This window comes from Apium graveolens, chromosome 9 (genome assembly GCF_009905375.1).
Source record: "Apium graveolens cultivar Ventura chromosome 9, ASM990537v1, whole genome shotgun sequence".
Lineage (NCBI taxonomy): Eukaryota > Viridiplantae > Streptophyta > Magnoliopsida > Apiales > Apiaceae > Apium > Apium graveolens.
The window spans coordinates 194,750,720-194,822,808 of NC_133655.1; the positions used below are offsets into that span (position 1 = coordinate 194,750,720).

At 36.1% G+C, this 72,089-nt stretch overlaps 1 non-coding gene across 1 annotated transcript; it reads right to left on the reverse strand.

The window, feature by feature from the left end:
• Positions 1-27,628: 27,628 nt before the first annotated feature.
• Positions 27,629-27,735, reverse strand: LOC141687576 (small nucleolar RNA R71). The gene has a single exon (XR_012561070.1). It is a non-coding gene; the product is annotated as a small nucleolar RNA R71 (small nucleolar RNA).
• Positions 27,736-72,089: the final 44,354 nt, after the last annotated feature.

Genomic DNA, 72,089 nt, shown 5'->3' on the forward strand with positions numbered 1-72,089 from the left:
CTAGGAAGCTGAAGCTGCTCGTGCGTGGACCAATGAACTTCAGCCGCCACATACAGCTTCGTCACAATCAACGCATAGGGTATAGAACCCGTAGTACTCTCATGAAGAAACCTCAAAATACCGTGATGGATAACCATCCCAAGATCCATATAGTCCCTCTGAAGAATGCCCTATAACAAGCGTGCACGATCTACAGTGACATCATGCACATGAGAAGATGGCATGATGTTGGCACAAATAAAAGAATTCCATGCACGTGCAAACCTGTTCATGCACGAGGTAGGGAAAGTGGCATACTCATTCGTGCCCCTCTTGAACATTCGATAAGTCTTGGGCACATACAATGTACCAACGATCAAATCCAAGTTAAACTCCGCTAGTGTCTTCTCGTTCTAATTATCCTGATCGGGCCTATTGGTAAGACTGCGTAGCTGTATGAACAGTTACGTAATAACTCAACACGATAATAACACTAGAACATGACAGGTTAATAATACTACGTCTACACAAGAAATCAGGAAGAATGAAGACAAGGCAAATACAAAGAATCAGAATATTAGAAGAAAGCCTGAAGTCTGTTTACAGGTCATTGAAAGAAGTTCATTAATATGTTCATGCCTCAGTGAAGAATAAAGGTTAAAGACTTTCAGGGTTTCAAAAATGATGAAGATTCAGTGTACAAAGAGCTACCAGAAGATTTCAGTGTATTGGCATTGATTGAAGATAGACAATGTATGAAGCATAGGAATCTGTAGAATTGAAGATATGGTATAAACAGAGGTTAAAGAAGACAACTGAAGTCTTAAAGTTATACTCACTGATAGGAGCTCATTTATATGTTCAAGCATCGGTAAAGAACAGTGAATGAAGTGTTGAAGATTATAGTAGCAATGAAGATGCTGTTTAAAGTACCTGAAATGATTCCAGTGAAAGTATAGTTGTTTATTGACGGTCAGTGTTAGAAGCAATGGATATTCAACCAGTCTGTATGAACTCAGAAACACAAGACAAATTGAATTAGGTTCTCTCAATGCTAGTTGTTTGTGAACCAGACCAGTGCACCAAACATCAGTATACAAGAAGGGATTTTAATTCTATTACAGAAGAAAGTGTTGATACAGTGAAGAATGGCAAAACAAAAACAAAATATTCTAAGGCAGGAGACTCTTCACTCTGGTCACCATAGAAGTGTAAGGACTATTACAAGTAGCTCCAGTGGTCTCCATAGAGCTCCAGTGGTCGCTATAGGGTCTAGTGGTCGCCATAGGGCTCCAGTGGTCGTCATAGGGCTCCAGTGGTCGCCATAGGGCTCCAGTGGTCGTCATAGGGCTCCATTGGTCGCCATAGGACTCCAGTGGTCGCTATAGAGCTCAATTGGTCGCCATAGAGCTCCAGTGGTTGCCATAGAGCTCCAGTGGTTGCCATAGAGCTCCAGTGGTTGCCATAGAGCTCCAGTGGTCGCCATAGAGCCGTACAGATGTCGGTCGCCATAGAAGAAAAGCCAAAGGATACTTCAGTTGCCATAGAACACTTGGTTGATTTTCCAGTGAATTATACAACAATAATTCAAGGATATTTGTGGACCCAAAATTGTGACCTGTCCAAATGAATTAAAAGTCTACACAGAGAAGCAGAATATATAACAATAAAAATTATTATTGTTTAAAAGTTCTGTTCATATTCTATCTCAGGAGAGGTGATGAAAACAAGAAACAAAGAGAATACAGAGAAGTTCAGCACCTTAATATCCGTTTAACTTCTCACCAGAGTAACGTTATAATGCCCAATTAAACTCTTGTATATTCATAAGGGCATTATAATTGTTACCCAGTAATTAAATCCTTAGACAAATAAAAGCTAGATCATTGTATAGGATTTGATTTATAAATCTTTGTAGAAGTTAAAACTTTTGTTGTTCTTAGATTGTAGCCGGTTAATTTATCTACCGGAGTGTAGCAACACCACTCGCGGATTTATATATAATTATATACTTCCCCGAATATCTTGTGTTCCTCGTTTTATATTCGCAAATACTATTCATCGCAAGAACACGGAACCACTAACCGAGCACTAAATCTATATTCGCTAAAGATTCGAGAATTTTTAATCTAGTGATTATCGTATTCAACCTCCCCTTCTACGATAATTCGGGACCTAACAATTGGTATCAGAGCTTGTTGATCGATATACAGATCAGGTCCGGCGTGTCAGCCCAAACAGTCAAGTTCTCATAGCCATAATTTTTATTTCTGATTTATTTATTTTTCCATAAAATTTAAAATTCTTAAATTTAATTTTTTTTAAATAATAATTTACATTTTATTTAATTTTTAAAGAAATTCGAAATTCTTGAAAATTAGATTTTACGTAAATAGTTATTTTTGATTAATTTATTTTCTAAGAAAATTAAAAATATTGGAAATTTAAATTTCTCTTAAATATTAAATTAAGGGTACTCAAAGTATTGGTAGACTCAAGATTCCTCCGGGAGTTAAAGATGATTTTAATCTTTCGAAGAAAGTTTTCTTACTCCAATGGAACTAATTTCAAGACCTACAGACGAAAATTGTGGAACTTCCTTAAAGGTTTACTCCATATGATACCACTGGGTTTTCAGACGCAGGAAAGGAATGAAATTTCTACGGGTACAATTTTTCTCGAAGATTTTAAGACAACTCTATGATTCCATATTATACAGTCACACAGTGGTTTGTACCAATGTTATATTTATCCGGGAATCAATGAGATCATACAGGCAGAAATTGTGGAGGTCAGAGAAAATAGTGAGGACAAACAAACATCTCAGTCATATATAGTAAGGTTGGAACCTCGGGACAGAATGTAAGAGTTACTGATAGCTGAATCAGAAGAAGCTCAGGTAGAAGTACTTGAGGGACTGGACGTCAGGGCAGTGTCTCACATGTCAGGGAAGTTTGGTTGTATCAGATTCATAAGGAATATATAATCTATATCCAAAGATCAAGCCTATCTATTCTGAAGCAGAGATTCTTACAGAATCAGTTCAAGAGGTGGTTATAGACTAAGGTTGCGACATAAACAAGATTTGATAGCTACAGGTTTGACAAACAATATGTGTCAATTAACTATCAGGGGTTTTGCTACAACTGATAAAGAAGCTTGACAAACTAGGATGAGTAGGGATTCAATTGAAGAGTTGAGACAAAGGTGGAATGTTTTCTTAGGGAAGCAGCCAGTCAAAACTTATAGTGCACAGGAAATAGTTGGGATGGATCAGATGACGAGAATAATGAATATCTTGCTTTCATAGCAATCTCTGAAGATGATCCAACTCACATATCTTAGGTTTCAAATTCCTGAACCACTGCAATATTTTGTTTTTCAACATTCGATGCATGATTAAGATATTAGTGTTTAAATATTTAACACTCGCATAAGCATGATAGCATCACACATAGATAATGCCGAACTAGCTCACTAGAATATTTTTCTGATAACTAGGATTGATGTTTAACTTGTGCATGTTACTTTAGGTGATCTTAAATATGTGTTTGAATATTTGTTGAACATGATTTATTGCTTTAGTGAGACATATGTTTTCCAGGATATAAGACCTTTATTTATGCTTATCTCTTGTATCATATTTCATTGTAATTTATTCATTTAATCTGAATTGTTTGTTAAAAAAATATTACTTTATAATTGGACTAAGATAGCTAGATGAGATTTATCAACAGGATTGGACTAGATAGAATTAGTGATTTAATTGTTAATTCTGTTTGTTCCATATCATGCCTATCTTGCTTAATTCTTATGCGTAATGTTTCTGAATGAATTCCATGTATTCTCAATGCAATGTTTACTTATTTTTATGCCATGAATGCATCTCCTAGTACTTGCATTAATTATAGAAAAAGCATGTTTAGGATCACAATAGGGCAAAAACTGCTAGTCCTCCTTATGTAAGGTTGGAACCATTTATCTCCAAGCCTAAGGCAAATCTGTCAAGGGAATTAAAATGGAGAAAATGGTCAGTCAAAGACAAGAATTAACATGATAAGGTTGCAGCTGTTGGTATCTCTGGTTATATTAAAATCTCTAATCCATCTAGAGCCAAACTAATAAGTTGGGTACCAAGAACTGTTAATCCATTTGTGAGTGCAGGACATAACATGTCAATTGATTATTATTATGTATTCTTGGTAATTCATACTTAAGGCATATGATCAAAGAAAGCGCCTCATAATCAAATGTGATTAACATAAGCTATTCCGTCAATAATCTTTGGAGATGACAGCAAAAGTTTTCATCACAGGACAAGCTATACAGAAAAAGGGATGTCATCATATACTCAATAATTGCTATCACTGATAATAGCTAATCATTGGAGTCACTAATAACAATTGAAGCAACTTCCTTGCTGGAGAATCAAGGCACAAATACTCTTATCAGACAGTTCTGCATCAAAGAACAAAATGTCAATTCAAAGAAGGATTAGTGTCTCATCTGAAGCAGGAAGGTTGAGAAGCTTGATCTTCTCAGAGTAAGAAAATGATATGCTCATAGCTAGATAGGAAACTCTGAAAAGGTGAAGTCAATGGTTTCTACTGTAAAGCTTCATCTGGCATAAGTTTAGCTATGGCATTAGAAGCTCTCACCCTTGAACATCATCTCAAGGAACTCTTTTATGAAATGGGGTTACTGAGAGGACTGCCTCATCTGGAATTCAGAAGATGATAAATGTGAGGCATATCAGAAAGAGGAGTCAAAGACGACATCACATCTAAGTAAAGACATATCTTAGTGATGGTGGTTGACTACTCTTATTAAACAAAGTTGTTATTCATGCATTCTCAATACAAGACATCACAGATGGTGATTGATCACATCAAAGAAGATGAAGATGGCAGCAACTGTTAAAGAAATGATCTTGTGATCAGATAATGGGACTGAATTCGAAAAGCAGTTATGACTAATATATGTAACATCAAGAACATTCTGAGATATATTCAGCACTGGGAGCTCTGTGTTATAATGGAGTGGTACAAAGGAAGAACTATAACTTGATTAAAGCTATAAGGGAAATATCCAGCTTAATCAAGACTTTCTAAATACCAAAAGGCTGGAGCAGTCAAAACAGTTTGCAACACGTAAGATCAAGCCTTGATCAGGATGTATACATAAAGACCACTAATGAGTTAATGGCCAACAGGAGCAAACACTGGATAACCTGAAAGTGTTTGGAGAGAATGTTTTACATGAGCAAACAATGAAATATTCAGTCATTTGGACCTTGGCATTTGCAGCTAAGACTTGTAAGGATATTCTTCATGGATACTAAGTGGAATCTACAACCTACAGGGCGTTCGTGGTTGATCAACAGAAAGTGATAGAAAGTCTAAGTGCACAGTTCAACAACTCCATGCTCCAAGTTGTTAAAGGAGAAATTTATGGTATTGATGATTCATATCCAAGCAGTGGAATGACAGTATATAACATTACTCATTATTTCAATGAAGTCAGTCAGCAAGGGTAAGGATTTTCAGGAAATTTCAGGAACAGCTTAGGGGGACCAATAGAAGGATCAACTAGTCAGACACTACACAACATTAAATATCAAGAGGACACTACAAGAACATATCTTCTCAGACAAAGGGTTTGATGTCAATACTATTCCCAGAGTCTAGTTCTTAAGTGATCGAGATGGTGGAGTAATTATTAGCAGGGCTACTGAGTATGAATAATTATTTCTCTAAGTTTTCTATATGAAGAAGAAACTAAGAAAGTTACAGAAGCTCTGATAAATCCAGATTGATTGGTGATTACAAAGCAAGATGAACTCAATTAGTCATCAAGCAGATTGTAGGGAAGCTGGTATCCAAACCAAATGACAATATTGTAATTGGTACAAGGATAACCAGAAGTCAAACTGGATGACAATGGCATTGTTACGAGGGACAAGGCCAAACTGGATGCTAGGTTATTATCAGGAAGTAGTATCTGACCAAAAGCACTAGTGACGAGACTTGAGGATATTATGACATATCAGGCACCTGATGCATATTTTACCTGAAATTGGACTCTGATAAGTGTGTACAAGTGCACTCCTGGTTGGTGAGTCAAAGGAAGTAGTCAATGCACAACAGTTCATGGACTTTGCAGTTACATATCTATGGGACTCTGTATATCTCTTCTTCATAAGCTCACTTCAGGTTGGTATGAAAAGTATCTTACTCAAGAAATCGTCAAGGACATGGTATGGCACTCTAACTGAAGTTATAATTTAATGTAAACTAGTAGAGTCATCATATTAATAACTCTCTTTATCACTAGGCAGAAACATATTATTTTATATGTGCAGTGATATAATGATAATGTTATATGTTGGTCTACTAACAAAGACTTGTGCAAGAATATTTGCTAAGTTATTGCAGAGTAGGTATGGAGGAGCATGTTGGAAAGTTGCAATTCTTTTTGGAATTACTTCAAGTAAGCCATTAGAATAATTCTTTTAGGAGCTCAAGAAAGCCAGAAGAACAATTCTTTTAGGAGCAAAAGTAAACCAAAAGAATGATGGCAATACAAGTAAGCTAAGGATCTTTTGAAGATGCAAAATTTGGAAGATTCTGAACATGCCAAGATTACTTACCAACAGAAACCACTAAAGCTTGATCAATGCAACTCAGGTATAATAATAAGCTATAGAGGTATGAAAAGCATACTCTTTTACTCAAATGCCAATTGATAACATGTAATGTTCTCAAGATGCTAATGTACAAGGTTCCAAGTGGATCCTAGAGAATCCAATCTTATAGCTATTAACAAGATTATTAGATATCTTAAGGGACTATCAACTCTTGGAGTAAAGTACCCTAAAGATATTATGCTTAACATATTTGGCTATATAGATACAGATTATGCAGGTTGTAAGAAATACAAGGGAAGCATCTCTGAAGCTGTCAACCTAAGTGACAGGAGAAGCATCTTAGGAAGCTGTCAACTTCATGGAAGAAGATTAATTTCCTGTTATGATGAGAAATAACTTCAAATCCAACAACTCTGTGGAACACTCTATGACAAAGCACCTTATACCATGTATCATCACTTTAGAGAGCATGTCATTTTAGTCAAAGAAAACATTTATTAAAGCACTTGATAAAGTTAATTTTTCAAGACTGGTTTGTAAGTGTGGGATATCATTCATTGCACATTAGTTGGAAATCTCATCTGTAAGGAATTCTCAATATAAGTTCACAAGTATTAAATCTTCAATATTTAAAGGACTTTGTGAATTTATCGGTAATCCAATACCTCATACTTAGTGCTACTATCTTGATTATCATGATTACAATGTCATATACATTTGTGGTAGTTAAGTATTATAGCATTAAGTTTAAATTTTATTTTAATTGATTTAAATAGATAATTCCATTCCATATAAGTCTCATAATTTAAATTATATTAAAATAATATGCAGCACAGTTATTTGTATCATGTACGAATAATTGTGTTACTTTTGGTATTAGTTATATTATTTAGAATTTTTGTTCTAAGTAATCAATGCTTATTTCTAAAATCACTAATATTGAAAGTTGAAGTATTTTCTAAGTTATGTGTATAAAACTCTCAATATTTTGTATGCTTAGAAAGTATTTCTAAAATTACTAATTATCCAAAGAGTGATTGCCGTGTATATAAGTCATATATCCTATTGATACTTACTCAAAGATAATTATAAATATTTAAGTGCTAGTATCTAACTCATAGATATTAGTATTTATTAATTTAATATTTATTTTGGGTAGTTTGGATTATGGAAATTGAAGCAATTCAATAATTTTATTTGCTCCATAATTCAAACTAACTTAAAATAAATAAGCATCATGATTGATTATAACTAAATTTGTCAATAATTGATATCTAGTATATTGATTATAACTTGTGTGTTATAAGTTAATCATGAGATTTTGGTTTTAGTGAATTTAGCAATGTTTACATCTCAAGAATTCACTGAAATCAAAATCATGATAGTAACATGATTAGTTGTATGCTAATTTTTGACTTATATCAGTTAATGATATTTAGTTAAGAGTTCAACTGCTAACTAATTCTGAAGTATTAGTATTTGTGACATTACTTTGAACTCCTCTAAGTAATTAATGATTATCCGCAGTCACTTATACTAATATAAAAAGTGTAAAAATCTTTCTTAAACTACAATTATGGTTACAATGTTTGATGCTTTATTATAAGTAACCATATGTTGTCAAGTCAAAATAATTTATATACTTATTTGCAAATTCCTAAACACTTTGATAATAGATGCAATACTCAATGGATCAAAGTATATGGAACTTAGAATATATTTCTAAGATTGCAAACAAATCAATGTTGCTTAATGTTGCTTTATTTATCGAACTAATATTGTTTGAGATATTACAGTTGTTAGGAGTTAACAATTGTACAATATATGAAATTGAATGTTGATGTATTTTTGATAGATAATTGGTATTTAATTCATTGATATCTTATTTTAATATTTAAAATAGGATGCAACATAATTATTGGCATCTAAAGTACTTGACAAGTATCATACAATGATATATTGTTAATATTTTGTTGCAGATAATTATGAGATTTTAAGTTCTAGTGAATCTATATAAGTTGCTATATCTGAAAGATTCACTATAATTTGAAATAAGTAGCATAGTCATTCTTATTAAGATTATTTATCAATACACAGTATTGTTGATTATAATTATATTAAGATAGATTATGGAGCTTTTGACGAAAATGAAAATTGCTTAGACTTTACCCTAAGTGATCAATGCTTTTACAAAAACTCATTCATATTAAAAGACAAAATCTTTCTTTCTCTTCTTAATACTGCTAGGTCATCAGTCTGTGTCTTAACAAATCATTTATCTTTTTAGACATAAAAACAGACTTGTGCACTCGAACAGTTTTAGGAGAAAATCAAACTTCTTTCTACATTGGTGATTGCTTATTTCATTAAAATCTTTTGAAATCACTATTGTACATCATTTCTCTTAAAAGATCAAATGCATAATTTTCATTCATTATAGATCTTGAATGCATTTTATCTTTATATTGCCATATGCTCTGTGATGTAGGTTCAGCCTCCAATGGCCTTCTTTCATTTGATAGTCATGAGGTTGAAAACCCACAACTTCTATCCTAGACTGTAAAGACAAACACAGAAACAGAACCAACCAACACTCTCTAACCATTAAAATGAAGTATGAATGAGCGTGAGGGAGAAAGTGCCTTAGTGCACCACATAAGGAAGGTTCTGAAGTCAACCCAGCAGCTCTGTCTCCTACAAAGATGAGTAGTATTTAAACAGAGACAACTGCTAGCCCCCATACATCTTCTCAAAAAGATGTAATGGCTGAAAAGGCACAAAAATAGTTACTAGATTCATCCTTTCAACAGGGTTCGTCTATTGAAATTCTCCTGTCGGCCAGGGTATCCGATGTAGTGCCACCACCTCAAACATAAACAATTCTTGATGCACAAGGATATGTTACACACATAAAGGAAGAGTTGACAGAGTTTTGACCATTTTACGGCCAGATTCGATTGTTTAAGGTTCTTTAATGGACCAATTTCCTTTACAGGTGTTAGGAGAGGATACTGATCCAATAGCCATATGTCAGTGGTCAATGTCAACCTCCCCAGGCTTAAATCCCCTGGATGCATCTGCGGATAGTGGATCTGACATAGGTGCAGATCGGAAACTTGTTGACAATGATTCAGATATTACCTGATGAGTCATAAGGAAATGTCTTCACAGACATTAGAAAGAAACTTTGATCTCTATGCTAAATTCTTTGGATCATTGTTTACCTTCCCAGAGTTCAAATCTGGAACCCCAAAAAGGGAAACTAGCAACTTGTAGATTATGACTCAGATTCATCTGACGAGTCTAACAAGGATATGGATTTGCGAACTCTCATTGCACCACCTGTGACCTCCTTAAGGATGGCTAAGGTGATTTTCCTTGCAGGTACAGCTGGATTTTGGAGCTATGAGAGGAGTGATACACTTGTGAGAATGAGTGTAAACATGAGTGGAGAGAAGAGTGAAACACATGTGAGGTACACAAAACAGAATCACACACTCACAGTGAGGAAGAAAGCGAAACACCATATCCCATTTCCTATCCCTAAACATGGTTCTTGATACTTCAGGTCTCGAATCTGTTTATGATTGGAACCTAACTATTAGGGACCTAACATTTACAGATTGGATTAGAATACTTTGAGATCTAACAAGTTGGGAGCTAACAATTGGTGATCTCACATTTGGGAGGTATAAGGAGTTGGGAAGATTGGTGAACATGATGATCAACAATGAAGTCATTCTTGCAGCATTTAAAGGGACATGGTTGATCAAACTCTGACTTGTTATTTCTTTTCCAACCAAGTAACATATGAGAACTCCTTCAGACAACAACATACATCCCTTCTTTAAGGGGGATATAAAAGCTTAAGTAATAGTTTGGAGGATTCCTCAACTAAGGGGGAGAAATAGCTGGGAGGAGGAAAAAGGTAAAGCACATGTACACTACACCATACCATTGTTGTTTGTAATTAAGGATCCTATTGTACGGGAGAGGTGGTAAACACAAGGTGATTTCCTAGTGATCAGAAGAAGTGGTTTGGTTAATCACTATTCTTCATAAGGGAAAAAGCTGTTTTTCCAAAAGGGGAGTACCATTGGTTTTTATCTGCGGATTCTATTGTATGGGAGAGGTGGTAAACGAAGGTGATCTCCTTTAAGCAGTTGATTCTCATAGGGGGAAGCAAGAGAGATATGCACTTCTCAACAAGAAATGTGGTTGTACAAAAAAAGCTGTTGATGATCACTTCAAGACCGAGAAGTATTATCTGGAAGAGATTTGAAGAACCAAGGAAATGAAGATGAAACTACTTGAAGATCAGTTCAGTGCTAGAGGAACAAGCATCTTTCATTTCAGTTACTCAAGAAATCCGGAAATGCAGTATTTGTTCCAGAAAACCAGTAGCATTATTTACAAGTCCCAGTATATTACTTTTTCTAGTTGTTAGTTGAGTTATCCTCTCTATTTAATTTATTTCTTAGGTTTAACAATCAAATAGGGAGAGATTGTTGGTGATACTACGTAGCTGTATGAACAGTTACATGATAACTCAACACGATAACAACACTAGAACAGGACAGGTTAATAATACTACGTCTACACAAGAAATCAGGAAGAATGAAGACAAGGCAAATACAAAGAATCAGAAGATTAGAAGAAGGCCTGAAGTCTGTTTACAGGTCACTGAAAGAAGTTCATTAATATGTTCATGCCTCAGTGAAGAATAAAGGTTAAAGTCTTTCAGGGTTTCAGAAATGATGAAGATTCAGTGTATAAAATGCTACCAGAAGATTTCAATGTATTGGCATTGATTGAAGATAGACAGTATATGAAGCATAGGAATCAGAAGAATTGAAGACATGGTATAAACAGAGGTTAAAGAAGACAACTGCAGTCTTGAAGTTATACTCACTGACAGGAGCTCATTTATATGTTCAAGCATCGGTGAAGAACAATGAATGAAGTGTTCGAGGTTATAGTAGCAATGAAGATACCGTTTAAAGTACCAGAAATGATTCAACCAATCTGTATCAACTCAGAAACACAAGATAAATTGAATTAAGTTCTCTCAATGCTAGTTGTTTTTGAACCAGACCAGTGCACCAAACATCAGTATAGAAGAAGGGATTTTAATTCAATTACAGAAGAAAGTGTTGATACAGTGAAGAATGGTAAAATATTAGCAAAATATTCTAAGGCAGAAGACTCTTCTTTCTGGTCACCATAGAAGTATAAGGACTATTACAAGTAGCTCCAGTGGTCGCCATAGGGCTCCAGTGGTCGCCATAGGGCTCCAGTGGTCGCCATAGGGCTCCAGTGGTCGTCATAGGGCTCCAGTGGTCGCCATAGGGCTCCAGTAGTCGCCATAGAGCTCCATTGGTTGCCATAGAGCTCCAGTAGTCGCCATAGAGCTCCAGTGGTCGCCATAGAGCCACACAGATGCTGGTCGCCATAGAAGAGAAGCCAAAGAATACTCCAGTAGTCATAGAACACTTGATTGATTTTCCAGTGAATTATACAGTAACAATTCAAGGATATTTGTGGGCACAAAGCTGCCACCTGTCCAAATGAATTAAAAGTCTACACAGAGAAGCATAATATATAACAATAAAAATTATTATTGTTAAGAAGTTATGTTCATATTCTCTCTCAGAAGAGGTGATGAAAACAAGAAACAAAGAGAATATATAGAAGCTCAACACATTGATATACGTTTAACTTCTCACCGGAGTAATGTTATAATGCCCAATTTAACTCTTGTATATTCATAAGGGCATTATAATCATAACCCGGTAATTAAATCCTTATACAAATAAAAGCTAGATCATTGCATAGGATTTGATTTGTAAATCTTTGTAGAAGCTAGGAACTTTGTTATTCTTAGATTGTAGCCAGTTAATTTATCTACCGGAGTGTAGCAACACCCCTCGCAGATTTATATATGATTATATACTTCCCCGAATATCTTGTGTTCCTCGTTTTATATTCCCAAACACTATTCATCTCAAGAACACGGAACCACTAACCGAGTACTAAATCTATATCCACTAAAGATTCGAAAGAATTTTTAATTTAGTGATTATCGTATTTAACCCCCTTCTACGATAACTCGGGACCTAACAGGGCCTCCTCTCGGGCTCCTCAATCACCCTTCGAATCGCCTCAGCACTATACTCCACCGTCAATCCCCTCACCACAGAAAAACCGTTCTTCTCCGCCTTAGCATTCGCGTAGAACTCATGAACCATACTCATGGGTACAACAGTGGGTGCCTCGCAAAAATCAACCCAACCCATCTCCAAGGTCATCAACTTACCATCTCTTCCCGATGGCAGAAAACCTCGCTCCTTAGCTATGGGCTTTGAAAGCAGCCTCTTATACTCAGCCTCCGCCTCGAGAGTTGCAAACCGTGGCCTCACACCCCCAACACTCGAAGAATTGGTGGTGCTGTTGCTAATTTGAGTTCTTTGTCTTTTGGGTGCCATTGAGATTGAATAGGTTGAGAGATAAGATAAGTGTTTGAGAGAGATTTGTGTTTGAGAATTTGAGAAGTGATGGAGAAGTTTGTGTATAAGTGTGTGTATATATAAAAATTTGGGAGAAAATCAGGCATGGAAAAGAAGTGGGATTAATGGGAGCAATGGGGGTAATGGAATTGATTTGCAATAGAAATTATGGAAAGTGGAGGAGGGAAACTTGGGTAGAAATTGATTTTGTATTAAAGTCCCCAAAATTCTGTTATTCTGCTGTCTTTTTTCGCGGCCGCCCCGCTCACCAGCGCGGGCGCACGCAGATACTGACTTTTCAGCGCGACTGCCCCGTTTCTCAGCGCGGCCGCGCCGTGCTTCTGTAGTTGAACTTGAATTTTCTCTTTTTCTGATTTTTTTATGTTTTTTTCCTTGCTTCCTTTTTCCTTTATCTATTAATGTACAACAAACTTGGGTTGCCTCCCAAGAAGCGCTTGCTTTATGTCATTAGCTTGACGTAGAATCGCGAGATCAAATGGCCAACAAGACGGCACTAACCACCTCGCGGTTTGCCGTGTCACCATAGTAATGCTTCAACCTCTATCCATTTACCTTGAATGCTTGGCCCAGATCATTCTCAAAAATCTCTACTACTCCATATGGAAACACAGTTTTGACAATAACTAGCCCTGACTACCTCGACTTCAATTTCCCAGGAAAAAGACGGAGATGAGAGTTGAACAAAAGAACTTGTTGCCCTGACACAAATGATTTGAGCACCAGACCCCTATCGTGCCCCAACTTGACTTTCTCCTTATACATTTTGTTGTTCTCATACGCTTGAATTCGAAACTCATCGAGTTTATTCAATTAAAACATCATCTTCTTACCAGCTGCATCCAAATCAAGATTCAACTTCTTCAAAGCCCAATACGCTTTATGCTCTAGCTCCACTGGAAAATGACATCCCTTCCCATAAACCAACTTATACAGTGACATGCCTAGCGGAATCTTGTACGCTGTTCGATACGCCCAAACAGCTTCATCAAGCTTCAAAGACCAATCTTTCCTCAATGGACACACAAATTTCTCAAATTTCTCTAAAATGCGCTTGATCTCTCTATTAGATACCTCAGCTTGACCATTCGCCTAAAAAATGGTAGGATGTAGCAATGAAATGATTCACATTATACTCTGTATCATAGCAGTGAACTTGCGATTGCAGAAATGCAATCCCTTGTCACTGATTATGACTCTTGGAGTCCCAAATCTTGTGAATATCTGCTTGTGAAGAAAATTTAGCACTACCTTCGGATCGTTCGTCGGCAAAGCCTTGACTTCCACCCATTTCGAGACATAATCAACCACCAACAAGATATACTGATTATTACAAGATGAGATAAATGGCCCCATGAAGTCAATTCCCCAAATATGGAAGACCTCAACATCGAGAAGCACATTAAGAAGCATCTCATCCCTCTTGGACATATTACCCACATGCTGGCATCGATTACATTATAAAATGAACTGGTGAGCATTCTTAAACAACGTCGGCCAAAAAAAACATGCTTGAAGAATACGAGCTGATGTCTTTTCTCGATCATAGTGTCCTCCATAAGTCGTTGAATGGCAATATCACAAGATCCCCACCATTTCGCTGTAAGGAATACATCTCCTGATGATTTTGTCAGCTCCTTGCCAAAATAGAAATGGCTCATCCCATATGTACCACTTTACTTCATGCAGAAACTTCTTCCTTTGGGCATAAGTCAAATCCGGAGGCATAACGTTGCTCACAAGGTAGTTCACAATGTCTGCGAACCATGGTTCTTTTGCTTGCACTCCAAACAATTGTTCATCGGGAAAAGACTCGTTAATCAAAGACTTATCTTTTGAAGTTGCTTGGATCCTCTAAACGAGAGAGATGACCGGCGACTTGATTTTCAGTCCCTTTTCTATCCTTGATCTCCAATTCAAACTCCTGAAGTAAAAGAACCCATCGAATCAGTCTAGGCTTCGAGTCCTTCTTCGAGACGAGATAGCGAATAGCAGCGTGATCAGTGAAAACTGTCACCTTCATCCCAAGTAAATAAGATCGAAACTTTTCAAAACCATAGACAATAGCCAAAAGTTATTTCTCAGTAGTGGTGTAGTTCAGTTGAGCACCATTGACGGTCTTATAGCATAGTAGACCACATGAAATATGTTGTTCTTCATTTGCCCAAGAACTGCTCCAACTGCATAATCACTTGTATCGCATATCATTTCAAACGGTTCAGACCAATCAGGTTCTGTTATGATAGGTTCTGTAATCAAACTCCTCTTTAATCTCTCAAAGGCAGCAAGACACTCGTCATCAAATTTGAAAGGAACATCTTTCTCTAGTAAATTGCACAACGGCTTCGAAATCTTAGAGAAGTCCTTGATGAAACACCTATAAAAACCCGCATAACTAAGAAAACTGTGAATTCCCTTAACAAAAATTGGTGGAGGAAGATTTTCAATAACCCCCACCTTGGATTTATCCACCTCGAGACCCTTACTAGAGACCTTGTGACCAAGAATGATGCCTTGGCGCACCATAAAATGACACTTCTCCCAATTGAGAACCAGATTGGTCTCAATGCACCTTTTCAGCACTAACCCAAGAATGTGCAAGCATTCATCATAAGAAGTTCCAAAGACCGAGAAATCGTCCATGAATACTTCTACATTATTCTAATCATATCAGAGAAGATAACTGTAATAACCCCAATTTTTGAAATTTTTTGAAACCCTTATGAATAGTGGTTTTGCTGACTATGCTGAATAAGAAAACTTTTCATACCACACTTTGTAGAGGTTTTTTTATTGTTATTCTGAGATCTTATTAGTACTCTATATGGTATATAAGTGTATGTAAAGATCGTCAGAATCCAAATTCGAACACTTTGATTTTTCCCGAAAATCCACCAGATACCGAAAGAATTGAGTATAAGGTAACAGGATAAAAAGGATTTAAATTCAAGGATTATAAGAGAGGATCATATAAGAAATATAATATATTGAGAAAGGTTTAGGGGAATCCAAGTAATAAGATCCCGGGTATGATCCCTCAAACGATAAACGAGAACGAAAATTAAGCGAACCGTATAATAGATAAGCGGTCATTAACCAAACAATTAAGCAAGGATTAGCATAAAAAGATGCTTCCACCACCAAGTGATGAAAAGTGGCAAGAGATGAAGTCACCAAGATGATGTCATGCTTAGTCATACTCCACTCACTTTAAACAACCAACAAATCATCCAAATATCCCATTCACTTCATTTTCTACCACAAAAACATTCAACAAAGCAAATACTCTCCCAAGAACACATAGCTCACGGCTTTTTCATTTTTTCAAGGAGAAAAATTCCAAAAATCAAGTTTCTAGCTTTGTTAATTTGCAAGGTAATTACCCAAGGTCCCTTATGATTAGATAAGCATATCCTAGGAGTTTAAGCTTCTATTTCTTCATTAATCTCTTCCAATAAATCAAGGAAGAAGATGATGAATAGTGTTTTCAAGATTACTAACTTTATTTTCTTTGATTTCCTTTAAGATCCAAGCATTCCTAAGCTATCTCAAGGCTTCTCAAGGCTTCTTAAGGCTTCCTAGCTACTCTAATCACTCCAAGGAAGGTATAACCCCTCCAAACCCTAACTTTACTTTGAGAATTAGGTTTGGTTTTGTTTGTTATGGTTCATGAGAGGCATGGTTGTTGTGTTTTTAGAGATTGGTTGGTTTTGTGATGTTTTTGGAATGGTAAATATTGGTAATTAGTTAATGAACTTAAGTAAGCTTTTAGTTCATGATTGAGAAGTAGTATAAAGTGGAAACCTTGAGATATTGGGGCTGTTGTAGTAGTATATGGATGAAGTTTGGTTGTAACAATGATTGTGGGTTGATTTTGAATTGAATTGGAGTAGTATAAAATTTGGTAATCGCGTAAACATAGCCGTCGTAATGCCCGATTTACTTTAGACTGTTTTGTTCTTAACATCAGGATCCGTGAACTCACTGTTAGGTTTTGACCATTGCCATGATTAGATAGTTCATGTTATGAGCTTCGTTTTGATATATGGTTCGTTTGAATCCGATGTACGGTTTAGGAGAAACGACCATTTTAAGTAACGGCGCTTCGCGACCGAACCATTACCCCTCACCTTACTTTGAAACCTTGGTTAAGGACCTTAAATGACTAATTGGGGTATGAAACAATTATGTAAATTGGATTAGGCAGTTGGTAAGGTGCTCGCGAAAGAATCGCCTTAAAACTCTTAATGGTTAATTTATTAAAAATGGTGGAGCCGAGGGTACTCGAGCGACTTAAGAGAATCGTTGAGCGCAAAGCGAGCGTTAGAGTCTAATTGGTTAAAGTATAGATTCATAAGCGGCTTTGGTTTAATTCCAACTTATATGTTGTTTATAGGTTACCAGACTCGTCCCAGGCCTTTTACCACCCCCAGTCGCTCAGGCAAGTTTTCTACCCGTTATACTGTTGTTGTGATGTATATATGTATATGCATTATCTTGTGATATGTGCATGATTGTTATTAGAAAATCTTACGATATATTGGAGCATGTTGATATGGTTTATATGCATGCTTGTTTCGTAATCTTAATATCTAATTGTTGATTCAAATGCTTATAGTTGCATAATACATATGCTAGAGATAAGCAGTAGTTGCGTATACCCTTAGTATAGGGGACCCAAAGGTGAACATTTTCTAAAACCGGGAGTCGATGTTCCCGAGTATATTATATATATATATATATTGATATAGTTTTCAAAACTATTAATCGAATAAGTTTTATTCGATAACTTTATTTTATTTAATGAATATTAGTTGATTATTCATTCGAGAACTTATGACTTTGTTTATTTTTTATAATGAATATTAGTTGAATATTCATTCGAGGACTTATGACTCCGTTTATTTACTAATTAATATTCTTTATTTTATTAAAGAATAATGTTTCGATAATCAAACTTATTTTCTATTATTCAAATAAAGATCATACTTTCGTATAAGTATATCTTTGGTTATTAATATTCATTCCAAGTATGAGTTTTAAAACTTCTACTTCAATTATTTTTACAAAGATTATTCTTTATGGAAATATTATTTAAATAATAATATTCAGATATTTTTGAAATATATTGGGACTGATTTATTTTATTAAATCAGCATTACTCCAAACATTCTTAAAAATATTTTCGAATCTTCAAAATGATTTTCTAAAAGTTAGAGCGGATCCCAAAACTCATTTTTATATTTAAGATCTTCCTTTCGAAGGGGATTTAAATATTCTCTCAAAACCTGAGGGATCCGGATCTGTGGTGTATTTTATATTCACAACGAGGTTGTTGTTTTGATAAATGAATTGATTACTTACCCAACGTTCGGGAAGTAAGTCCATCTATTGAGTCGACATAAGCAACATGGGCTCAGTGGGCGTCCATGAAAGTGTAAGTAGCTCAGTGGGAGTCCATCAAATGCGTAAGTGGCTGAGTGGCAATCCAGCATAAGGTCCTATTGCGTCCAGGGTGATGACTAGTGGGGAATTCGTCCATCTACTAGTAGAAAAGGGTACTTATTGGTATCTTTGCCTGATCAGCAAGATATCAGGTTTATACCAAGGTTTTCTCCTTTCCAAATTCATTGGATATTGCAACTCTGTTTATAATTTTCATAACAGAGGTTTTCAAGGAGTGTATGAAATGTATATATATAGGTGTATATATATATCGGGACTTAATGAAGTATCTCGTAACTTCATTATTTATAATGATATTCAAAGATTGAATATATTCAAATCTTTTCTTGTAATCTCATCTATGTGATGAACTTTTGAAACTAATTATAACTTGAACGGTGGTAGTTCAAGTAGTATTCGGAAAAAATATAAGTATATTGGAGTATCTTGTAACTTCATCTTTTCAACTTATATCTGGTTAATGATTATCTTATGCATGACAAAGATTTTCACAAAAATGTTGAGACAAGGTTAGATATATGAGATCACCTTGCAACGATATTTTTATACAGTTATAAACTGGAACTCTATGTATATTATGCATGGAAGAGGACTTCCAAGATTTTGAAAAGTATATATATACATATATACTGAATATTTTACGACTTGGTCACGTTAAGATATCAAACTTGGTTCATTTCTTCTTGACCAAGACTTTCATGAGTACTACGAGAATGCTCATATATTGTTAATTATTATACATATTATTTCGGTGGGCTTGTTGCTCACCCTTGCTTTCTTCTTTCATCACACAACAACAGATAGACAAGATGAACAGGATCAAGCTCCCAATTCGCGAGCAGATAGGAAACGTTCCGCAGTTTCCTGTAGGCGTTGATGCCGTGTAGCTGAGGTAGGATCTACCAATAGGCTAGGCTTTCAACTTTCGATGTACCAGACTTAGGTATATTTATGAATTGTAATAATGGCAAAGAATATGTAAATTATTCAGAAACCCTTTTTAAGGTGAAATGGTTTATAATTGTGGAATAAAATGACTTGTGTTATTTTTGGTATTCATCTCTGAGACTATAACTTGTGGTGTGTGTGTGTGTATATTGTGGGGTCACACTACGCAGTAGTTGGTTGACTGTTAAGATTAAGTATTGATAAGGGAAATGGAACTCGTGACAACCTAGATCCCCGACCCCGGATTTGGGGGTGTTACAATAACCATCATGCATATCTGAAATATGGTTGGTGAACCACATAGCCCAAAAGAAACTCTCCTAAATGCAAAAGTGTTAGGGCCAAACATGCGCTAATAATTCATGCAAGTATACACGTTCGCAAGTAATATAGAATTATTTCTAGTTCGTTCCCACATAGACTGGCTTTCGTTAACTATGTAATTTATGCACTTATACATCGATGATATGGTTACTATCCAATGCTAAGACGATAACAATTTGGGGTTTTGATTATAACTACAAATTAAACTAACAATTATAATCAAGAGAGTAAAGAGAGTTGTATAATATATGAGAAAAATATAGAATTCTAACTTCATTAAATACTTTACTCAATAGCCTTATTGAACTTAACCTTAGCATGCAATGGTGATGACACTAATCAGATAACACAAAACTGCTAAACGCCAACTTTCGTTGCACGCATAATATACTACCAGACATCCACAAAAGAGATAGAAGCTGAATATACATCAATTTTATAGAGACCCTATATGTCTATAGAATTTGACAACATAAAGGTTTAAAGCACAAGTTATCTATCATGATTACATAGGGCAAGTAAGATGGTTAACATTACCTACGAATCATGCATAACAATAACACATAAACCTATGCTAGCATGGCAAGTTCTAAAACCTTAAATTCACTATTGCTTTATCAAAGATTAACACACTATCTTATAAGTTCGCGACGCTCATAAGACGAATAAGCACAACCAATACTAGGTTATCATATAATCACCACACACTAAGGCATCGAAATAATTTAACTAAAAAATCCATAAATAAATCCGCTAGAACCCCACGATAACGATTAGCCCATAATCGGACTCACCATCAATGTGGGTTCCGATGAAATTATAGTATAATAAACGTAGTCTTTATACTGAATAAATAATAAAACCAAGTATGAAACAAGAGTAAGGTTCACGAATAAGAAAACTAGCATCCAAGTTACAGCTTAGAACAAAGATTCATAAGTAAAAACAAGATCTTCTACGTCTTCGTTGAATCGTGCTAACACGGTCTTCTTACGGCTCTCCTTGTGCTCTGGTACGTCCCTCTCTATGGAAAACGTCCTTTATTTAAGTATATATAGGAGCCCATGCAAGATAGAAGTCCTCTAATTATAAATCAAGTAGAATCAGGATTCTGGGATCCTGACCCGGCGCGGGCGCGCGTTTCATCAGCGCGGGCGCGCTGTCCTCGTGTTGTTTGGGCGCGACCGTGCGCTAGACCAGCGCGGGCTCGCCGTGCTTCTGGAAAAAACTTCTTCTTTCTTTAATTCTTGCTTCAATTGAGTTGGCTTCCCGAGCTTTATTTTTTGGACACCATCCTAACACCATATTAGCACCAAAACAATGCTAATTCACCTGATTCTTAGAATAATGCCTGAAATGCATAAACACGAGAAAACACATTAAAACACCAATAACTTGAGTAAAAATGCATCAATTTAAAGCTTAATAGAGCATTATAAAGTGTCATAAATGCCACTCAACAAAATTACCAAAAGGACATGTGAATGTAGTCTTCTCTTGATCTTCTGGAGCGATACAAATCTGATTATAACCCGAATAGCCATCCAGAAGACAGTAGTACTCATGCCCAGCCAATCTATCAAGCATCTGATCAATAAAAGGAAGAGGGATAGATGATCTCTGCATCTAGCCACTTGAGGATTTCCTTCTTCACAACCTCTTTCATGATCGGATTTAGCCTTCCCTATTTCTCAACAATAGGCTTGCTTCCTTCCTCTAGCAGAATTTTGTGCATACAGTAAGAAGAGCTTATTCCCTTGATATCTTCTATAGTCCATCCAATTGCTAATTTGAACTCTCTAAGAATTCTCAACAACTTTTCCTCATCAGTACCTGAAAGGTCAGATGCAATAATAACAGGCAAAGTAGATGCATCACCTAAAAATGCATACCTCAAATGTTCAGGCAAAGGCTTAAGCTCAAGAGTAGGAGCTTCCTTAATAGATGGCTTGAGGCGCTTTGGAGAACTTTTCAGCTCCCCCAATCCAAGAGATTCAAATAGAAATTCCAATCTTCGTTTCTATGGAGAAGCATTCAAATATTGTAACTGCTGGTCACTTTCCTCATCTTCACTATATGAATCCCCCAATAAGGCTTTCTCTATGGCATCTGATTTTAGCACATGATCCAATTCTGAAGTAACCACAGATTCGACCAACTCCACCTTAAATCACTCATCTTCATCAGTAGGGAATTTCATGGCATTAAAAACATTGTAGGTACCATCCTGACCTTGAACTCGTATAGTGAGCTCACCCTTCTGCACATCAATCAAGGTTTGTCCAGTAGCCAAGAAAGGTCTTCCCAAGATAATGGGAATCTTCTTATCTTCCTCAAAATCAAGAATAACAAAATCAGCAGGAAATATGAGTTTGTCCACCTTGACCAATACATCTTCCATAATGCCTCGTGGATATGTAATAGAGTGATCGACCAACTGTAAGGACATATATGTAGGCTTTGGATCAGGTAGACCCAACTTCTTGAAAATAGATAAGGGCATCAAGTTGATGCTAGCTCCCAATTCATATAAGCATTTGTCGAAAGACACTTTTCCAATGGTTCACGGAATAGTGAAACTTCCAAGATCTTTAAGCTTCGGAGGCAACTTCTGTTGTAGCACAACATTGTATTCCTCCGTTAGAGCAACGGTCTCTAAGTCATCGAGCTTCACTTTCTGAGAGAGAATACCTTTCATTAACTTCGCATAACTATGCATTTGTTCAAGAGCTTCAGCGAAAGGTATGTTGATGTGAAGTTTCTTGAAAACTTCCAAGAACTTAGCAAATTACTTATCTAGCTTTTCCTTCTGTAGCCTTTTAGGAAAAGGAGGTGGAGGATAGACCTGTTTTCCCCTGTAATACCCTCAGGAGGAGTGTTGACAATAGTTGTCTTCCTCGGTTCCACTTCTGCTTCCTTCGGCTCCTCTCCTTCAACCACAACTTCAGATTCAGAGCTTTAGCTTTTTCAGGATTCGTAACCTTTCCAGACATCAATGTAATTGCCTTAGCCTGCTCCTTAGCTTCCCTTTTTCATGGCACTTCAATGTCTCTAGGAAGTGTGCCAGGTTAATGATTTAGCAAGGCATTAGCAATCTGCCCAATTTGATTCTCCAATGTCTTGATAGAAACTGCTTGGCTCTTACACATGAGCTTTAACTCCTCCAATTCAGATTTTTCATTAGCTTGAGGTAACTACTGAAGTTGAAGTTGTTTTCTTGGTGCATATTGCGGTTGTTGAAAACCAGAAAGGTTATACTGATTTGATGTGTATGGCTGATAAGGTTGTTGCACTGCATTTTGATTGTTGCTCCAGCTGAAGTTTGGATGATTGTAGTTATTAGGATGATAAGTGGTTAGAGCTTGCTGCTGTGATCTCTGAAAGTTGCTCACAAACTGAGTTGATTCACTAGAAATAGCACACTGCCCAGTCTCATGTGCCCCCACACAAAGCTCACAAACACTAGTGATCTGATTAACTCCATAATTTTCCAAAGAATCCACTTTCATCATCAAAGCTTAAGTTGAGCAACTTTAGCAGTAGTTGTATCCACTTCCAGAATTCCTGCTACCTTGCCTTGCAACATTCGTTGAGTTGGATTCTGGTATTTATTAGCTGCTATTAGCTCAATCAACTTATAAGCTTCATTATAGCTTTTGGCCTAAGGCTCCACAAGACGCTGCATCGAGCATAGGTCTAGACTGTGTGCCTAAAATATTGTAAAAACAGTTTATGATCATCCAATCAGGCATGCCATGGTGTGAGCACTTCCTTAGCATCTCCTTTTAGCGATCTCAAGCCTCACACAAAGATTCTCTTGATTATTGCGCAAACTGAGTAAGAGCATTCTTGATTGCAGCCATCTTTTCCATATGAAAGAATTTAGTGAGAAACTTTTGAGCAAGATCCTCCCAAGTAGTAATACATCCTGCTGGTAGAGAATGTAACCAACATTTAGCCTTATCCCTTAGAGAGAATGGGAAAAGTCTCAGCTTGATAGCATCTTCAGTCACCCCATTGAATTTAAAAGTGTCACAGATCTTGATGAAATCTCTGATGTGCATGTTGGAATCTTCTATAGGAAAACCCCCAAACTAAACTGAATTATGTATTATCTGAATCGTGCTCGACTTAATCTCAAAGGTGTTAGCTGAGATGGCCGGTCTGATAATGCTGGACTGAATATCATTGATCTTAGGCTGATAATAGTCCATCAAAGTCTTCAGATTTTCTGCTTGATCTCCCATTACAACTAGTGCTTCTTTCTCAAAAAACTTGCTGATGAACCACAACTTCTTCCTCGGCTTGATCCAGAGTTCTCTTATGAGACCGTGAACGCGTATGCATATACGCTCGCTAGAGTACCTGAACCACAACAAGGAAACCAGTAAGTAACATTGTCTGAGTCAGTGAACTTTAACGATCACTGATGACAAACACATAAACTAAAAATTAATACCGAGTCCCCGGCAGCGGCGCCAAAAACTTGTTAGGGCTAGAACACGCGCTAATAATTCACGCAAGTATACGAGTTCACAAGTAATATATAATTAATTCTAGTTCGTTCCCACATATACTCTTTTGGTTAACTTAATGATTTATGTGCTCATGCAACAATGATATGGTTATTATTCAATGCTAAGTTGCATAACAATTTGAGATTGTTATAACTAAAGTACTAACTAACATGCAAATAAATAAGAGAATAAAAGGTTGATTTACTATATGGGACAAACATGGGATTCTAACTTCATTAAATACTTCATTCAAAGCCTTCTTGTTCTTAACCTTATCATGCAATGGTAATGACACTAACTAGATAACACGAAACTAATAAACGCCAACTTTCATTGCAAGAATAACATACTACCAGACATGCATAAAAGAGATAGAAGATGAGTAGACACCAAGTATGTTGAGACCCTATATGTCTATAGAATTTGACAACACAAAGGTTTAATACACAAGTTATCTATCTTGATTACATAGGGTAAGTAAGATGGTTAAAATTACCTATAAATCATGCATAACAAGTACATGAACCTATGCTAGCATGGAAAGTTCTAGACCTCTAAATTCACTGTCGCTTCATTAGAGATTAACACGATATCTTATATGTTCACGATACACATAAGACGAATAAACACAACCAAAACTAGGTTATCATACAATCACCACACACTAAGATATCGAACATAGATTAACTACTGAAATCCATAAATAAATTCGCTAGAACCCCACGATAACGATTAGCCCATAATCAGACTCATCATCAATGTGGGTTCCGATAAAAGCATGGTATAATAAATGTAGTCTTTATACTGAATAAATAAACCAAGTATGTGAAACAAGAGTATAGGTCCAAGAAATAAGAAAACTAGCATCCAAGATTACAACTTAAAAGAAAGATTCATAAGATTAAACTAGATCATCTTCTCCTTGACTGAATTGTGCTATACGGTCTTCTTACACCTTCTACTTAAGCTCTGGTATGTCTTGTTATGAAAAATGATCATAAGTTATGTTTATATAAAAACCCATGTAGATTAGAAGTCCAGCAGATCAAAATTAGAGTAGAAACAGGATTCCTGGAAATCAACCCGGCGCGGTCGTGCTTCACCAGCACGGTGATAAGTGGCATTTTATACCACTTAGAACGTCTTAAAATGGCTTAAATTGGTGTCTTGAAATCAAGTATTTTGTGTATTTGATGCATTTTTCTAGTGTTTGTGCATTTCAGGGTATAAATTGCATTTCGGAGGAGTAATCATCAAGAATAAGCCTTGGCATGTGTTAAGCATTGCGAGAGGAAAGAAAGGGGCAGATTGCAGCGAAGAAACGGAGCAAACTCAGGAATTTTCCAGGAGGATCCTGAGCACCCGCTCAGCTATGCTGAGCAGCCACGCAGAAAGCTGAGCGCCCGCTCAGCTATGCTGAGCGGCCGCGCAGGGTCGGGAATTTTGATAAATTATTTTAGACTTCTACTTCTGTTTGGCTTCCAACTTTTATGTAATCTGAGTTTTATGGGACTATTATATAAGTAGATTTAGAGACGTTTTCACAAGGTTGGCTTGTGGTATTAAGCAAGGAGCGAAGGAGATAAGGAAGAAGACCGTTTTAGCACACCGTAACGAAGAGGAAGCATATTTTCTTGTGATTCTTATTTCGTTGTAACGTTGGATTCTAGTTTTCTTGCTTTTGAACCTAATTACTCTTGTGACGTACTCTGGTTTAATATAATTAGTTTAGTTATTATTCTCTTGTGTTTATTTATCATGTTTTCATATGAACCCATGATGACAATAAGTGCTATCATGGGCTAATCGTGATCATGGGATTGTAACGGATTTGCTATGGAATTCTTTAGTTAATTGTTTAATACCTTAGTATGTGATGATTGTATGATATCTAGTATTGGTTATGCGTATTCGTCTTATGTGCGTCGCGAACATATAAGATAGGGTGTTAATCTCTTGTGAAGTGACGGTGGATCTTGAGATTTAGAACTTGCCATGCTAGCATAGGTTCATGTATGATGTGCATGATTAATGGGTAACTCTAACCGTTTTATTCGCCTTGTGTAATTAAAAGGGAATAACTTGCGCTTAAATCATTATGTTGTCAATTTCTGTAGACATATAGGGACTCAACATAATTGATGCCTATTCAACTTCTATCTTAATTGTGGATGTTGGCAGAATGGTATTAGTACAATGAGAGTTAGCTTTTATCAGTTTCGTGTTATTCGATTAATATCATCACTGTTGCATGCTAAGGGTAATAACAATAACTATTGAAGGAAGTAGTAATGAAGTTGTGATCTCATGAGTGTTTTAATATTGTTAATTCGAAGTGTTAATTAAGTGATTAATTAAGTAGTTAATTGTAGTTAATATTTAGTCAATAATTCTAAGTGTTAGTGTCTTAACATTGAGAAGTAATCATACATTGGTGAGTGAGTTTAATTGAACAATAATTAGTCTGAGTCTCTGTGGGAATGAACTAGAAAATATTATATATTACTTGCGAACGCGTATACTTGCGTGTATTATTAGCGCCTGTTTTCGCCCTAACAAGTTTTTGGCGCCGCTACCGGGGACTCGGCGTATTTGTTTAGTTTATGTACTTACCATCATTGGTCGTTAGGACTCAGTGATTAAGACGTATTAGTTACTTATTATTTCTGTTTGTGTTTCAAGTACTTTAGTGAGCGTTTATGCAAACTCATTCTCATACTCACAAGAGGAGTTTAGATATAGCTGAGGAGATAGACGAAGTTCTTGATATTCCGGAGAAGATAGATTTTGAAGATTCGGATTCAGGAAGTGAGCAGAAAGAACCAGTAATCATGGGTGATCATATTGTTCAGGCCGATCCAACTCTTATGGACTTTTCTCGGCCTAAAATTGATGACATTCAGTCAAGCATTCTTCATCCGGCTATTCAAGCTAACACCTTTGAAATCAAGCCGGGCACTATTCAGATGGTGCAGAATTCTGTTTCTTTTGGAGGTGCTGCGACTGAAGACCCCAATATGCACATAAGGAATTTTGTCGAGATCTGCAGTACTTTCAAGTATAATGGCATGACTGATGAGGCTATCAAACTGAGGCTTTTCCCATTCTCACTGAGGGACAAAGCTAAGGACTGGTTACATTCTGAACTAGATGGGTCCATCACTACTTGGCAAGACCTTGCGCAAAAGTTTCTGGTGAAGTTTTATCCGATGGTAAAGACTGCTGCTATGAGGAGTGCTCTTACTCAGTTTGCGCAGCAACCTACAGAATATATGTGTGAAGCTTGGGAACGCTACAAGGAAATGTTGAGAAAGTGTCCACATCATGGAATGCCCGATTGGATGGTGATCACTGGTTTCTATAATGGTTTGGGGGCCCAATCTCGGCCCATGCTCGATGCAGCAGCTGGAGGCGCCTTGTGGGCCAAAAGCTATACTGAGGCTTATAATCTTATTGAGACTATGGCTGCAAATGAGCATCAAAACCCAACTCAGAGGATGATGCCTGGGAAGGTAGCAGGTATTCTGGAAGTCGATACAGCCACTGCTATTGCAGCGCAGCTCCAAGCGCTGTCTATGAAGGTCGATTCTCTAGCTACATATGGAGTTAATCAAATAGCTATGGTCAGTGAGCTTTGTGCAGGTTCTCATGCTACGGATCAGTGTTCTCTTGTCAGCGAATCTGTTCAGTATGTGAATAATTATCAGCGACAACAGCAGCCTGTGCCAGCTACTTATCATCCTAACAACAGAAATCATCCAAATTTCAGCTGGGGTAATAATCAGAATGCTATTCAGCCACCATATCAGCAAGGTGTGAGTAAACAGTTCAATCCACCTGGATTCCAGCAACCACAGCAATATGCTCAAAGGCAATCATATCCTCAACAGGGAAGCGCAGCTGCACCTACTAGTGCTGATTTTGAGGAACTTAAGCTGTTATGCAAGAGTCAGGCGGTTTCTATCAAGATCTTGGAAAATCAAATCGGTCAAATAGCCAATGCAGTGCTCAATCGTCAACCTGGAACACTTCCCAGTGACACGGAAGTTCCAGGCAGGAAGGAAGCTAAAGAGCAAGTCAAGGCTATTACCTTAAGGTCTGGGAAAGTTGCTGATGCTGAAAAGGCAAAAGAAGGAGAAACTGAAGTTAGAGATGAAGAAGCTAAGCAAAAGGAGAAAGCGGCGGAACCAAGGAAGACTACTGTTGAACACACTCTGTCTGAGGGTAATACAGGGGAGAAACAGCTCTATCCTCCACCACTTTCCCTAAGAGATTGCAGCAACAAAAGCTGGATAAGCAGTTCGGTAAGTTTCTGGAGGTGTTCAAGAAACTTCACATCAATATACCTTTCGCTGAAGCTTTGGAGCAAATGCCTAGTTATGCGAAGTTTATGAAGAGTATTCTTTTAAGGAAAGTAAAATTGGATGACCTTGAGACCGTTGCTCTAATGGAAGAATGCAGCGCTGTTCTGCAGCAAAAGTTACCTCCAAAGCTTAAAGATCCAGGTAGCTTCACCATTCCTTGCACCATTGGCAAGTTGTCGTTTGACAAGTGCCTTTGTGATTTGGGAGCAAGCATCAATCTGATGCCGTTGTCGATCTTTAAAAAGTTGGATTTGCCTGATCCAAAACCCACCTACATGTCTCTACAATTGGCTGATTGTTCTATTACTTACCCAAGGGGCATAGTGGAGGATGTGCTAGTCAAGGTGGATAAGCTCTTCTTTCCTGCAGACTTTGTTATTCTGGATTTCGAGGAAGATAAGAAGATTCCCATAATCTTGGGAAGACCTTTCTTGGCTACTGGCCGTACCTTGATAGATGTGCAGAAAGGTGAACTTACTATGCAGGTGCAGGATCAGGATGTGACCTTCAATATATTCAAAGCAATGAAATTCCCTACAGAAGATGAGGAGTGCTTGAAAGTGGATGTGATTGATTCTGCGGTGACTTCAGAACTCGTTCATATGCTAATGTCTGATGCATTAGAAAATGCCTTAGTGGGGGGTTTTGACAGTGATGATGAAGATGGCAACGAGCAATTACAATTTTTGAATGCTTCTCCCTGGAGGCGAAAGCTGGACATGCCGTTTGAATCTCTTGGTACTTCTGACCTCAAGAATGCTGAAGGAAAATTTAAACCATCAATTGAGGAAGCACCTACCTTGGAGCTCAAGCCATTACCTGAACACTTGAGGTATGCTCTTTTAGGTGATGCATCTACTTTACCTGTTATTATTGCATCTGACCTTTCAGGTAGTGAGGAAGACAAGCTCTTAAGGATTTTGAGAGAATTCAAATCAGCTATTGGATGGACCATAGCAGACATCAAAGGGATCAGCCCTTCATATTGTATGCATAAAATTCTGCTAGAGGAGGGTAGTAAGCCAACTGTTGAGCAACAGCGCAGACTGAATCCTATCATGAAGGAGGTGGTGAAGAAAAAAATTCTGAAATGGCTGGATGCAGGCATCATTTATCCTATATCTGACAGTTCTTGGGTGAGCCCCGTACAATGTGTGCCTAAGAAAGGAGGTATCACTGTGGTAGCAAATGAGAAAAATGAGCTCAACCCCACTCGAACAGTTACAGGATGGAGAGTATGCATGGATTACCGAAAGCTGAACAAGGCCACGAGGAAGGATCACTTCCCCCTTCCATTTATTGATCAGATGCTTGACTGGTTGGCTGGTCATGAGTATTATTGTCTTCTGGATGGCTACTCAGGGTATAATCAGATTTGTATTGCACCAGAGGATCAGGAAAAGACTACCTTCACTTGTCCATTTGGCACGTTTGCTTTTCGCAGAGTTTCGTTTGGGTTATGTGGTGCACCGGCCACTTTTCAGAGATGTATGATGTCTATATTCTCTGACATGATTGGGAATAATATTGAGGTGTTCATGGATGACTTCTCCGTCTTTGGACATTCGTATGATGAATGTTTGAATAATCTTCGTGCCGTGCTCAAAAGGTGTTGGAAACTAATTTGGTGCTCAATTGGGAGAAATGTCATTTTATGGTGCGTGAAGGCATTATTCTGGGGCATAAGGTCTCTAGCAAGGGTCTTGAGGTGGATAAAGCCAAGGTGGGAGTCATTGAAAATCTTCCACCACCTATTTCTGTGAAGGGAATCCGTAGTTTTCTTGGCCATGCGGGTTTTTATCGGCGGTTCATCAAGGACTTTTCAAAGATATCTAAGCCGTTGTGCAACTTGCTTGAGAAAGATGTGCCTTTCAAATTTAATGATGAATGTTTGACGGCATTCGAGACTCTCAAGAAGAGTTTAATCACTGCACCAGTTATTACAACACCGGATTGGACGGAGCCATTTGAGATGATGTGTGATGCGAGTGATTATGCGGTAGGTGCAGTTCTTGGGCAGCGCAAAAATAATCTCTTTCATGTGGTCTACTATGCTAGTAAGACCTTAAACGGGGCCCAAATGAACTACACCACTACTGAGAAGGAGTTCTTGGCTATAGTCTTTGGTTTCGAGAAATTTCGATCTTATCTGCTTGGGAGAAAAGTGACAGTATTCACGGATCATGCGGCCATTCGCTATTTAGTTTCCAAGAAGGATTCGAAGCCGAGACTCATTCGTTGGGTGCTCTAACTACAGGAATTTCAGTTAGAGATCAAGGATCCAAAAGGTACTGAGAATCAAGTAGCTGACCATCTCTCTAGATTGGAGAATCCCGAGTCTACTTCACAGGATAAGACATTGATCAACGAATCTTTTCCGGATGAGCAGTTGTTCGCAGTTCAGGAGGAAGAGCCATGGTTTGCCGATACTGTAAACTATCTTGTCAGCAATATAATGCCTCCTAATTTGACCTCAACTCAAAAGAAAAAGTTTCAGCATGAGGTGAAGTGGTATATGTGGGATGAACCATATTTGTTTAGACAGGGAGCTGACCAGATCATCAGGAGATGTATCCCGTTCTGTGAGACAGAGGGGATATTACGAGACTGCCACTCCACAATTTATGGTGGACACTATGGTGGTGAGAAGACGGCAGCTCGTATTCTGCAAGCAGGTTTTTTGTGGCCTACTTTGTTTAAGGACGCTCATCAGTTTGTTTTAAGGTGTGATCGTTGATAAAGAGTGGGAAATTTGATGAGAAAGGATGAGATGCCGTTAAATGTGATGCTTGAAGTCGAGGTCTTTGATGTTTGGGGAATCGATTTCATGGTGCCTTTTGTCTCGTCCTGCAATAATCAATATATCTTGTTGGCAGTCGATTATGTCTCAAAATGGGTAGAAGTCAAAGCTCTACCGATAAATGATGCAAAGGCAGTGTTGAATTTTCTTCATAAGCAGATTTTCACAAGGTTTGGAACGCCTCGGGTAATCATAAGTGATGAAGGGTCGCATTTCTGCAACCGTAAGTTCACTTCTATGATGCAGCGTTATAATGTGAATCACCGAATTGCTACTACCTATCATCCGCAACAAATGGTCAAGCGAAAGTGTCTAACAGAGAGATCAAGCGCATTCTAGAGAAGGTTGTTTGTCCATCAAGGAAGGATTGGTCTTTAAAGCTCGATGAAGCTGTTTGGGCTTACAGAACAGCATACAAAACTCCACTTGGTATGTCCCCGTTTCAATTGGTGTATGGTAAGGGATGTCATTTACCTGCGGAGCTTGAGCATAAGGCCTATTGGGCATTGAAAAAGTTGAACTTGGATTTAGATGCGGCTGGTAAGAAGAGAATGCTTCAGCTTAATGAACTTGATGAATTTCGACTTCAAGCGTATGAGAATAACAAAATGTACAAGGAGAAGGTGAAGAGGTGGCATGATAGGAAGCTACATCCTAAGTTATTCGTGTCGGGGCAACAAGTTCTCTTATTCAACTCTCGTCTCCGACTTTTTCCTGGGAAGTTGAAATCAAGGTGGTCTAGACCTTTTATTGTCAAAACTGTGTTTCCACATGGAGCGGTGGAGATTTTTGAGAATGATCCGGACCAAGAATTCAAGGTTAATGGTCAGCGTTTGAAGTACTACTATGGGGATACGGCAAACCGAAAAGTGGTTAGTGCCGTTTTATTGTCAACCTAAGGAAGGTACGCAACGTCAAGCTAATGACGAAAAAGAAGCGCTGCGTGGGAGGCAACCCATAATTTGTTGTTACAGGAACCCTTAGAAGTTAATAACCTATCCAAAACCACAAAAAAATCAGAAAAACCAGGCTCGAAATTTTTTTTTTCCAGAGACCCCCTGAGCGGCCGCTCAGCAAGCTGAGCGCCCGCTCAGCTTTGCTGAGCGACCGCTTAGGGGTCGGTTGCCAGAAATTTTTTTAAGTTCATAAAAATCCAAAAAAATCAAAAAAATAAATTACAGCCCCATTACCCACGATTTCTTTTCCCCATTACCCCATGATTTTATCCCTCAAACCCACTCCTAATCTTATTTTAACCTAATCCATACCCTATATATACATACACCTATCCCATACATCTCCCACATACTTTCTACACTCAAACTCTCTCCCAAACACAAAAACACTATTCTCAAGCACTTTTATTCAGATTCAATGGCACCCAAGAGAGCAAGGACTATTGATAGCAGCAGCACAGTCCCTACTGCTGATTCATCGAGGGGTACCGCTACGAGGCCTCGGTTGAATGACAGAGCTGCGGAGGAGGAGTACACTAGGCTTTTGGGGAATCCGATTCTGAAGGAGAGGGGGTTTTTACCATCAGGGAGGGATGGTGAGTTGCTACCTATGATTGTAGAGAATGGGTGGATAGCTTTCTGTGAGTCGCCTGAAGTAGTGCCGATGAGCGTGGTTCGCGAGTTCTATGCGAACAAGAAGGCCGAGAAGAATGGGTTTTCTATGGTCCGAGGGCTGAGGGTTGATTATCACCCAGCGGCGATTCACCGTGTGATTGGGTAGCGAGAGAGGAAGCCCGAGGAGGAGAACTGGAATGAGAAGACTGCTGAGGATTTTGACTTGGATTTGATTTGTGCTACTCTCTGTAGGCCGGGCACAGTTTGGACGTTCAGGACAGGAACTAATGAGTATCGTCACTTCCCGGTGATCGCTATGAACAGGTATGCCCGTGCATGGAATGCGTTTATTTGTGCTAATATTCTGCCTTCTTCGCATGCACATGAGGTCACAGTTGAGAGAGCACAGTTGTTGTGGGGAATTTTGAATGAGGAGTACTATGTGGACCTTGGTGAGTTCATCTACCAAGGGATTCTGAAGTTTTTAAGGGGAGCTAAGCACATGAACATCCCTTATGCATCCACGGTCACGAAGCTTTGCCGAGCAATGGGAGTGAACTGGTCGTCTCATGAGCAGTTGCAGTTGCCGGCCGCTCCGATTGATTCTGGGACTCTGAATGGGATGCATGAGTGGATCGGTGGTGAGCCCGAGGAGCATGGGCTGGGTTATCGTCTTCCAGGAGGGCGTCCAGCACGAGGTGTTACTATGGCTAGGCCTAGGTGTGATGAGGCTGGTTCTTCGAGAGCTCAGGAGGGTGCTGGGATGGCAGATACCCAGTATAGGAGGCTGTCATGGCGGATGGATGCCATGTACGAGACGCAGAGCAGGTTTGCTCATGAGCTCACACTTGCGTTAGGGACTGCTTTTCGGGGCCTTGGAGCTGACATCTAGTGGTCAGTTTTTGGTGAGGACTCTGCATACCCGCCGCCTGATACTCCACCAATGAGGGTGATGATGATGATGACTCCGAGTAGGTATACCCTGTGTTCCTTTCTACTACCTTCACTGGAGACAGTGAAGATTTTAAGTTTGGGGGTGGTAGTTAAGGAATATTTTGTGTGTGTGTCATATAGCTGCATATTCATGATAGTTAGTTCATATAGTTGCATAATTTTTGCCATATAGTTTTTTTTAATTATTTTATAGCTTTATTTTTTATCATATCATATAGCTCATGCATATGCCATGATCCCTTTTGCGATGATTTATCGACTAATTTGTGATGTTGATACGAGTGTAGTGATGGCATTAAAGTGATGATTGAGTCGTGTAAGTTGATATGCATGCTAGAAGCACTTGTATTTTCACTTAGTCTTAGAGAATGCTTAAGGACTAGAGTGTTGTTATGATCTGATTGTTTTCGAGGTTAATCTATTTATTATGCTTAGAATTTGATAATAGGTTCTTAGTGATAAAGGCATGAAAAAGAAAAAAAAATGGAATTTGTTGCTAGTTGTGGCTAGGCGTCAATTGGCTAGTAGCCGGCTCGCATGTTATGCGAGTAGTCTAGGGTTGAGCAAGATGGAGTGAAACGCACTTGCTTAGAAATATTGAAAAAAAAACAGAAAAAAAAAAGAAAAAAAAAGAAGTATGTGTTTATGCATAATTGATCACGAGTGGGCTCTTTGGTATTCGAGTTATTAAGTTCTTAGGGGACTTTGTGCCTAGTGACCTAAGGCTTTTAGAGTCTGGGATCCGCTAACCTAACGCTCGCTACATGGATACCATTGTATAAGTCTTTTGTGGACCTCACTCATTGCACGGTCAAATAAGCATTATTGTTGTGAATAAAAAGCATGATTCCGTAATAAGCTCCATGATTCTTGTAGTGTTATAAGTCACTTTGTGCCTAGAATTTTTATTCTTTGTATAATCATGTGATTGCCTTGATGATAGTTGAGTCATAATAATTGGTCTAGTTCCGAAGCATATCTGTAAGCATCTGCACACACCACGTTTCTGGCTGTATGTTTGTTTGCATGATTTAATTGATCTTTAGTCACCTAATTGCATTTGTTGAGATGTTGTAAGTTAGTTGGATTGGTCGTAGTAAGGGGGATCACTGCATTTCATATAGATTGTATTCATGCATATTTTTATTTGTTTTTGAGTCTGTGACGCTTGAGGACAAGCATCGATTTAAGTTTGGGGGTGTGATAAGTGGCATTTTATACCACTTAGAACGTCTTAAAATGGCTTAAATTGGTGTCTTAAAATCAAGTATTTTGTGTATTTGATGCGTTTTTCTAGTGTTTGTGCATTTCAGGGTATAAGTTGCATTTCGGAGGAGTAATCATCAAGAATAAGCCTTGGCATGTGTTAAGCATTGCGAGAGGAAAGAAAGGGGCAGATTGTAGCGAAGAAACGGAGTAAACTCAGGAATTTTCCAGTAGGGTCCTGAGCGCCCGCTCAGCTATGCTGAGCGGCCGCGCAGAAAGCTGAGCGCCCGCTCAGCTATGCTGAGCGGCCGCGCAGGGTCGGGAATTTTGATAAATTATTTTAGACTTCTAATTCTATTTGGCTTCCAACTTCTATGTAATCTGAGTTTTATGGGACTATTATATAAGTAGATTTAGAGACGTTTTCACAAGGTTGGCTTGTGGTATTAAGCAAGGAGCGAAGGAGATAAGGAAGAAGACCGTTTTAGCACACCGCAACGAAGAGGAAGCATATTTTCTTGTGATTCTTATTTCGTTGTAACGTTGGATGCTAGTTTTCTTGCTTTTGAACCTAATTACTCTTGTGACGTACTCTGGTTTAATATAATTAGTTTAGTTATCATTCTCTTGTGTTTATTTATCATGTTTTTATATGAACCCATGATGACGATAAGTGCTATCATGGGCTAATCGTGATCATGGGGTCGTAACGGATTTGCTATGGAATTCTTTAGTTAATTGTTTAATACCTTAGTATATGATAATTGTATGATATCTAGTATTGGTTGTGCGTATTCGTCTTATGTGCGTCGCGAACATATAAGATAGGGTGTTAATCTCTTGTGAAGCGACGGTGGATCTTGAGATTTAGAACTTGCCATGCTAGCATAGGTTCATGTATGATGTGCATGATTAGTGGGTAACTCTAACCGTTTTATTCGCCTTGTGTAATTAAAAGGGAATAACTTGCGCTTAAATCATTATGTTGTCAATTTCTGTAGACATATAGGGACTCAACATAATTGATGCATATTCAACTTCTATCTTAATTGTGGATGTTGGTAGAATGGTATTAGTACAATGAGAGTTGGCTTTTATCAGTTTCGTGTTATTCGATTAATATCATCACTGTTGCATGCTAAGGGTAATAACAATAACTATTGAAGGAAGTAGTAATGAAGTTGTGATCTCATGAGTGTTTTAATATTGTTAATTCGAAGTGTTAATTAAGTGATTAATTAAGTAGTTAATTGTAGTTAATATTTAGTCAATAATTCTAAGTGTTAGTGTCTTAACATTGAGAAGTAATCATACATTGGTGAGTGAGTTTAATTGAAAAATAATTAGTCTGAGTCTCTGTGGGAACGAACTAGAAAGTATTCTATATTACTTGTGAACGCGTATACTTGCATGTATTATTAGCGCGTGTTTTCGCCCTAACACACGGGCGCGTTGCAATTTTGCAACTCGACGCGGCCGAACGCTACTACAGCACGGGTGCGCTGACCTTCTGTAAAATCTTCTTTTTCTTATTTTCTTGGATGGTTGAGTTGGCGATCCACGAGCTTTTATTCAAGACACGATCCTAATACCAAATTAGCATCAAAATAATGCCAAATCACCTGGATCCCTGTTAAATGCCTGAAATGCAAAACACTACAAAAACACATTAAAAACACCAACAACTTGAGTACAAAACATCAATTCAAAGATTTATGGAGCGTTATAAGATGACATAAATGTCACTCAACAGTTATTAATTTGGCACCCGGAACAGACCCAATATCTAAAGCTCCATATCGGATGGCACCAGTGGAGATGAAAGGATTAATAATTCAATTGCAATATCTTTTGGAGAAAAGAGTTATAAGATCAAGTGTATCCCCGTGGGGCACACAAGTTTTGTTTGTTAAGAAGAAAGATGGAAGTATGCGACCGTGTATTGATTATCGAGAATTGAATAAGCTGGCTATTAATAACAAGTATCTGTTATCAAGGATTGATTATTTGTTTTACCAACTGAAAGGTGCTATATGGTTTTCTAAGATTGATTTAAGATCTAGATATCATCGATTGAGCCAGAAGATATTCTGAAGACAACATCTAGAATCGAATGTGGACATTATAAGTTTTTGGTGTTTGCATTTGGATTAACAAACGCACCAGCAGTTTTTATGGATTTGATGAATCGAGTGTTCAAGAAGTATTTGGATAAACTCGTGATTGTGTTTATAGATGACATCTTAATTTATTCCAAGACGGAAAAGGAGCATGCTGAACATTTAAGGATAGTTATGTAGATACTGCCAGAAGAAATCGTATGTAAAGTTTTCGAAATATGAATTTTGATTAAAAGAATTATGATTTCTTGGGCACGTGATTAGTAATAAAGGAGTGGAAGTGGATCCGTCAAATATTGAAGCTCTAATTAACAAAGGCGCCGACAACTTTTATGGATTTGATAAATCGAGTGTTCAAGAAGTATTTGGATAAATTCGTGATTGTGTTTATAGACGACATCTTAATTTATTCCAAGACGGAAGAGGAGCATGCTGAACATTTAAGGATAGTTCCGGAGATACTATGACAGATGAAATTGTTCGCAAAGTTTCCGAAATATAAATTTTGGTTAAAAGAAGTACGATTTCTTTGGCACGTGATTAGTAATAAAGGAGTGATTTGAGAGCTATGTCAAAATTATGTAATTGTAGTTTACAAGTATGGGTGCTATGATATGTTGCATACTTAAAACTTGGCTAAAAAAGATTTTATGGATAGATTCACTACAAACCCTCACAAGACAAAACTCATCCTACTAAGTCTGCCAAGGGGTTTAACGGTTCGTTGCATATACTCAATTCAATCATGTCATCCATGAAAGTGATGTTATTTAGTTAGGACTTAGTTTCTATTTTTCTTACTTTCCCCGAGGATGTGCAAATGTTTGGCGTTGAGATGTTTGATATAATATATTTTTATATATATTTTAGAGGATTGATTTTATTCTCATATTATTAATTCTGTTTCACATTGATTTAGACATTTATTTAATAGATTTTGATGTTTTGTTGTTGGATACAATAAAATTCTAGACTTGGAAGGATTTGGAGCAAAAGACCTATTTTGGAGCGAAAAGAGAAGAAACTTCGTATCCCGGGTTCCAGAAATCATATTTGGATGATCTTACTGTCCACGCAAAGCATGTATAATTTTTTTTCCTATTTCATAGATGGTCAAGTTAAGAGAACCCAATTGGAGCAGCCCAGAAACTAGATGAAACATACAACTATGATTTTTTATTAGAGATAATAATAAAGATAATAATAATATGTTGTGACCCTACTTACCAACTACCACGGACCGCAACAGGTTAAAGTATGCAAACAAGCCACACATACACACTTATATTACAAACTTCCAAACCCCAACTATTCAAACTTACAACTGAATAATAAACATTCTTACAAACTTTACAAATTTAAACTATCTCAAAATCTGTCATCTAGCTTAACTCGATCAACCTGGACCCCTAGCTCTTGCACTGGACTGGGGATCCTCGCTACCAACAGGTTCCTTCTTAACTGGAAAAGAACATAAACAAAATTGCACAAATGAGCTAACTAGCTCAGCAAGTCACATTGACAATACTGAGAATAAAAATGATTAAGTGAAATGAATTAAGGTATCAAGGGAACAATGAATAATGATATAGAATTGGATATTATATTTTCATTTTAAAAAATCAAGGTCAGGCTGCTGATCAGTCACGCACTAACCCCGAGCAAGGCACACAACTCTGCTCTAATTACTGGATACAAGGCACACATTGGCCTAACTTGACCACCAATCTGGTCTGACCACGAATCTGTCCACAATTTTATAAAATGATCCAATTCTATCATAATAATAGAATAAACAATATAAAGCAATAAACAGAATCATAAATAATATTGGATTTCCAATCATGAGATGGTTTCAATCTTTACAAGGAAACAATATTGCAATTTTAAAGAATGGCTATCAGGTGGTGAAAGAATTGGATAACAAAAGAATCAAAGTTTCAAGGTTACAAGGATTTGGTCTCTCAATGCATAAGGTACAATGGTTTGAGTATGTAAGCAACCTTGATTCAGTGTTCGGTATTTAGTTTGTTTGTATTTGTGGAGTAGTATCGTATATATGTGGTTCGTATTCGGATATTTAATAATCAATGGTTTAGAAAAAATAAGGTTTACGGCTCAAAGATCAATAACTAGAATCAAGGTTTAGGGTTCAGTGCCTCAAAGCACTTGCAATATAAAATAGAACTATCAACTATTCATAATATATCTCGAGAAAGTTCAGAACACTTGCCTGGTATTAGCCTGCTAGACTTCACTAACTTCCAATCACAATCTCTTACTCCTCGACTACTTGTTTTCCTTTCCTATGTCTGGCCTCTTCTGCTCATATATCACAAGTATCTATCAATACTCAACTTATACGATTCTATTCGATATATGCTTCTATCTACCCTTTATTTTACCCAAATCCGATTTACGGATTGAAAGATACAATCAGAACAATCATATAACGTACACATACGCATTTAATACGTTAATCAATGCACATATAACACATAACATGTAAGATATTTGATTGCAAATGCTTTTCAAAGAAGGTTTGATGTTAAAAGGATTTTTCGGATATTTAATATGAATTTTTAAATATTTTTCGCAATTTAAACGGGATATTGAACCATTTTTGAAACAATAAACAGGGTTCGGTTGGCCGATATTCGCTTTGAAATAATTTTATAATAATTATCGAGCCTTGAAAACAATTTAAAATAATTAAAATAATTTTTATAATTATGATTTTAAAATAATTAAATTAGAAATTATGATTTTTTAAAATAGAAATAATTAAAATAATTAAAATAGAAATTATGATTTTAAAATAATTTATAAACAGAAATCCAATTTTTGAAACTTCTGGAAACTACAGGAACTAAACTATTTCGTTCTCAAAAGTTTAGAGGCATGTTTGCAATTTTGCAAACTCCTGCCGTCGACTCGCCGGAGTATGGCCGGAGAACACGATTCCGGCCACCTCAATCCACTACGCTCTCCAGAATTAAAGTATAGACCACCAGGAACTTATACATGCAATCAAAGCACACAACCCATTCCAGAATTGGCCGGAAAATGTTCAAGAATCTCGCCGACTCCGGCGAGTTTTGTTTGGTTCGATTTGAGCAAACCAGGAATCGTCTGTTGATGTACTATACATGAATCGATTGAAAATTCAACAAGGAACACGATGCAATCAACAAAAACATCTAATAACCCCTAGAACAGAAACCCCTAAATTTCAATTAAGAACATTCATACGGGTTATTAACCTTAATTATGAAATTCGAGAATTAAACCCAATTTTGAACATGTTATTGAACTCCAAATCAGTCATATGACATATCAAAATCATCAGGAAGACAAGCTCTACAACATGCATTCATGAAATCATCCAAACACATCTGAACAAAAGTTCATAATTTTAATTAAAATAATTCAAAAATAAATAAAAATATATAAAATAAACCTTTGATTCTACAGTTCTGAAACTTGAAGAAACTGATAGAACACTTCAAAACCTCCGTTTTGGTTACTAGAGCTTCCTGAGCAGATTTCAATATCACCTCCAAACTGTAGTTTGATTCTCGGAAAGTTTTATGAATATAAGTATTTTCTCTGTAAAATTATATAATTACTGGCTGCAAATGATTTCCTATACAAAATAAAATTCGGTAAGGGCTATTTATATTTACGGAAAATTAGTACCCCGTTGGATCATTCCGGATATAAAATAGTACGTTTATTTATAAAAACAGATCCAAAACGGTACCGGTTTTCGAGATAATTATCCAAATCTGTACAATTTGTACTGCGGTCTTGGTCTCAGCGCCTGGTTACACGTATTACGAGGTGATAATTATAATAGTTTAATAAAATGATATCGTTTATCGAAAATACGAGTTTTATTGATTTACCAAAACGAACTTTGTATCGAAAATATTACGCCGGGACCCACACAGGACAAACCGTACGCCGGATCGAAAAAGTCAAAACATGGAAAATGCTCGGAATATTGTAATCCGGTTATGAAGGAGTTCTCGGAAGAGTTTCGGGTTATAAAAACTTAAAAACGGTTGAAGTCGGCTGGTTCCCGATTATCTAAAATGATTTAAAAATACTCGGAAAAAGAATTTATTAAATCCATAAATTTCCTATAAAATCATAAATCAACATAAAAATAAATAGGAAGATATGACAATTATCTATATTTTATTTTGGACATATAAAAATTAAAATACTCAATTTATCAAATTATTAAACACCCAAACACATATACCACTTAACAGATAATTCACACAATAAATACTGAATGGTTATCGGGTGGTAAAAGAATTGGATAACAAAAGAATCAAAGTTTCAAGGTTACAAGGATTTGGTCTCTCAATGCATAAGGTACAATGGTTTGAGTATGTAAGCAATCTTGATTCAGTGTTCGGTATTTAGTTTTTTTGTATTTGTGGAGTGATATCGTATATTTGTGGTTCGTATTCGGGTATTCAATAATCAATGGTTTAGAAAGAATAAGGTTTAAGGCTCAAAGATCAATAACTGGAATCAAGGTTTAGGGTTCAGTGCCTCAAAACACTTATAATATAAAATAGAACTATCAACTATTTATAATATATCTCGAGAAAGTTTAGAACACTTGCCTGGTATTAGCCTGCTATACTTCACTAACTTCCAATCACAATCTCTTACTCCTCGACTACTTACTTCTCTTTCCTACACCTGGCCTCTTCTGCTCATATATCACAAGTATCTATCAATACTCAACTCATACGATTCTATTCGATATATGCTTCTATCTACCCTTCGTTTTACCCAAATCCGATTTACGGATTGAAAGATACAATCAGAACAATCATATAACATACACATACGTATTTAACACGTTAATCAATGCACATATAACACACAACATGTAAGATATTTGAATGCAAATACTTTTCAAAGAAGGTTTGATGTTAAAATAATTTTTCGGATATTTAATATGAATTTTTAAACATTTTTCGAAATTTAAACGGGACATTGAACCATTTTTGAAACAATAAACAAGGTTCGGTTCGCCGATTCTGGCTTCGAAATAATTTTATAATAATTATCGAGCCTTGAAAACAATTTAGAATAATATTTTAAAGTTCGAAAGTATTTTTTAGAATTTTTAAATCAATAATAATTAATTAAATCTAATTAAATAATTAATTAAAATCAATTAATAATTAATTAAATCAATTAATCAATTAATTTTCAAATTTTTTGACCAATTAACTAATCAATTATTAGCGAAAATTAATTAACTAATTAATTCAGATTTATTTTTGAATTAAAAATAATTTTTGGAATTAAAATAATAATTTTTGGAATTTTTTAATAATTAAAAATGAATTTTTATAATTAAAATAAATAGAAAATATGATTTTTAAATAATTTATAAACAGGAATCCAATTTTTGAAACTTCTGGAAACTACAGCGACTAAACTGTTTCGTTCTCAAAAGTTCAGGGGCCTGTTTGTAATTTTGCAAACTCCGGTCGTCGACTTGCCGGAGTGTGGCCGGAGAACACGATTCCGCCCACCTCAGGCCAATACGATCTCCAAAATTAAAGTATAGACCACCAGGAACTTATACATGCAATCAAAACACACAACCCATTCCAGAATTGGCCGGAAAATGTTCAAGAATCTCGCCGGCTCCGGCGAGTTTCGTTTGGTTCGATTTGAGCAAACCAGGAATCGTCTGTTGATGTACTATACATGAATCGATTACAAATTCAACAAGGAACACGATGCAATCAACAAAAACATCTAATAACCCCTAGAACAGAAACCCCTAAATTTCAATTAAGAACATTCATACGGGTTATAAACCCTAATTATGAAATTCGAGAATTAAACCCAATTTTGAACATGTTACTGAACTCCAAATCAGTTATATGACATATCAAAATCATCAGGAAGACAAGCTCTACAACATGCAATCATCAAATCATCCAAACAATCATCCGAACAAAAATTCATAATTTTAATTAAAATAATTCAAAAATAAATAAAAATATATAAAATAAACCTTTGATTCTACAGTTTTGAAACTTGAAGAAACTGATAGAACACTTCAAGACCTCCGTTTTGGTTACTAGAGCTTCCCGAGCATATTTCAATAACACCTCCAAACTGTAGTTTGATTCTCGGAAAGTTTTATGAATATAAGTATTTTCTCTGTAAAATTATATAATTACTGGTTGCAAATGATTTTCTGTACAAAATAAAATATGGTAAGGGCTATTTATATATACGGAAAATTAGTACCCCGTTGGATCATTCCGGATATAAAATAATACGTTTATTTATAAAAACAAATCCAAAACGGTACCGGTTTTCGGGATAATTATCCAAATCTGTACAATTTGTACTGCGGTCTTGGTCTCAACGCCTGATTACACATATTACGAGGTGATAATTATAATAGTTTAATAAAAAGATCCTGTTTATCGAAAATACGAGTTTCATTGATTTACCGAAACGAATTTTGTATTGAAAATATTGCCCCGGGACCCACACAGGACAAACCGTACGCTGGATCGAAAAAGTCAAAATATGGAAAATGCTCGGAATATTGCAACTAGGTTAGGAAGGTGTTCTCAGAAGAGTTTCGGGTTATAAAAACGTAAAACGAGTGAAGTCGGCTGGTTCCCGATTATATAAAATGATTTATAAATACTCGGAAAAATAATATATTAAATCCATAAATTTCCTATAAAATCATAAATCAATATAAAAATAAATAGAAAGATATGACAATTATTTATATTTTATTTTGGACATATAAAATTAAAATACTCAATTTATCATATTTTTAAACACCCAAATACATATACCACTTAACAGATAATTCACAGAATAAATACTGAATATGCTGAATATTTATTTATTAACCAAAATAATTACACGATATATCCCAGATATTACAAAATCTTCTATAAGACTTTCTTGATTGTTTTACTTGTTTTATTCCTAGCATGAGTGAATGGTCGTTTTATAGGGTGCAAGGGAAACTTATGTTAACATCATTTAAAATGGCTTAATTTTCACCGTAGGTTGACTTTTTAAGCGATTTTAATTGATATGTCTCAATATTTAATTTATATAACTGACCAATATCATAGACTAATTATATGCAATAATGGTAATAGATCGAGAGATAATATACTAATTAGAGGCACATATACGATTAGACAATTGAATGTAAATACAAGAGAATCATTGGATTTCTAATCACTTGAATAATCAATTGTTAAATGTTATTATGGTATAATCATATTCCAAGAGTGTTAATACATGAAAGAAATTAATAAACTCCATTACGTGACCACTTTAGTCGCTTAAACTTAGGAACCAATTTGGTGTGAGCATGTGAACCCGATTGCCCTAGACCGTTAGTTAATTCATCTTAAACAAATTTATTTGCATTATTTATTTAGAAAAAATTATCAACAATCATTGTCACTATAGAAACAGTTTATATTAAAAAAAAATTAAACGTGTCCCCTTGTGAATACGAGCGATACTTTCTAGTTTCTGCTGACAACAGACAATGTGCACTTGCGCTTAGATTAAAATAAACATATCAAAATTCATACTCGTTCGCAACATGTAGACATGCTGGTAACATCCAATCAAAAGATTTGTGTCATGTTTGACTACTTTTAGGGAACTAAATGATTATATAATATTGTCAATCATTTTTGACAATCTTATGATGAAATCCTGAAAAAAAAGACCATTATATCTCCTTTCCAAATTAGGTTTTAAAGTTATTTCGATTTATATATGAAAGAGATTATAAATGCGTCGACAATGTCATGAAACGCATCTACTTTTTTCTTCTCATATTACTCTTTAATTTTTTTTGGAATAAATAACCATATGTTTAAGAACTTATTTAAGGATTGATAGAAGTGGATTAAAATCTAATTTGTTCATTTCGAGTGATTGAGTGTATTGTTACTTACTATATTTTCGCTTCTTAAAATCCAAATCAACTAATATTAACGATTTTAATACACATTAAATGCGCCTTGGCAGTTGTATTTTTACCTGCATCATTGGATATTTTCTTTTCAGATAAAAGATAAACCCCTAACAAAAGAAGATAAAGAGATATAAAGGAAATAATTAATTTTCATTTTAATAATTATCTATGAAAACATAACTTAAATCATAATGATATACAATGATATCCAAATTTTAGAATTAGACATATAAAAAAATTTTAATATGGTTGAATATAGAATATTGGGCTTTTTTGAAAAAATTGAAATGTTGATATCTTTTAATATTATTGCACATCAAATTTTAATATAAGGATCAAGTTTCTTGAATGTGTAGGTACAAGTGACCATCATCGTTTACTATCATGGAGTATGATGATATAATTTATCCTTATTATTTCAAATTAATATTTAGAATAAGAATTTACTATGCCCAGACTATCATTCCATTTTTAAAAAAGATTAAAAGCATATATATGAATAATTCTTGTAAAACTGTAATAATTCTTGTTATTGACAAAAGTATAACCTCAACTTTGTACATTTTTCATATATTATCCAACTTAATTTTTATTTTTCTTTTCATGTGAAATTCGTAAAAAGTATTTATATTATGATAGATCTTTATTAATCTTACCAAGCAATAACATATATATTTATTTGATTAAAAAGAAAATAAACAATGTGTTTAACTAAACAACAACATGCATTAGAACTATGATATACATCATCACTACATATATCTTGATTATTATTTTTGATGTTTTATATATACTGCTGGAGTTTTTATAAACATTTACCAAATAAAAAATTAAGAAACCATAATCTCATCGGTGATACCAAACAATGTCAGCTCTTAGATGTATTAACATACATTAAACGATGTCCTCTCTTGGCTAAGACATAGAAGAATCATGCACCTAGTAATTATCACTGTGTTGATTGTTATTATGGAACACATGAGGTTGTTGCACTTGTTTAGGAACAAAATGCTGAAATACCAAAGGATCGAAATCATGAGACGCATTTGGTTGGGACACTAGGTTATTAAGAGTTGAATTTTGAAAAGTCGAATGAACTAAGTTTTGAGACACATTTAATTGAGGGCTTATATTACTCATAGCAGAATTCAGAGTTGGAGGATTAAAATTATGAGGAACATCTTTCTGGTAATCAATGTTATTAAAAGTTGAGTGCGGAAAAATTGGAGGAACGGATTCTTTAGGCATGTGTGGTTGGGAACCAATGTTGTGAAGAGTAGAATGTCGAACATTTGGAGTAGAAAAATAATGAGATATGGCAGGTTGGAAATTTATGTCATTAAGAACATGATTTTGAAAAGTCGGGGAAAAATAATTCTGAGGCACGTCTAGATGGGAAGTAATGTTACTAGGAGCCGATTGCTGAAAAGTATGTTGAACAAAATTTTTAGGTGCATCAAATTGAGAACTTATGTAAGTTTGCTGCTTGTTGGCTGAGGTAATTGAGGAATCAGAACTTTCGACAAACCGGATATCATTGATGCTACGTCTTCGTTTGTAAATAGGGGTATGAGTATGCATGCGGTTAATGAATTTTTGGGCATGGCTAGATATTTGAACAGGGGTTTTGGTGGGCATAAAATATTTTGATATATTTTTCCAATCTCCTTTTCCAAACCGTTGCAATCCCAACAAGAACATCCTGGTACAAAAATTAAATAAGAATTATAAGAGTAAAAGGAAACCAAAACATGGTTTTCTACATTTATTAATTAAAAAAATTAGATGACTGTAAGTATGATTAAAAAAAATTAAAGAGAAAGAAAATCACACAAAAATAAATTTTATTTTACTTGTGTTCTTCTTCTGTCCATGGTATAACCTTTGCCCTTGGCCTCTTTGTCACCCTTCTCTTTTCTGATGTATCGATCTCCTTCTCATTTATATCATCTTGAGTACCAACTTGTTCAGACTCAGTTAAAATATTTTCAAGTAACCTATCATCTTCAGAGGTCCATCCGTCGTTCTTGTGGTATTCTTCCGTACCACTATTCATTGTCAATAACTTGGACTTTTAGGAATAGTGATTTATAATTGAGTATGAAGAAAGAGATGTTGAGTAATTCATATATTTATATTCTAACAAATGTTGTTAAGTAATAATTGGAAAAATCCACACAAATTCGAGAGATTGTGTATAGAGATATGTTGAAGATTTAAAATGATATCTACAAGAAGTTTTAATTGTTAATATGTACATTTTTCAATTGGATTGAGATCCTTTGAATTGTGCGTATTTACGTTTTTATCGAAGGTATCCTTTTTCAACAAAGATATGGAGGTGGTCAATTTTTCCTATACAGTTACTATCGATGTTCCCCTCAAATATTATCTATAACTACTTCAAATAAATTTGTTTAACTGTATCATAGTAAACTTCCAAAATGTGGATTTGTGTTAAAAAAATCTATATCAATTATAAAAAATAAAAATAGATATATACAAATGAATGTTTTTTAAAGAAATTTATAAGAATATTTTATTTCATTAAATCTTCAATTTAGACATGCTGATTGTTTTAAAGAAAATTGGAAATTACTTTTTTTTGTTAAAGAATAAAATATTGGAAAATTTATAAATACATGAAATTTTTATAAGTTGCATTTAACACATATATGTCTATATTTCAACACATGTTTATTATTAAATAAAAAGTCGCTCTAAAACCTTAATGTTATAGAGGAAGACCCTAACCTGATGTTATACTCTTCATCACTCCCCATCAATCTTACGATATGTTCATATTGATTGACTAGACAAAAAATCAATTACCGATACAAAAAAAATATCTAAATTAAATAAATTGAGGGGTGAGACTCGAACCCAATATCACTCCCTGAACTGAACTCTGATACCATATTAAGTATGTAGACATTATAAAAACCTAAGGTTGTACAAGAAGGCCCCAACAAATCTTATACTCTTCAATATTTACATACTAAAATTGATGAACTCTTCTATAAACCATTTTCAATTTATTTAACCGAGACTCACCTACCATACTAAAGTTCAAAATTTTCATATTTCAACTTAGTTATATAAGTTAATCAATATATGAATTATATAACTCTAAAAATGGTGTTGTAATTAAACAAATCATAAATTCAGTTTTATTTTTTTATGAACTAACTAGATTTCCAAACAGTGAATTTCGGACAATTTATTGTGAGTGTACATATATATTTTATTGTGAATATATATTATTTAACTAAAGAACGTATCATCAATAGTCAATAAATACATAAGTAAAGTTTAACATGTTTAAAAAATATTTCTTGGTTACACCGCTTATAAAATAAAGTAAATTTTTCACTTATTAGAGATATGTATGTAAATTATTTAAATATGTAGCTGTTATTTGTTACATTAATAATTAATATATAAAAATATTAATGTAAAAAATAATATATGGAAACCATGATCTAGTTGGCGACCTGGAGATCATGCATGTGTTATAAAAGTAAATTATGAGACACATTATGCATAACACTATATTTTCTAATATTCTAAGATGTTTTTTCTAGAAATAACATGTACGGTATTGAAGGTCTCTGATTTTATCGCAGTATTCTTCAAAGATGTTGATCCTAATTACCAACAAATATGGAAAAATGTGGGTTGAATGCAACCACTTGAAAAACTTTTTTAGTGAATAAATATCTTTAAAATAAACTTGAAAGAACAAGAAAATTGAAAAATGGACAATTTAAACAGGAAAAAGTGAAATGTTTTCGATTAGATATTAATGAATCCAATCGAAGGGGGTTTCTTGTTTTCCTTGAATAATCTGAGTTGTGAATAACTCAGTTACTTTTACAATGTAGGTCTTTCTTTCTAGAATATATACAATGAGCGATAAGAGAGAGAAGTAAGTATCTACACGCACACGCACACACACACACCTACATTTCTACACTCTTATATATTAAAGGAGATATGACAACTGTTACTAGCTCCATAGATAAGAAATTACATAAGTAGCTACTAACAATTGTAATCACATCCATTCTTTATGTTTGAACATTTTAGAAATGTCACATGACTCCTAATTTCTAATCGGGATTTATTCAAAGAATCTCTTCGTCTGGATGTGTTCCACTCTACAAAGATATCCTACTAATTTCATGTTTCTTGACTTATACTCCAAGGTGCATATAACTCTGCTGACTTTGTGTTATACTCTGTCAACTGCTATATAAGATTAACAGTAACTTTCTGCATCCATTGCTCTTTTAAATTTAAATCATCACTCGAGTCTCTATCATATCAGGCAAGTTTTCATTTCACATGTGAAAAATACAAGTCTTCAAATATCTACAGTTTTGGCTCTCCTTCTTTAGATAGATTGATAGTCTTCTTCTAATATCCATTCACTTACATTATTTCTATTTTTTTGACTTGATTGATAACATTTACATAATCACATAACTTTGCTATAGAATTCCTAATTATAAGACTAATGTAACATGTTACCTAATCAACTGATATTTTATAAGATTAACATTAGTCAACCAGTTTACAAAAATAAAGATAAATCTGGTATTAGTATTGTTATTATTGTATTACATGTACAATTCCTAATAATCCCCATATTTATGTCTTATTTAATTATAGGCATAAATCAAAGTTGATGTTAACAAAACACTCAATGAAGATTATGAATTATGCAAGACAGGTTTTCTCTACATCAAAATTTGAAATATGACAAGTACAGATGTTACCATAATTGAATTACTCATCTAGCGTGAGCATATTATGTCATTAAATCAATTGATTTTTCTTTATCTTGGTTTCTTCTTGAGTAACCCGTTATTCTCAACAAATTGATTTTTCGAGGCATGTCTAAATCTGGTTTTCTCATCTACAGTTCTAGTGAGCTGATCAATAAGAAGTTCAAGTAGATTATTTGGTATTTTTTATATTCTCCTCCATTTTGAAGAGTCTTATGCTTCTATCCCTCAGTTGATACTGCATCATATAGTAGGGTTCAAAATAAATCATTTTCTCCTTGTAGACTGTTATCAATTTTTATTCTCAACGAGAGGTTTTGTTTGATCTTCCCATATCTCATAGATTCTAAATGAGATGCCTTGATTTTTCCTTAATAAAACTTATCACTTAAATCATCTTGATCTTTTTGGTTTAGTTAATATAATGTATATAACAAAAAAGAGGTATGCACTTGTTATTGTTGATGAATACATTAGATACACATAGGTGTATTTCCTGCATAAAAAGGATTAAACTGATACAGTTATTCTTGATCATGTAAAGGAACTGCAAAAGGAATCAACATACTCTGTGAAAATTCTTAGACGTGATAATGCAGCAGTGTCTAAAAACTCAACTATGGAAGGGTTCTGTAAATACGGAGGCATTAAACATGAATTTTATGCACCCAAAACTCCACAGCAAAATGGTGTTATTGAAACAAGAATAGAACTTTGATATAAGCTATAGGGATTACTGGAACTCTGATCATTCCTCATATAGGAACCAGGTTATTAGTGAAGCCATATAAAGAATGACTTGTAGCTGTAAGGCCCTTGTCCCCATTTTATGAAAATTCATATCGGCTAAAAGATTCACAAAGTTGTTATAGCCTACCAGGACTCTATAATATCATACGCACCAATAGCCACTTCTAACACCATAACATCAGTATGGGTTTACTACACCTAGCTTGCATCTGACTCATTAAAAATTATGTCGGCATTTTCACCTTCGAACAAATATGGTGGTCTATATGACATATTGTACAAATTTATTATAGGATGATCCTTAGCATCTCGAATGTACCTTAATATGGTGTTTTTTCCATTGCCACCAACATGCGGTCATCTAATGATGGTCATGGTGTTTTTAACAGGCACGGGTCATACCTTTGTGTCTTTATACTTCTTTACTTCTTGAAACATGATGACATCACATTGACTGCGTAAATATGATATGTGGATGTCACCGATAATGTAAAAGTTTCATAAACAGACCTCTGTTATCATCCGTAATACCCCTATTCTGGTGGAGGGACCTGATGAATTGGGGGCTCAGGAGTCTTAACAGTTTCACCTTTAAAGTCTTATTTACGGTCTTCTGAGATGGACTTTCGGACCTTCTTCTCTTATTCTCGGATCATCCTCATGGCTTATCAAACTCTGATTATTTCTTTAAATACGTAATTGATGCTTTCACCAATTTGTGCGACTCTGCCTTTTAATAAAATTCTGCTAAAGTTTCATACTCATATCCTTGCAGCCTTCAAGAACTAATAACCTCTACGAGTTCCATCAATATGGAAATTCTACTATAAGTAACTACTTTATCAATGATTGATGTTTTCAATGACGACCACACAATTCATATCTAATACTTATAATCACCGACCACTTTCCCCGACAAACAAAAAGACGTTGTTAATCTATTAGTAATGACCGGCTTCCTCCACTCATCAATTGGTACATTCCCCCCCCCCAAATGTTACAGGAAAAATTGGCGCTTTATCATTAGCTACTTAACTTCACCTGTGACATATATTAGTAGTAGCAAGTGTCACATCAGCCACATTATCAGTGATCACATTATCACTTCACCTGTGACAGATATCATTTGCTTTTACAATTATTCATGTTCTATCTGCATGACTCTTACTGACTATCGCATATATTTGTACTAATATTTTATTGCACTTTATAGATTAAAGGATTGAAATGGCAGCTAAGACGCATAAAAGTCCAAGAAAAGTAGTGAATCTAAAATAGCCTAAGAAGCCAATTAGTTGCCCCTACAGATCAAAGCATCAGAACAATATGATCAGTCTGAAGGACCAAATGAAACCATGACTCAACCAGTTGTCTCTGTACCAGCAGCTAAGAAGCAGAAAAAGGGCAAGAAAAGTAGGGAATCTAAAAAAGCCGAAGATGACAGTGATCAGTCTAAAGGACCAAAAGAAACACCAAATAAAAATAGAAACTCAACCTGCAACTATTACTGAAACTTCAAAACAGAGGTATGGATATGCGCGAGGTATTTCAAGATTGTACAAAGTAGTTATCAAGAAAGCTCGAGGAAAGAAAATTAAAGTCATATGCAATATGTATGGAGAGCCTGAAGGAGATACTAAACACAACTTTCAGTCCTACATTGGGATGCAGAAGATCAAGAATATATTTAGTTTGACTAATGAATATTCCATTACTAACTTGCTTAACTTGTAAACCAAGAAAGTAATTTAGTTCTCCCATAATGCTCATTTCATATTATCTTTGCATCAATTTGGAAAACTATTTTCAAAGTTTATCATCTGTAGAGCCAAATATTATATCATCTACATAAAATTGAACAAGTATACTAGAGCCATTTTTATTTCTAAAGAAAAAAGTTTTGTCAACAGTACCTCTAGTGAAGTGATTATCTAAAAGGAACTTTGACAGTGTTTCATACCAGGATCCGATTGCTTGCTTCAATCCATAAAGTGCTTTCAAAAGATAATAAACATAGTCTGGAAAGTTGGGGTCTTCAAAACTTGGAGGTTGACTGACATAGAATTCCTCCTCCAATTTTCCATTTAGAAAGGTATCACACCCCGAAAATAAAACTAACAGATAATAATTGATAAATATAAAGTCATTACAAATGGTTCTTTATAACAAAATCCAAGATCACAAAGGTTCAGTGTTTGAACAGTCCAACACTACAACTATTATAACTTTTACATAACTACCGGTCCTCACACAGATGCTAACTATACTACCTGAGCTCTCACATAAGCCTCAGCATCTCCACCGGTAGACTTACGAGCAGTTTTCTTGAATCTAACCATACTTGCTAGCTGAAATAACATGGACAAATAGCAAGAAGTGAGCCAAATGTTTAGCAAGATATATCATAAGACAGAAATTAACAGCATAGCAATTCATAATTCAAAAATTGGGGTGGATGGCATCATTACTCAAGTCAAAATCAAATCATTGCTCAAAATCTTTTTATGACGCTGCAGATTACAGCCGGTGATCAGCCCACGAAGTAATCCCGAACCTCGCTGGGTTCTAACAAATTTTAGTTGGGATCCCTAGGTAACTTTTAAGTAAGTGTGAAAGGGACTTGCATCTTAGTCCAATCCACCAAAACATTCTTTTGTTTGAAAAGAAATTATCTTTTATAAAACTGATGCAAGAGAGAGAAATTACAAGGATTCTAAATAATAGAGTTTAAATTATAAGTCAAGGATTGGAGTTATGAAACTCTTATCAGAATTGAATTATCTGCTCACTAGCAGGGTCATCAATGGTGAATATCAATGGTTCATCAACTAAGGAAGAAAATATTGAAAAAGAATCATAACGATAATCAACAAGATAGGGATCTCAAATTTGGAGGGTAATACATGGCATATATCTAGTTACAAATTTTTGGTATGATAATAAAGAGTAATAAAGAAGTATGAAGTTGAATTATTGATATCTCAAGGAATCAGAGGTATAGGGATATAGTATCAAATCAATAGGGGTTTTATGATCATGGAAATTGAAATATTTGAGCTTACGAAGGTATTTTGGTATGGTACAATCAATCGAAGTATATCAATAATAGGTATTATGGCAAGTTGGGGCAAGACGTAGATAAGCGAATGATCTTTATTAGTGCATAAATAAACTTGGAACAATTGCGATAATAATAGGCATGGCATAACATTTGTAACAACTCAATTTAAGATTAAGGTACTTGCATAAAAATAGAATTGACAAGGTAGAGACACTTGTAATATATCTTAAAAGTTCTGAATAAACTTGCAACATATCACAAGAAGGTTCAAGGACACTAGCCTTAAAGAAGGCTTTAACTAGAACTCGACTTGGCTTAGGAGCAACCGGGAGCACTACTCGACCTTGACGGCAAGCTTACTTTCTTCAATTGATCCTACATAATAATAATAACTCTAATTATAAAAGACTCTTATAAGAACAATTGACCCTAATGCTAATGCATAATTCGACTCCAAGTAGCATTTAGTGTCCTATTTCGTAGAAGACCTCAAATCAACATAAATCACTATATATTATCACTATTAAACTTTGGAGCACATAATCACAGTTAAGTATATGCAATTTATTAACTAGACTTGGTGCATCATTGTGCATTTGAATGATCTCACTCATCTAATCTCCACCAATTGACTAGCATAGTGCAACTTTGTTATTCCCAAGGAACTAACAATGAGATTTACAGAAGGGGGTTGAATGTAAATCTCAAAACTTTTTCAAGTTTTGAGCAGTTTCAAAGGCTATGTGTTTTGATGAACATGTGTGTGTGAATTTCTTTGAGCTAATGCAGACATATATATATTTAAACACAAATGTAAAGAACACAAAAGACTTAAAAACTTTTCTGGTGGATTTGTTGTTCCACCAGAGATGTGTTATTTCAGAAAATCTGTGATTCAAAGAATTGATCACAGCTGCGTCCTAGTACAAACTAGATGATTTTCTCTCAATGTTTTTCTAAACAGCTCTGGAAAATTCACACTCTAATTACTAGCTGCAACTTGGTTTATATATATCACCAAGATTACAAGTGAAGACAAAAATATAAAATATAATTGAAAAGATTCTTCACATGTTTCTTCTTCATTTCTCTATCCAATGTAATCTAGGTTCATCTGTGAATCCTTGAATACTTCCTTGTTTGCACCAGAATGGAAATGCTGCTTTTTTTTATTCCTCCAGGAGGCTACCACATTCCAATTGTCTCTATCAACCCATGTGCCTCTGTCATCTTATGAATTATCACTGTCAACTACTATTGAACTTAGCATCCGTTGAAGCTTTCATCCGTTGATGGCTTTATCCGTTGATGCATTAGCAGTTGAAGCTTTATCCGTTGATGCACTCATCCGTTGATGGATGTTATCCATTAAGGCTTTAGAGACATCTGTTGAAGCTTTGTTTCTTATCCGTTGAAGGCCTTCAACTTATCATTTGATACTACTTCACTTATACAAAATTACAAGGCATAAAATATTTACAGTTAGCCCTCCTATTTACATATCTACTAGTAGTCAACATGACTTATAATTTCCCACAACATCTAAGAGTTATAACTTAAATACAGAAACTGAAATGTGCTATAATACTAAACTTATTTCTAAGTAAAGCTACTCCATCAACGGATAGCCAGAATGGTCTTATCCGTTGAGGCTACAAACACCAGATTTCTACTTAAGTGTTTTGTTTAACTTATCATCAAACTAATACACATATTCCTAACAATCTCCCCCTATTTATGTCTACTAGAATTGTAGGCATAAATTTGGGTTTAACTTGATGATAACAAAACACTTAACAAATATATGAATTGAAATCAAGTAGAAATTCAAAAGTGCTGCAAAAGTGTATGAACTGAGATAGAATTGAAGAATTACATTGTTTCCAAGGATGCGCCTTTAGACTGAGTAGATTATTTTCTTTTTCTTTGATCCCTTGTTTTCTTCCCTAGCCTCCTGTCATTTTCCTCTACTTGGAGTTGGAGTTGTCCGTAGAATTCAGCTTCATCTTCTTCACTGATGTCCAACTTAGATTGCATGTCCTTGAGAGTTTCATTACTTGCAATTTTAAGTTGGTCTTCAAGTCTGAAAAATCTTCTGACTCCTTTATTGTCTCTGAACTCCATCAGCCAATGAGGTGATTTATGAATCGTAATTCCATGCTCAGGGATGAGTAATGTTCTAGGCAAGGAATTGGGCTCCCACCAAGTTTTCCTTATGCTGGCAATCTTGTTGAGAATCTCAGTTTTGGCAGTCCTAGTAAAGCCAAAATCCCTTTTGATAGCTGAGTAGACTCTAACCAAGGTAGAATAGCCTTCATTCAGAATTCTGTAAAGGGGCCACATCCTTTCCCCATTTCCTTTGTACTTGAACACTAATCTTTCTGGTAGCTGTCTGTAGGCATCTATTCCCCTTACTTCCTCCAGCTCATCCAGGTAGAGTTCAATGTCTGTCTGTTCCTTTATGTCACAAATGTGAACATAATCATCCTTTGAGGCTTGTGACTTAGGCTTAGGTTTCTGAGTGAATTTTCTTGAGGTTAGGGGAGGTGTTGATTTGGTTTTTCTTTTCTATTTCTTTGGTGGTGGAGAAGTAGTTAAGAAGGTGGGCAATTTGATGGTGTCCCAATCAATGGGTTCTTCCTTAGGAATGATTGTTTCACCATGGATATTTAAGTAGGGATCAGGCACAATGGGTTCAGGAATATAAGGTAGTGGTTTGGATTTTGATTGGTTTTCCTCAGTGTTATCTACAATCTTCCTTTTTGCATTTGCCTTTCTTCTGTTCCCTTTCTGCCATTCCTTTCTTTCCTCACTTCTTTCTTCCACATCCTCACTAAACATGTTCCCCATACCTTCATTTTCACCCTTATCTTCAATTTCTTTCTTTTCTTCAATTTGACTTGACTTTAGTTGTTTTTCAAGCTTTGCTTGTGCTCTTTTGTCAGCCTTCAGCTTTTTAGCTTCTTCCTTTAACCTCATGGTTTCTTCCCTCTTGGCTTTAGAGAATTTGGGATGTCCTTGCATCACACAGATACTCTTTCCCTCTCTATAAATGATAGTCATATTCATTCTTTCCACTACATCATTGGTCTCTTTGTACTTTATGATGCTGCCACCCAAAACTTTGTCTTCATCAGGTTTTGGAAGAGGAAAATCTACTTCTTTTGACTGACTAAAGTTTAGAGGGTTCTTTGTAGAGTCCTTGTTGAGTCTAGTGGATGGCTTGAGTACCATGGGTTTCAAATTCCTTAAGGAAGTCTCTCCAACCTTATTCCTCCTTACTGACTTGTGCTCCATAATGATTGGCTCAACCTTTGTGCTATGTTTCACAGATAATGATTTTGAAGTTGTAGAGCCAAACACTTGTTGCATCCTATCATCAATTCTCCTCCTTTGCTCTTTCACCTGCATCTCAGCTGCTGCTAGCTGGATTAGATCAATTCCATCAAGCTTTCCTTTGATTTGAAGTATTGGAGAAGTAGTGATGGCAGGAACTAGCACTTTGGATATTTGAATGTTTGTAGATGGCTCTCCTTCCCCTTCCTTTTTATTCTCCCCCTTTTTGTTATCATCAAGGAGAGGGGTTAAGCCTTGTGCTTATGCCAGCTGCATGAGTAGACTTGTTTGAGACTGTTGATTCTGAAGAATGGTGACCACAGAGTTTTCAATGACTTGAACTCTGTCTTCCAACTTGGCCAGCCTCTTTTCAGCATCTGATTCACTTCTCAATCTCAGTAACAAGTCATGCATGGTACCATATGGCATGATTGAATCCAGCTTCTCAGAATTATAGGACTTCAAGTCAGCTAAATCCTTCTTGAGTTTATCCACACTCAGATTATGTCTTAGTTGTTGTAGCTTCATGAGATGTAGAGAATCTAGGTGGGCTTGAAGAATAGCCTTGGTACCAGCATCTGAAGTTTCCTGAAGGGCCTTTTGAATAGCCATAACCTGTTTGACCAAGGATACACTGAACTGTCCTGGTGTAGATTCCTTAGTCAAGGCCCATTCAGGTAAATTTGGAACTGAACTAGGGCCTGTATCTCCCCCTAAGTTCATGCTTCCATCAAATGAGACAGAGTCATCATCATTAGAATTTACTCCAAACTCTTCAGATGGCTCACCAGCTTGAGAAGGCATCCTATTGACAGCAGCTTTATCCCTTTGTAGAGATTCTGAAGTGTGTATTAGGTTCAAAGTTTGTTCTGCCTCCACATTGCCGTGAGCAGCCAATAATTGATAGGCTGACACAGGATGAGTAAAAGTGTCAGCATCCAAGGAAATGTTATCAATTACAGCTTTGTAATGTTGCTGAAATTGTCTTTCCTTTTCAGCATCATCCACAATCATTGACTCACTAGCAATGGCTAGATCCACCCTTATACCTTCTATACCTGCGTTTCTCTCAATTTCTCTATATTCTTGCATCAGGGGCTCCCCCTGGCTCACACACCTCACATCCTCACCCTAACCTACTAAGGTGGCACTCCTCTCACTTTCTTTTGCCATGCTGGAAGAAATAGCATGCATATTTAGACTCTCAAGCTCTCCTTTTGCCTGGGAGCAACCCAGCCTCTCACTCAAATTTTCACTCCCTTCCATCAAGCCTAGAAGTGATTGTACAGTAACCATGTCTTCTACACTTGGAATTGATTCATTTATTTGTGTAGAGACTATCAACGGATAGGGAGTATCCGTTGAAGTAGGAACTGATGGTATCAACGGATAACTGCTGTTAAGCTTATCCGTCGAAGAACAACCACTTGTCAACGGATGAGAAATATCCGTTGAAGAAGGAAAAGAAGTAGAGATTGAAAGTGACATGATTGTTGAATCTGTGTGGATTGATTTTAATTTAGGAGACACGGATTCTTCAACCAAATCTGAAAGAATTGGCTGATGATCCAACAAATCATCTAAAAGATGATGATCACCAGTATTTGAGTGGGGCTCCTCCCTGAGTTGTAAGGAGGGAGAATCAAGAATTGATGTGAATATCATGTCCACATCCAGAGATGGTGATGGAGAATTTGGTGATTGATGTGTGTCAATTTTGAGAGAATGGGGCGGTGACTCCACATTTGTTGGAGTCACATTAAGCTGAATTTGAGAAGGCATAGATATAGGTGGGTGTATCTGTGCAGTGTGTGCCCCATGTGTGGAAACTAAGGTTTTAACCTTCTTTCTTCTTGTAAAGACTTTTACAGGTGAGTGTGTGGCTTCAGTGTCCCTCCCTCTTTTGTTCTGTGTCCCTGGTTGGGGAATTTTTCAATAGCTGCACCATTTTGGGAGGATGCAACTAGGGATGAGTTTGAATCCTTTTCAACCACCACAGTCTTTTGAGAAACTGTGGCTTGGCTAGCTGGGGTACCACTCACCTCTCCTACCTTATCATGGGGGTTTCTTGATGTTCACCCCTCCCCTCACCACTCACACCCTTTTCACTCCCCTCAGGGTTGATGGTTGTCTTTTGAGAAACAACAGAGGTGGCTTTCTTTGACTTTGTTCTTGAAACTTTAGGTTTGGTGGCTTTGGTAGGAATCTGTTGGGACAAAGACACAGATTCCATGGCTACACTTGTAGGCAAAGAAATAATGGGGTTGGAAGTAGTAGGAGTTGAAGAAGTATTTACCTTACTTACCTGAGGTGCATTCATTATTGGCAAATATACCAATGGCACCTGACTGTTGAGGTTAATTCTCAAAAGGTCTGCAAGGACCCTTTTCTCTTGTGCCTAGCACTTGAGTTTATTACTCTCATTGTTTATGACCAAACCTTCAATAACATGGTTAGCCAATAACATAAAGAATCTAGCATAGTAGATGTTATGAGGTCTATTAGCTTTGTTACCTAACCTGGAACCTAATTCTAGCATGACATAGTTGCTAAAATTAAAGTACCTATCAGAAACTAGCATATAGAGCATATTAACAAGAGATAAAGTTATGGCATCTAAATTACTAATTTTCCCATAGAAAACCTTGATAAAGGCATCACCAAGAAAACTCCATTATTTCCTAAGGCCTTTTCTTCTAATGCTCCCTAAACTAGCAGAGTCAAAAGAATAGCCTATAGAATCTAACATACCAGATACATCATTATCAGTGTGTGGTGTCATGGCATTGTTCTCAGGTAGCTTAAAACAAGACTGTATATCATCACAGTTAATACAGTAATCCTTACCTTTGAGAGAGAAAGTGATGGTCATATCTGTGGGATTGAACTCTGCAGTTGTCCAAATCTCCTCAATTACCTCACAGTAAATAGTTAGGGCTTCCAGCATTGCATTTCTTAGTTTGCAGTTTTTGATGAAGTCCATCATCTTGTGATAATCTGAGTGGGCTTCATTCCTTTCCACCAAAGCTACGAAATTGTTCTTCTCATAGACAAATCCAGACTGGGACATTATCTTTACTACTGGTGCCATTGTAGTGAGTAGAGGTTGCAGAGAAAAGTTGAGAGTTTTGGGAGAGAAAGAGAGTAAAAGCTTTTGAAAAATTGCAAGAAAGCGTAAAGTGAAAATAAGAATTCAAAAGGCTTTTATAATTTCTCGAATTAAAATGTAAGGAGAATGATTAAATAATACTTTTAAGTAAATTACAGCCGTTTGAGAATAAAGAAAACTGTATGAATTCTAAAACTGCCTTTAATACAAATACATACAACTGTGTATATATATATACATATCAACGGTTAAGTAAAAGAATCAACGGTTGTGACTTACTTAAAACAACTGATGTGACACTTCAACGGATAAGGTAAATAGTTATCCGTTGAAGATTAACACAGTTTTATCCGTTGAAGGATAAAATTACCAGAAATGTATTTGGCTTTCAACGGATAATGAACATCCGTTGATAGAACAATTTTGGCTTTCAACGGATAGGGAATATCCATTGACACAATAATCTTTACTTAAAGCCAACTTTGTTCTTGCAGCAAATTCATTTCAGGCTTCAAAGCAGATTACAATGAGGACATGAATTTATGAATAATTAAGCATACCTAGCTCACTTACTAATCTTGTGAATGTTGATTCATCAAGTGGCTTGGTAAATATGTCTACAATCTGCTTTTCACTTGGAACAAAATGAAGTTCCACTGTACCATTCATCACATGTTCCCTTATGAAGTGGTACTTGATGTCAATGTGCTTGGTTCTTGAGTGTTGTACTGGATTTTTAGTAATGGCAATGGCACTTGTGTTATCACATAATATTGGAATTTTGTCAACAGTTAGCCCATAGTCAAATAGTTGATTCCTCATCCACAGTATCTGTGTACAGCAACTACCAGCAGCAATGTACTCAGCTTCAGCTGTTGATGTAGAAACAGAATTTTGCTTCTTGCTGAACCATGACACAAGCTTATTCCCTAGAAATTGACAGGTGCCAGTTGTACTTTTCCTGTCTATTTTGCAACCAGCATAATCTGCATCTGAGTAGCCAATTAGATCAAAACCAGACTCTCTAGGATACCAAATTCCTAGATTTGGAGTACCTTTGAGATATCTGAAAATTCTTTTAATAGCCACTAAGTGAGATTCTTTAGGGTCAGCTTGAAATCTAGCATAGAGACATGTAGAAAACATTATATCAGGTCTACTAGCAGTTAAATATAGAAATGAGCCAACCATGCCTCTATAGCTTGTAATATCTACAGACTTTTCAGTCTTATTTAATTCAAGCTTGGTGGCAGTGGCCATGGGAGTTTTTGCAGATGAACAATCCATTAAGTCAAACTTCTTTAAAAGATCATAAATATATTTAGTTTGACTAATGAAAATTCCACCACTAACTTGTTTAACTTGTAAACCAAGAAAATAAGTTAGCTCTCCCATCATGCTCATTTCATATTTACTTTGCATTAACTTAGCAAACATTTTACAAAGCTTATCATCTGTAGAACCAAATATAATATCATCTACATAGATTTGAACAAGTATTGTAGAGCCATTAACATTTCTAAAGAAAAGAGTTTTGTCAACAGTACCTCTTGTGAAGTGATTATCTAGAAGAAATTTTGACAAAGTCTCATACCAGGCTCTAGGTGCTTGCTTTAGTCCATAGAGTGCTTTCAACAGATAATACACATAGTCTGGAAAATTTGGATCTTCAAATCCTGGAGGTTGGCTTACATAAACTTCTTCCTCCAATTCTCCATTCAGAAATGCACTCTTGACATCCATTTGATAGACTTTGAAATTGGCATGGGCTACATAGGCTAGAAAGATTCTGATGGCTTCAAGTCTTGCAACTGGAGCAAATGTCTCATCAAAATCTATTCCCTCTTGTTGAGAATAGCCCTTGGCAACTAATCTGGCTTTATTCCTTATGACAATGCCATTTTCATCCATCTTGTTCCTGAATACCCATTTTGTGTCAATAGAGCTCTTGTTCTTTGGCTTGGGTACCAGCTTCCATACCTTGTTCCTCTCAAATTGGTTTAGCTCCTCTTGCATTGTTAAAATCCAATCTGGATCCAATAGAGCTTCTTCCACTCTCTTAGGTTCCTCCTGTGATAGAAAACTACTATATAGACATTCATCTTGAGTAGCCCTTCTAGTTTGCACTTTAGATGATGCATCACCAATGATCAATTCAAAAGGGTGATTCTTGGTCCATTTCCTTTGAGGTGGTAGATTAGCTCTAGATGAGGTTGCCTCAGTATTTTCATGATGTGAGATAGAGTGTTGATTGGCTGAAACTCCCCCTGAGTTACTGATCCTTTGAAAGGAACTGGGAGTTCTATCAATTGATGAAGTGAATTGATTATCCGTTGACAGACTATGATCAACGGATGCTTCATTATGTACTTCAACGGATGATGCACTTTGTCTTTCAACGGATGCTGCATTACTTCTATCAACGGATGCTGAATTGTGACTTTTAACGGATGCAACACTTTGTGCATTATCCAAAGGCAGATTTTGAATTCTTTTCGAGGTGCCTTCTCCATCATTCTCATCTTCACTATCATCACAATATATCTCAATATTGTCAAATTTGAGTCATTCATGATGTCCCTCATCTATTAGTCCATCAATCTTTTTATCATCAAACACAACATGCACAGATTCCATGACAATGTTGGTTCTTAGATTATAGACCCTATATGATTTTCCAGCAGAATAACCAACAAATATTCCTTCATCAGCCTTTGCACCAAACTTCCCTTTGTGATCAGGTTGATTCCTTAGAATGTAGCATTTGCAACCAAAAACATGAAGAAAGTTTAAAGTTGGTTTTCTTCTCTTGAAAAATTGATAGGGAGTCATGCCTTTTTCCTGATTGATTAGAGAAATATTCTGAGTGTAACATGCACAGTTAACAGCCTCAGCCCAAAAGTATGTTGGGAGTTTTGACTCTTCAAGCATTGTTCTTGCACCTTCAATTAGTGATCTGTTCTTCCTTTCCACCACACCATTCTGTTGTGGAGTCCTTGGAGCTGAGACTCATGCATGATCCCATTTTCTTCACAGAACAACCTCATGGTAGAATTCCTGAACTCAGTTCCATTTTTACTCCTGATATTCCTTACTTTGAAATCTGGATGATTGTTGACTTGCTTGATATGATTGATGATTATTTCACTAGCTTCATCCTTTGATCCAAGAAAGTAGGTCCATGACAACTTTGAGAAATCATCTACAATCAATAGGCAATATCTTTTTCTTGAAATTGACAATACATTGACTGGTCCAAAAAGATCCATGTGTAGCAGTTGTAATGGTTCATCAATTGCTGATTCAAGCTTCTTACTGAATGATGCTCTCTTTTGCTTTCCTTTCTGACAAGCATCACACAGTCTATCCCTTGAGAATTCCACTAGAGGCATTCCTCTAACTAAGTCCTTTTTGACTAGATCATTCATTGTTTTGACATTCAAATGAGACAGCTTCTTGTGCCATAGCCAACTTTCATCTGGACTTGCTTTGCTGAGAAGACAAGTAATTGATTCTGCATCTGTAAAGTTGAAGTCAGCTAAGTACACATTCCCTTTTCTAACTCCAGTTAGAACCACTTTGTTGTCCTTCTAACTTGTGACAACACAGGCTTCATAATTGAAGGAAACAGTATTCCCTCTGTCACATAGTTGACTGATACTCAATAGATTGTGTTTGAGACCATTAACTAATGCAACTTCATCAATGATGACATTTTCTTTTGAAATTAAGCCATATCCCATAGTGAACCCTTTATTGTCATCTCCAAAGGTTATGCTAGGGCCAGCTCTCTCCTTGAACTCTGTGAGCAGGGTGAAATCTCCTGTCATGTGCCTTGAACAATCACTGTCCAAGTACCATAGATTCCTTCTTTTTCCCTGCACACAACAAAATCAATCAAGTTGATTTTGGTATCCAAGTTTCCTTGGGTCCAGCCTTGTTAGTCTTTTTCCTAGACTTCATACCTCCTGCATCTTTTGACTTAGGTAACTTTGGGTCAACCTTGGTCTCAGATGTAGTTGGTTGAAGTGTAGGGTTAGTCACAGAGTCATTTAGCACATTTGGTTGAATTTGATAAGGCATAGATTGTGCAAACATATTATTCCACATAGGCATGTTGTATGGCATTTGAGGCATACTGAATGCAACAAAATAAGGATTATTAACATATGGCATGTTTGCAAAATGTGCATGAGGATTCTGTTAAGACATAACAGGCATAGCATGCAGAGGTGACATAGACATGTTAGGCATTGAAGGAGTTAAAGGCATGGGAGCATTCTTAACTGACTTGCAGTTAGCAGATAGATGATTAACACTTTTGCAATGCACACAACTTTTTCTAGGAGCATATTTATCAGGTGTGTAATTTTTGTGTTTGTTAATCCCTACCTTCCCATTTCTATTTGATTTTCTTTTAGTTTCCTTTTTATCCTCAACCATCTTAAGCTTATTTTTTAACTGATCTAAAGTCATGTGTCCTATATTCACCATACTGGCATCTTTGGATGTGCTAGCCTCTTCTTTGACAAAGTTCTTGGAAGTTGAACCAAACTTCTTACTGAGATTTTTCAAATTGTTCTTTTTAAAGTCACTTGCCTGTTTTAATTGATGAGCCTTCAACGGATGCTCATTTTCTTCCTTCAACGGATAACTTTCATCATCCGTTGTTTCCACATCCGTTGATAATCCATCAATTAATTCTACTTCCTTTTTGTTTTTCTTTCAGGCATTCTCACAGAGTGATTCAATTCCCTGAACCTTGACAATCTAAGCACTAACATCCCTAGATGTTTTCCAGGCCTTGATTACCTCTTGCTCACGTTCTAGTTGTTTAGAAAGAATTTCTACTTTCTTAACAGATTCTTCTAGTTCACTCTCAACGGTTAAGCATTTGATTTTAATCATTTCAAGCTCAATTACCTTACCCTCTAACACAACATTCCTATCACTTAAAAACAAATTATTATCTTTGATTCTTGTGTTTTCTTTAGCTAGTGATTTAAGGGAAACACGCAAATGATATAATTCATTGGACATATCATTTATGGCTTCATTACATTCAATCTTAGAAAGCTGAGAGAGGTCAGTAGTAATTACCTGGTTGCTTGATGAACTAGTTTCATTTTCATCAGAATTAGCCATCAAGGCTAGGTTGACATATTCCATATCATCATCTTCATTGGCTCCATCTGCTGCCCAGTCATCTTGAGTCAGAAAAGCTCTTTCCTTCTGTTTGAGCAAATCGAAATATTTCTTTTTATAATCCACCTGCTCAAATTTCTTTTTATCAGAGGTTGGCTTTCTGCACTCATTTGCAAAGTGTCCACTTATGCCACAGTTATAACATTTGAACTTAGATTTGTCCACCATGTTCTTGTTTGACTTAGTGAATTTAGCATTTTTCTTGAATTTCATCTTTGCAAACCTCCTGGACAGAAAAGCCAGATATTCATCAACATCATCAGAGTCATCTTGTAATAACCCCAAAATTTTGAACTTTTTGTAACCCTTATGAATAGTGTTTTTGCAGATATTGCTGAATAAGAAAACTGTTCATGCCACACTATGTAGGGGTTCTTTTATGGATATTCTGAGATTTTATTGGTACTCTATATGATATATAAGTGTATGTAAAGATCGTCAGAATCCAAATTTGAACCTTTTGATTTTTCCCAAAAATCTACCAGATACCAAAAGAATTGAGTATAAGGTAACAGAATAAAAAGGATTTAAATTCAAGGATTATATGAGAGGATCATAAAAGGAATATAATATATTGAGAAAGGTTAAGGAAACCTAAGTAATAAGATCCCGGGTATGATCCCTCAAACGATAAACGAAAACGAAAGTTAAGCGAACCGTATAACAGATCAACGGTCATTAGCCAAATAATTAAAAGCTAATTAAAGAGATTAGTGGGGATGATGTCATCAAACCAATGAGAAGAGGACAAAGGAGGGAGGGTGACATCACATGGTGACATAAGCATGACCAACCAAGTGTATTGTTGGTTGAATTAGATACACACAAAAATTACCATGGTAAAAAGGTAACAAAACAAAACAAATCAAAAAATCAACCAACCAAAACAAATCAAAGCAAAACACAAAATCATTTCATTTCTTCATCCAAGGAGCTCTCGGCTTTTCCTTTTTCTTCAAAGCAAGAAAATCAAAAATCAAGTTCCAAGCTTTGTTAAATTACAAGGTATTTATCTAAGACTCCTTATGCATAGTTATGGACATCCTATAAGTTTGAGCTCCTAAATCATTCACAATCTCTTCCTAAAAATCATGGAAGAAGATGGTGAATAGTGTTTTTCAAGAACTAAATTTTTTGTTCTTGAAGTTTTGTTTGGTTTAAGCTTGGATAAGGACTTTAAGGGTGATTCCAAGCCATTCTCTTGATTCTCCACTCTCCAAGGAAGGTATAACCCCTCCAAACCCTAACTTTATTTGAGTAATTAGGTTTAGTTTTGTTGATTTTAATTCATGGGAGGCTTGCTTGTTGTGAATGTGGAGATTAGTTAGTTTTGTGAAGTTTTAGAGTGGTAATTCTTGGATTGTTGATTAATGAACTTAAGTGTAGTTAAATTCAAGTTTAAGAATAAGTATAAATTGTTAATGTTGAGTTGTTGGGGCTGTTATGATGTAGTATGGATGGATTTTTGATTGGATTGTGATTGTGGATTGATTGTGGGTTGAATTGGAGTGTTTTAAATTTGGGTAATCGCGTAAACATAGTCGTCGTAATGTCCGATTAACTTTAGGCTGTTTTTGTTCTTAACATTAGGACACGTGAACTCACTGCTAGGTTTTGACCATTTCCATGATTAGATAGTTCATGTTACGAGCTTCGTTTTGATATGTAGTTCATTTGATTCCGATGTACGGTTTAAGAGAAACGGCCGTTTTAAGTAACGACGTTTCGCGAACGAATCATTACCCCTCGACTTACTTTGAAACATAGGTTAAAGACCTAAAAGGACTAATTGGAGTATGAAACATTTATTTAAAGTGTGTTAGGCAGTTGGGAAGACACTTGTGAAATAATCGCCTTAAAACTTGTAATGGTTAATTTATTAAAAATGGTGGAACCGAGGGTACTCGAGCGACTTAAGAGAATCATTAAGCGCAAAGCGAGCGTTAGAGTCTAAATTGGTTAAAGTATAGATTTATGAGTGACTTTGGTTTAATTCCAACTTATATGTTGTTTATAGGTTACCAGACTCGTCCCAAGCCATTTATAACCCCCAGTCGCTCAGGCAAGTTTTCTATCCGTTATACTGTTGTTGTGATGTATACATTTGTATATGCATTATCTTGTGATAGATGCATAATGGTTATTTAGCAAATTCTTGTGATATATTATAGCATGTGATATGGTATACATGCATGCCTGTTTCGTATTCTTGATACATATATCTGTTGATTCAGTTGATAATACCTATGCTAAAGATAAGCGGTATTTGCGTATACCCTTAGTATAGGGGACATAAAGGTGAACACTTTTCTAAAACCGGGAGTCGATGCTCCCGAGTATAATATATATATTTATATATATAAATATGAATAGTTTTTAAAACTATGAATCAAATAAGGTTTATTCAATAACCTTATTTTATTAATGAATATATTTTGAATATTCATTCGAGGGCTTATGCCCCCTTTTTTTTATTGAATATTATTTTGAATATTCATTTGAGGGCTTATGACCCCGTTTATTTTATTATTGAATATTATTTTGAATATTCATTCGAGGGCTTATGATCCCGTTTATTTTATTAATGAATATTATTATTTGAATATTCATTCGAGGACTTATGACTCCGATTATTTACTAATTATTATTCTTAATTTGATTAAAGAATAATATGTCGATAATCAAACTCACTTTTGATTATTCAAATAAAGATAGTACTTTCGTATAAGTATATCTTTGGTTATTTAATATACATTGCAAGTATAAGTTTTAAAACTTCTACTTCAATTATTTTTATAAATATTATTCTTTATGAGAATATTATTTAAATAATAATATTCAGATATTTTCTAATATATTGGGACTGATTTATTTTATTAAATCAGCATCACTCCAAACATTCTTAAAAATGTTTTGCGAGTCTTCAAAATGATTTTAAAAGTTAGAGCGGATCCCAAAAACTCATTTTTATATTTAAGATCCTCCTTTCGAAGGGGATTTAAATACTCGCTCAAAACCTGAGGGATCCGGCTCTGTGGTATGTTTTATATTCGCAACAAGGTTGCTATTTTGATAAAAGAGTTTTTGATTACTTACCCATTACTCGGGAAGTAAAATTCTTGGAACAAGTTAATCCATTAACAGGCATCGCCTGGGGAATATCGGTGAGTTTTCCTTTCCAACTAGATATGACTTCTTGGTGGAGCCGTATCATCAAGTTTCTACTTGGGGAAAGTGGGGACGAACTTTACGTTTCAGAGTCATGGATTTTATCTGAACTAGGAGTGGCGTAAGTGGTCGAGTGGCCCCGGCCCAGCCTTATTATATTGGCCCAAATGGCCTGGAAGTTCCGCAAGACGGTACATTCCTTAGGAGTCCAGTGTTCGGTTGACAAGTAAATCCGACAGGTTCTCCTCTACATGTAGAAAATGGTGGGGTTGTACTACTGCGACTGATCATCTTAAGTGGTCTTCCTGGCGCGACAAACTCCCGTAATGAGTTCATCATCCAGTTGGACAATTCTGCAACACTACCCAGAGCATTTCAATCGAAAGGCTACGAATGGGTGGTTGCCGAAGCTTTGACAATGTCAAATAGTTTTAATGGTGTTCCCATTGAATGAAGTATCTCGTAACTTCATTTCCTTTAAAAATATTTCAAAGATTGAATCTATTCAAGTTTTAACTTGTGGTCTCATCTATGGGATGACCTTTTGAAACTTATTATACTTTGAACAGTAGTAGTTCAAGTAGATTTCTAAAAATGATATAAGTATAATGAAGTAATTGGTAACTTTATCCCTTATTTTTGCTTATATCCAGTAAGTAATTACCTTACACTTGATAAAGGATTCTAGTAAGTTATCCATTTAGATACTTGCATTATTGTTACACTATATATTATCTTGCGAGCTGTAATGCTCACTCTTGCTTCATTTCTTCATCACACAACAACAGTTAGGAAAGATGGCCAGACTCAAGCAGACCCAGCACAAATGCGTGGGAAGCGTCCCGCGTCTTCCCGTTGATGTTGTAGCTGCTATAGCTGCAGAGGTAGATCTATTGGTAGATCAGGCATTCTACTTTTGGGAACCAAATATTGTATAATTATAACTTGTGGCAGATAATGGCAATTAACTGTAAATTTATCAAATAATCATTTTGGGTTGTAATAACTTTTAAATTTTGGATTCAAGGACTTGTACTTATTTCAATTTCATCTCTGAGACTATAACGGGTTGTGGTGTGTGTTAGTGTGGGGTCATATCATAAAGTTATTTATTATAATTAAGTGAAGTGATATTGTGGAAAGAAAGACTGTGACGACCCGGATTCCCGACCCCGGATCTGGGGGTGTTACAGAATGGTATCAGAGCTAAGCATTATAAACCTCAGAGATGATGCGACGATGTAATAATAAACTCACAAAGATAATAAGAACTCTTGCCAAGTTCAAGGTCGGACTACTTAAAGTAGCGCTGACAGTTAAAACCCTTACGGGAACCCTTATAAGTATCATGATAGTAAATTAGCTCGTTTAATGTGTAGGCGCATGAGATAGAGGACCCTGAGATGTTCGAGCGTGAGCATGATGAGGCACTGCTAAATGCCGAGGATCAGGAGGAGCCTGAGATGGAGGAGGATGAGGAGGACCCCTCAGAGGAGTCAGAGGCAGAGGTTGTTGCTATTTCAGATGAGGAGGACCCGGATGAGGTCCCAGTGGCTGAGGAGCGTGTCGGAGCTATGGTAGTGTACACTGGTACCCCTTTACCCACACTCCCGGCGGTCAGAGCTCCTACCCCTCCACCACTATCCTGGAGCCCATATGATGACAGCTCAGAGACCCATACTCCCGAGCCTAGGCAGACCGAGGAGGCACCCCCAGCGGCTCCGGATTCACCACCTCTCGACCCTGCCCATAGGCAGTCTTTGTTAGCCCACGGTTATGTTCAGGATGTACTGAGGACTCGAGTGGCTGTTGCTGAGGCCCGGCTAGATGAGGCCAGGAGGGAGTTAGATGCGGAGAGAGCGGGTAGGCATACCCGAACTTATGAGACTAGGGCTGCTATACCCCGATCCTTGAGGAGGGAGCTGACGGGGATAGAGCTCACGTCCCGAGCGAGACTCAGATCGCTCCAGGGGGACAGGCATGGTAGGATCTCCAGGCGGCAGGCCGACTATATCTTCCATCGTGTGATGGAAAGGGTATGGGAGCTGACCCGCTCCGGTGTGTGATTCAGGACTGATGATGGGATAGTCTAGTTGTCTAGTTAGTCGAGGCCTTAGTAAGAGCCAATTTTCCGGGATAGTTGACTTGTATATAGCATCCCTTTTTCTGACTAGACAGATAGACTCTTGTGTATCACTTTTAAGGCAGATGGATGTAGTACTGTTGTACTTTTGACCAGATCAAACTATGTATTTCTCGCATTATGTATATATTTGTTTCCTTTCAGTTCAGTTCCTTAGTGACGAGATCACTATTTTTTTATCATTATTATTACTGCACTTCTTATTAGAACTGTCATAAAATAATAGAATTACGAGATACATTCTCCCCATTATAGAGCTGTGCAAGGCACAATGTTGAGTATGATTGTGACCTAACGTTGATTTTTCCCAATAATTTTTTTTATTATCAGTATCATGCCACCAAGAAAGATTGGAACTAGGGCGAACCCTGGATCTGAGGACCAGGGAAGCCATAACCAGGACGATAGGGACCAGGAACACAGTGAAGAGGAAGACGAGGATTATGTTGAACAGGATGACTCCCTGTATGAAGAGGAGGAGGAAACATATGATGTTGAGGGATTTGAGATAGAGGCTGAGGAAGGAGAAACTGAGGTTGAGCAACCAATACCAAACCCAGGCATGGATCCCATGGGCCAGTTCATGCAACTACTAAGGCAGAACTTGGAACGTCAACCCAACCCACCCCCTCAAGGAAATAACAATGTTGTGGCAAACTCTTTCAGGGCTTTTAAGTCCCTTAAGCCCCCTGAGTTCCACGAATCAGCCGACCCAGTTGAGGCAAGAGCATGGTTAAAGGAAATGGAGAAATCCTTTGAAATTCTGAGTATCGATGAGGCACAGAAGACTGTATTTGCTACCTACCTTCTGAAAGGAGAGGCTAACTACTGGTAGGAGGCCAAGAAAAACATGGAGACAGATGCTATTATAACCTGGGAGAGATTCAGTCAGTTATTTCTGGGAAAATATTTCCCGAGGTTTATGGAAAACCAGATAGAGCTCAAGTTCTTGGAGCTAAAGCAGAATAACTTATCTGTAGCAGAGTACGAAGCGAAATTTACTGAGTTATCAAGGTTTGTGCCGGAATTTGTGAGCACCGAGGAAAAGAAAGCTAGGAGGTTTCAGCAGGGACTGAAACCGTGGA